We start from the raw sequence: 72,089 nt of genomic DNA, 5'->3' as shown, positions 1-72,089 counted from the left end.
AGTAATGAAAGGTGGAATCTGATTGGTTGTTATGGGCAACTAAGCCGGTTCTACTTTACAGCAGTTTGATAAATCTCCCCAGCACGGTCTTACATTTTTCTTCAAGATCTGACACAATTTCCCCCATCGCTGTGCAGCCACATCAGCTGTGGATTTCAGACCGCACGTATCCTTGCAGTGGGACCGTTTGGCCTCCTCAAGAATCAGGACTTTGAGCTATTGCAATCTTTGTAACCCCCATAGTTATGCTCTTACAAGGACAATGCAGCGAGTCAGGTGACGAGCCGCCCGTACACATTAGATTATTGCCAGGAAAACATGTAATCCATAAAAATAGTATATAAAAATCACATCAGAACTGTGCTGTTACCTGCTGCTGCCTGCGCTCCTCCAGCACATCTGTACTGGGACTGGTTTATGTAGTGTGGGCGGACTGGGAGGTTACCATCGACACCCACGTGTCACACCTTCCTACAAGCTGAGTCTCAGCCAGGTAGGTCTTGCGTCATAGCCCTGTGGTTTCCTACAGGATGTAGGAAATAAGAATATTAGCTGCCCCAGGGATAATTACATATTAGTCAGCATAAGTCCATACAGTGGCGTAGCTAGAAATGACTGGGCCCCACAGCATATTTTTGAATGGGGCCCCCCTCCCCCAGTAATTTTTTCGCAACCCCTTCCTTTCATGCCGCCCCCATTCCTGTGGCTAGTAAAGATCGCTCTCTCAGACCAGGCCTGGCAGCTGTTCAATCCATTTTCTACACTGTCTATACTGTCACTGTATATAATTTCATTGTGTAATACTGTTGAGGGATCCCTGACGAAATCTTTTATTCCTCCTCCTCCTGGATGGGCCCCTTTGGGGTCAGGGCCCCAAAGCAGCCGCTTCCTCTGCTTCCCCTATAGTTACGCCCCTGAGTCCATAGTATTTTTACGTACCATCCCTTTAAAAAGATTTTTATAATCTTAAAAAGGTTCTCTGAGCTTCCGATATTGATGAGCTATCCTCAAGATAGGCCTTTAATATCCAATCTGTGGGGGTCCAACACCTTGCAGAAAAATCAATCACAGCTGTTTAAACCTCATGCACGCCTCCGTTGCCCAGCCGTGCCCGTATTGCGGCACCGGGCCGTGTGCTCACCAAATCACGGATGTGGACCCATTCAAGTGACCCATTCAATCCGGAAGGTGCGGTGTGGAACGGAGGCACAGAACCCCACAGAAGCACTATGAAGTGCTTCCGGGGGGTTTCTCTCCGTGCCTCCGCACCGCTAAAAAATAGAACATGTTCTATCTTTTTGCGGTGTGATCGGATCACGGACCCATTCAAGTTGAATGGGTCTGGATCCTTCTGCGGAATCCGCACGGATGTTGCCCGTGCATTGGGGACCGCAAATTGCGGTCCCCAATGCACTGAACGGTCGAGCAACAGCCGTGTGCATGAGCCCTAAGTGAATGAGAGCAGAGCTGCAGTAACCTGGCACAACCACCTCACTTTGAATGGCGCTGTGCTTCTGGCTCATTTCAAAGTGGTTGTGGTGGCCGCTACAGAGTACGGCTGGTTGGTGGGGGTGTTAGAAACCCTATGATTGGATATTGATGACCTGTCATGAGTAAAGATGAGCGAATTTCATATTTTTTTATTCGTTCACACTTCGTTTGGTGGTAAAAGGTGAATTGAAGGTCATGATTAAGAACCACCTGGTTCGAAACGCGTAGACCGCATTGGGGCTTGTACCTTGAGGATTCTTTTACCGCTGTACACTTGGTTTGTGGAATAAACATAGTCAAGCACGAAAATCGAGGTGCTGGATATCTTTCTTTTTAATTAGAGACCCTGTCAGACATTGAAAACAGTGGTGACGTGTTACAAATCAGTCTGTGAGCGTTTTGCACAGCTGATATGTATGCTTTTATCATCAAAGCAATTTTATGGCAGGATGTTCTTGAGAAGTTGAATGAAAACCTGTGTTTGCACAACCTCCATCAGCTGCCTTAAAGGCACAAAGATATAGCCTGGGGTAGGTTTCTTGAGATAACAGGAAATCCCAGTCTTGTGTGCTGATGACATCACTAGGAATTTCCTGCAGGTTATTTGTTACACTGTATCATCAGCATGCTGACACTCATCTAATAAGCCTGGTATTGTAGTTAGTGTAAAGTGAAGCTCTGCAGATACTACAAGCCATAACCCTGACCCATGACTCTACAGGGAAATTTCCCAGTGGGCAATGACTAGGGGCCACCTGAGCCCTCCTCACAACTGTGGGCATTTTTTTTTTAATTATCATCAATTATGTATAAATAACTGACACACATGTATTATTATGAATTCTTTGGTTTTAGATTTTATGTACTTATAATAGCACTTGCTGATAATGGATATCTTTTTTTTTTTTTTTTGGAAATCATGTACTATACATGTATTTTTACTTTATTTGATAATTGTGCTAAATGACTGATTATCATGAATATGTATTTAAATATCTGCACTTGGCACCATTGTAACTTTGTCACTGCTCGGGAAAGGTCCCATTGAGAGGACTGAAACGTTGCTATCTGGTGATTAAAAGAACACTTTTTTAAAATTCTACTCTAAGGCCCCTTGCAAACGAGCGTGTGCGGATTAGGTCCGGATGTGTCGCGGATGCGTTCAGTGAAAGCTGCGCGATGTCGCAAACAAGTACATTCAGTTTTGTTTGCGATCGCGTTCAGTTCAGTTTTTTCCCCGCGAGTTCAATGCGTTTTGCATGTGCGTAATAAAAAACGGAATGTTTACTAACAACATCTCTTAGCAACCATCCGTAAAAATCGCATCCGCACAAGTGATGCGTGAAAACCAACGCTCATGTACACAGACCCATTGAAATGAATGGGTCCGGATTCCGTGCGTTCGCATCACGCATTGCACCCGTGTGGAATACTCGCTCCTGTGAAAGGGGCCTTACTGGAAGTGCCGTGGAATTTGTTTTCATCATCCTTAGTATGGTGATAGGGCAGTATTTTCTGCTGCACTGTGGTACTTGGTTCTGCTGGGGCGGTATTTTCTGCTGCACTGTGTTATTTGGTTCTGCTGGGGCGGTACTTTCTGCTGCACTGTGGTACTTGGTTCTGCTAGGGCGGTATTTTCTGCTGCACTGTGGTACTTGGTTCTGCTAGGGCAGTATTTTCTGCTGCACTGTGGTATTTTGTTCTGCTGGGGCAGTATTTTCTGCTGCACTGTGGTACTTGGTTCTGCTAGGGCGGTATTTTCTGCTGCACTGTGGTATCTGGTTCTGCTGGGGAGGTATTTTCTGCTGCTCTATGGTATTACTGGCCCCGCCCACTTCTGTTGTCCCTGCCTATTTGTGACTTGTGTTGGCCTTGCCTACTTGTGTTTCCCCACCTTCTTTGCGTTCAGTTTGGACTAGCCTACAACTTGGGACCACTTTTAGGTTTTTCCAGCGCCACTTTAAGTTCCCAATCCACCTCGGTCCATAACCTAGTGTTAGACTAAATTCATGTCTTTCCAAACTATAGCTATGTTTTCAACAGTCCGCCATTTGCAGGGACTATCCTTTATTTCCAAAAGCAGTAGTCCCCATTTACAATATTTGCACAAAAAATCTGACTAAAAAGTGGCACAAATTGGCGCATCTAGGGCTTCTACAGTTTTTTTTCTGACATGCTTAAAAAAGGGTGTAGGGCTTAGTGGAAGAGGTAGTTTCACGTCAAAACAGCATTGCCTAAGATGCACCAAAATTGTGCAACAATTCTGACTTAAAATTCTACCTCAGAGTAAGCCAACCAATAGTGGGTATAGAGTCAGAGAGAAGTGTCTGTCCCTGCACCAGACTCATCATCCAGCCTAAGCCCCTGAGATAAATCTGGTGCAGGTCTACACAGCCTGTCTATGTGTGCGGCATCTATAGGATTAGGAAATCTGGTACAATGTCAGTAAATTTGGGCCATCTGGGGCCAAAAAATGGGTGAAGCTTAGTGGCATGCAAAAGTTTGGGCACCCCTGTTCAAAATTACTGTTACTGTGAACAGTTAAGAAAGTTGAAGACTAAATGATCTCCAAAAGGTATAAAGTTAAAGATGGCACATTCCCTCCGTATATTTTAAGCTAAAACAATTTTTTTATTTTCATCTTTTACATTTTCAAAATAACAAAAAAAGGAGAAGGACACGAAGAAAAACTTTGGGCACCCTGCATGGTTAGTACCTAGTAGAACCCCCTTTGGAAGTATCACAGCTTGTAAATGCTTTTTGTAGCAGCCAAGAGTCTTTCAATTCTTGTTTGAGGGATTTTCATCCATTCTTCCTTGCAAAAGTCTTCCAGTTCTGTGAGATTCCTTGGCCGTCTTGCATTCACTGCTCTTTTGAGGTCTATCCACAGTGCTAGGACAGAACTACTGCGCATGCTGGACCGCTAGCACCGGACACATTGGGTGGACTAGAGATCAGCAACCTCCAGCTGTTATGAAACTACGACTCCCAGCATGCACATTTGTTTGGCTGTTTTCAAAACTCCCAAAGAAGTGAATGGAGCATCCTAGAAGTTGTAGTTTCACAACAACTAGTGTGCCAGAGGTTTCCGATGTGTCTCTTTTTTTTTGCTACTTTTTTGTATTTCTATTGTCAAATCCTTAATGTATGGTTTTTTTTTTTGCTGAGCGCACACCAGCTCAGAAGACATGGCAGGAAAGAGGCCTCAGTTGCTGCTTGCTGTCCCTCTGGTATCTGTTCAGGCCCTAAATACACAGAAGATAGCTATATATATATATATATATATATATATATATATATATATATACAGTACAGACCAAAAGTTTGGACACACCTTCTCATTCAAAGAGTTTTCTTTATTTTCATGACTATGAAGGCATCAAAACTATGAATTAACACATGTGGAATTATACACATAACAAACAAGTGTGAAACAACTGAAAATATGTCATATTCTAGGTTCTTCAAAGTAGCCACCTTTTGCTTTGATTACTGCTTTGCACACTCTTGGCATTCTCTTGATGAGCTTCAAGAGGTAGTCCCCTGAAATGTTCTTCCAACAGTCTTGAAGGAGTTCCCAGAGATACTTAGCACTTGTTGGCCCTTTTGCCTTCACTCTGCGGTCCAGCTCACCCCAAACCATCACGATTGGGTTCAGGTCCGGTGACTGTGGAGGCCAGGTCATCTGGCGCAACACCCCATCACTCTCCTTCATGGTCAAATAGCCCTTACTTTCAAAGTTTTCCCAATTTTTCGGCTGACTGACTGACCTTCATTTCTTAAAGTAATGATGGCCACTCGTTTTTCTTTACTTAGCTGCTTTTTTCTTGCCATAATACAAATTCTAACAGTCTATTCAGTAGGACTATCAGCTGTGTATCCACCTGACTTCTCCTCAACGCAACTGATGGTCCCAACCCCATTTATAAGGCAAGAAATCCCACTTATTAAACCTGACAGGGCACACCTGTGAAGTGAAAACCATTTCAGGGGACTACCTCTTGAAGCTCATCAAGAGAATGCCAAGAGTGTGCAAAGCAGTAATCAAAGCAAAAGGTGGCTACTTTGAAGAACCTAGAATATGACATATTTTCAGTTGTTTCACACTTGTTTGTTATGTATATAATTCCACATGTGTTAATTCATAGTTTTGATGCCTTCAGTGTGAATCTACAATTTACATAGTCATGAAACTAAAGAAAACTCTTTGAATGAGAAGGTGTGTCCAAACTTTTGGTCTGTACTGTATATATGATAAGGTAAGTAACCAGGCAGCACTCCGGACTTGAAAATGAAAAAAGTGGATTCTTTATTCACATCAAATGCAACGTTTCAGCTCATCTCATTGGAGCTTTTTTCAAGCAGTGATATCAGTGCTCCAAGTGAGTTCAAATAGGTGAACAACATTGTGTACATGATTATTGGATAATAGACTCAATCATACAGTGAACATGATCAAAAAATCGATAGTGCACAATCAATAACATGAAAAAAAAATTGTCCTGATATAAATTCATAAATATATAAAAATGAGTGCAAAGAATAATGAAAGTGACCATGATTAATGTGTAAAGTATAAAAAACTCCTGATTACATCCCCATCAACCAATTCTAAACATATGTGAAATATAATTGATCAAGGTAAAATAATTACAATCGTGGGGCGCTCACCCTTCAATCAAGTCTCCATGTGGCTCAAATTTGGCGTACCTTAACCACGAGTGCGCCTGTGTCAGCACAAATCTCGCGAGAGTAAAGCCCTATTGGCCGAGTGATGCGATTATCTCCGCATCGAGCGGTGTTTCCGCACAGAGAATAATAAAGTTTGCCATAGTCAAAGTCCACTGAGCATGTCTGAGGGGTAGTGGTAGTCATGGTGATGACTAATGGTAGTCATGGTGATGAGGTAAACAACACTGGATACATAGGATTAACTTAGTAACGCTGATCAGCATAACACATATATCATATTTATAACCTTCTTGCGGGACCAGGGTGTTCCGGGGGGGGGGGGGTATAAGCTCCCTATCCTCCCTATCCTCTCCCATCGTAGAGTTGTAGAATCGGGCACAGTCAGTGTCCCTATCCACACTCCATAACATCCCCGATCCCATCAGGAGAAATACTTATTCCCAGGGGGGACAGAACCTTCACATTTGGGCGGGGGAACTCTCCTCCCCAATACCAAGGTGAAGGATGGGCTACACATGTGGGTGTCACCCCCCTCCTCCCCGGTTAGGGAATTAAAGGATCTATATAGAAAAAAATCAACCGCATGTCAGTACAGTGCTGAGAATAATTGGCAAATATAATGTAAATAAAAATTAGTGCAGTATATATTTCATGCAAAAAAGCCACATGGAAAGCTTCATGTCGGGTGGCGTCGTCACGATGGCTTTAGTCAACATTTTCTTCATAATTTTCTGAAATCCCCCCCAAAAAAGACAGAACACAATTAGAAAATATAATACAGTCAGGTCCATAAATATTGGGACATCGACACAATTCTAACATTTTTGGCTCTATACACCACCACAATGGATTTGAAATGAAACGTACAAGATGTGCTTTAACTGCAGACTGTCAGCTTTAATTTGAGGGTATTTACATCACAATCAGGTGAACGGTGTAGGAATTACAACAGTTTGCATATGTGTCTCCCACTTAAGGAACCAAAAGTAATGGGACAATTGGCTTCTCAGCTCTTCCATGCCCAGGTGTGTGTTATTCCCTCATTATCCCAATTACAATGAGCAGATAAAAGGTCCAGAGTTCATTTCAAGTGTTCTATTCAGAGTTCTATTTGCATTTGGAATCTGTTGCTGTCAACTCTCAACTCTCAAGAGCTGTCACTATCAGTGAAGCAAGCCATCATTAGGCTGAAAAAACAAAACAAACCCATCAGAGAGCTAGAAAAAACATTTTAGTGTAGCCAAAACAACTGTTTGGAACATTCTTAAAAAGAAGGAACGCACCGGTGAGCTCAGCAACACCAGAAGACCCGGAAGACACCGGAAAACAACTGTGGTGGATGACCGAAGAATTCTTTCCCTGGTAAAGAAAACACCCTTCACAACAGTTGGCCAGATCAAGAACACTCTCCAAGAGGTAGGTGTATGTGTGTCAAAGTCAAGAATCAAGAGAAGACTTCACGAGAGTGAATACAGAGGGTTAACCACAAGATGTAAACCATTGGTGAGCCTCAAAAACAGGAAGGCCAGATTAGAGTTTGCCAAACGACATCTAAAAAAGCCTTCACAGTTCTGGAACAACATCCTATGGACAGATGAGACCAAGATCAACTTGTACCAGAGTGATGGGAAGAGAAGAATATGGAGAAGGAGAGGAACTGCTCATGATCCTAAGCATACCACCTCATCAGTGTAGAATGTTGGTGGTAGTGTCATGGCGTGGGCATGTATGGCTGCCAATGGAACTGGTTCTCTTGTATTTATTGATGATGTGACTGCTGACAAAAGCAGCAGGATTAATTCTGAAGAGTTTCGAGCAATATTATCTGCTCATATTCAGCCAAATGCTTCAGAACTCATTGGACAGCGCTTCACAGTGCAGATGGACAATGACCCAAAGCATATTGCAAAAGCAACCAAAGAGTTTTTTTAAGGGAAAGAATTGGAATGTTATGCAATGGCCAAGTCAATCACCTAACCTGAATCCGGTTGAGCATGCATTTCACTTGCTGAAGACAAAACTGAAGGGAAAATGCCCCAACAACAAGCAGAAACTGAAGACAGTTGCAGTAGAGGCCTGGCAGAGCATCACCAGGGATGAAACCCAGCGTCTGGTGATGTCTATGCGCTCCAGACTTCAGGCTGTAATTGACTGCAAATGATTTATGATTATTATTCTGTCCCATTACTTTTGGTTCCTTAACAAGTGGGAGGCACATATGCAAACTGTTGTAATTCCTACACCGTTCACCTGATTTGGATGTAAATACCCTCAAATTAAAGCTGACACTCTGCAGTTAAAGCACGTTTGTTTAATTTCAAATCCATTGTGGTGGTGTATAGAGCCAAAAATGTTAGAATTGTGTCGATGTCCCAATATCTATGGACCTGACTGTATATACGGTAATCTTTCTGAACCTGAAAGGCAGGCCATGAGGGAATATATTGCTGAGAGTTTAAAGAAAGGGCACATAAGACCTTCCAAGTTTCCAGTGGCTGCAGGGTTCTTTTTTGTAAAAAAAAAAAAGATGGAGGTCTTCAGCCATGTCTGGATTTTCGTGAACTCAATCAGATTACTATCCGTGAGCCTTACCCTCTTTCTTTGATTTACGATTTGTTTAACCAGATTATTGGTGCCAAGGTGTTCTCCAAGTTGAATTTAAGGGGGGAATATAATCTGGTTAGGATCAAGGAAGGGGGTGAATGGAAGACGGCTTTTAATACTCCTGAGGGGCACTTTGAGAACCTGGTCAGCCTTTTGGGTTGACCAATGCCCCGGCGGTCTTCCAACATTTTGTGAATGACATCTTTTTATCACCTGGTGGGGTGGTTTGTGATTGTGTATTTGGATGACATTCTTATTTGTTCTCCTGACATGGAAACACATCAGAATCATGTGAGACAGGTGTTACAGATTCTAAGGGATAATAAATTGTTTGCAAAATTAGATAAGTGTGTTTTTGCGGTATACAAGGTGCAGTTCTTGGGCTACTTGCTGTCATCTTCGGGTTTTTGAATGGATCCTGAGAAAGTCCGTGCTGTATCGGACTGGGATCGACCCGAAAATCTGAAGGCTCTTATGCGGTTTTTAGGATTCACCAACTATTACCGAAAATGTATTAAGAATTATTCGACAATAGTAAAACCCTTAACGGACATGACTACGAAAGAGACGGATGTCTCTGTATTGTCTGATTCGGCGTTGCAAGCCTTTTCTGCGATTAATGCTTTTCTTCCGCTCCCATATTGGTGCAGCCAGATGTGTCCCAACCGTTTATTGTGGAAGTGGACGCATCCGAGGTGGGGGTAGGAGCAGTTTTGTCACAGGGCCCATCACCTGGTAATTGGCGACCATGTGCATTTTTCTATCGTCCTGGGATTAAGAATGTCAAGGCGGATGCCTTGTTACGTAGTTTCCCTGGAGGTGGTGATTTTGAAAACCCGAGTCCCATACTGTCTAAAGGGGTGGTGATATCCCCCCTCTACCCTGACCTTGAGGTGAAGGTGTTAGAGCGTCAGGGAGACGTACCGGACTCGTGTCCGTCTGGGAAACTATTTGTGCCACCGGAATTGCGTAACAAGGTGTTGGAGGAACATCATTGTACGGTTCTTACAGGACATCCTGGGAGTCAGTCCACTGCCAGCCTCATATCTCGTAGATTCTGGTGGCCGGGGTGGCGTAAGTGTGTGAAGAACTATGTGTCAGCCTGTACTACCTGTGCACGTGCCAAGGTGATACATACTCGACCTTCTGGATCTTTATTTCCGTTACCCATTCCGTCCAGACCATGGACTCATGTATCCATGGACTTTATCACTTATCTACCTAATTCTTCAGGAAAGACAGTTATTCTGGTGGTAGTTGATCGCTTTAGTAAAATGGTACATTTTATTGCATTACCAGGCCTACCTAATGCTAAAACCCTTTCACAGGTATTTGTTGACAACATTGTGAAACTTCATGGCATTCCCTCTGACGTGGTCTCAGATCGTGGGACTCAGTTTGTTTCCAGATTCTGGAAGGCGTTCTGTACTCGTCTGGGAATTCAACTGTCCTTTTCTTCGGCTTTTCATCCACAGTCGAACAGACAGACGGAGTGCACTAACCAGTGGCGTCTCTAGCTTTCAAATTTTGGGGGGCACACTGGGGGCCAGGACAAAAGTAGGGGGGGGCAGCTATAACAACGATACATTTACACAAGTACGCTTAGAAATGCTGCGATACTTTACCCAATAGCTAAAACCGCAACAGGGACGAAAAGTCCTGCTGTTTGTGGTTTAAAAAAAAATAAAAAAATCACTCAGATTTCAACATGTCCTAGTTGCCTGTGGATGACACTTTTATAGGAAGGGGGATCTGTAGATGACACTGCTATGGGGGGGGGGGGGATCTGTGGATGACACATACAGTATATAGCATCTTATGCTATTTGTGTCATCCACAGATCCCCCTCCCTATAACAGTGTTATCCACAGATCCCCCTCCCCGCCTCTCACAGGAGTGTACATTTGACATTTCTAAACTGTAATCCATATCCTGCAGTAACTTTAACTTTAAATCAGGATTAAGCGGACTCTCATCTCTACTAGTACCTTAACCTTACACCACTCGGCTAGCTTCGGTAACAGGGCCAGGCTACAGCCTACAGGTACTGCCTGTTAGTTGTTACCGAGCGAGTGCTGATTTCTGCAGGTCAGAGCATACGGATTACAGTTTAGAAGAAATGTACACTCCTGTGAGCGGTCCAGTGGTGGATCCAGAGCCTGGTCTCGGGAGGGGCACTTCCAGATTATTTTCTGTCCGCCGCCACAAAACAAGGGTGCTTATAGAACAGACTACACAGTGTAGAGGTATACTGTACATTGGGTGGCACAGTGTAGAGGTATACTGTATATTGTGTGGCACAGTGTAGAGGTATACTGTATATTGTGTGGCACAGTGTAGCGGTATACTGTATATTGTGTGGCACAGTGTAGGCTATATGTGTATAACATAAACATATTTCACATGAAAACTTAGTTACTTGGCTTGACCCTTGGGGATCTCTGACACCACTTCAACACTTTGGCCGGGGGCTCAGTGGAGCTAATGTGTTTTATCCTAATGAGAAAGATTTCATAATTAGGATTTGGAGAAGGGGCAGAGGGATAGCAGAGCAGGGAGAGGCTGGTGCTGCTACTAGGGGGTCATACCATGGGGGAGTAATAAAGCCCACCATAATGCCCCCCCCCAGTAGAAATAATTCTCCTTATAATGTGACAATGCAAAAAATACCCCCTTGTAATGCCCCCAGTTGAGCTAATGTCCCCCAAAATGTGCCAGTATAAAATACCCCTATATAGTGCCCCCAGTAAATGCCCCCATAGTGCTCCCCCCCTTCCTCCTAGTGCCCCCCATAATGTACCAGTATAAAATGCCCCATATATCGTGCCCCAGTAGATGCCCTCAGTGTCCCCCATAATTTGCAAGTATAAAATACCCCTTCTTAGTGCCCACCGTAGATGACTCCATAGTACTCCTCTCCCCCCTTCCCCATAGTACCCACCATAATGTGTCCCAGTATAAAATGCTACTGTACAGAGCCCCCCATATAAAATACCCCTTCTTTGTGGCCTCAGTAGATGCCCCTATAGTGCCCACCAATAACGTGCCAGTAATAAGTGCCCTCAATAACGTGCCAGTAATAAGTGCCCCCCATCACATGCCAGTAACAAAAGCCCCCCCATCACGTGCCAGTAACAAGAGCCCCCCAATGTGCCAGTAATAAGAGCCCAGCCCCCCATCACGGGCCAGTAATAAGAGCCCCCCCAATGTTCCAGTAACAAGAGCCCCCCATCATGTGCCAGTAATAAGCCCCCCCATCATGTGCCAGTAATAAGCCCCCCCATCATGTGCCAGTAATAAGCCCCCCATCATGTGCCAGTAATAAGCCCCCCATCATGTGCCAGTAATAAGCCCCCCATCATATGCCAGTAATAAGCCCCCCCATCATGTGCCAGTAATGTGCCTGCAGCCTATCAGAGGAAGGGGAAGGGACACGCCTCTCCCTCCCCTGCACCGCCGCAGCACAGGCAGATGACTATGGAGATGAGTGCAATGGAAGCGCTCATCTCCCTGTGCCCGACTGCGGTGGCTCACTTGGGGGGGCATTTTAGTTGGGGGGGCACAGCGTGATGTAGGGGGGGGCCGTGGCCCCCTCTGCCTCCCCCCCCCAACCCCCCCCCCCCAACCCCCCCCCCCCCCCCCCCCCGGCAACGCCACTGGCACTAACTAGAGTCTGGAGACTTACTTGAGATGTTTTGTATCTGAGAACCAGGAGGAGTGGTCTTCCTTTTTGTCTTTGGCAGACTTTGCCATAAACAAGCGTAGTCAGGAGTCCCCTGGTGAGTCGCCGTTTTTTGGGGCCTATGGATTTCACCCGCAATTTGGCACATTTTCTGGTTTTAATACTTCTGGTATCCCTGAGGAAGAACGTTTTTCGTCATCATTGTCATCGATATGGCGAAAAATTCAAAATAACTTGAAAAATATGGGCAACAAATATAAATAGTGGCCCCCTTATAATGTGTGCCAGTACAACAATGCTCCTTTTTACAGCCGCAATGTCCCTATTGGTCTTTCTCCAGTTACAAAATAATGACCCCCTTCCCATTGTGACCAAACAAAAATAATAAACTCAGATACTTACCTCCATTCTGCTATCAGCGATGCAGTGCAAGTCACGGACCTCTTCTAGTCTGTGCCCTGAGCTCTATGCAGCCTGATAAGGATGACACCGGTCTCTAATAGGCTACAGGAACTAGGACTAAAGCCTATTAGAGGAAACGGTGGGCCAGGGAGACATCGCTCCCGTGCCCGTCGCAGCATTCAACTGTATTGCTGTCCTGAGTACAGTGATTCAGTTGAATATGTAGAGATGAGCGTTTCCACCATGGATACGCTCAATGCCCATGGCCCTTCCGCTGCCCCCCTCTTGCTCCTATCTGGTGCTGCCTGAGGCAATCGCCTCACCTCGCCTCATTGGCGTTGCACCCCTGACGATTACTCCTGTTGATAATATTCCTCCAAGTAAGTAACCAAGTTAATTGAGTCCCTCAGAAAACCTGAGGTGTTTTGGATCTACAAGCTGCAGACCAGCCTTACAGCCTTAATGAAATCAGAGATGGTCCTATAAAGGGAGAAAAATTATAATAATTTAAGTTAAAAAAAAAAGTTATAAAAATTTATATTAAAACTGTATTTTTAGGGATGAGTTAACGCACAATTTCTGTTTTTTTAATTCTTCGGGCTATGCTGCTCTCTACTGGCCATTTTTAGCAGTACAGGTCAGAGAATCCGTGAGTAATCCCATTGTTAAAGTAATGTAATGATTTATTATACTAACCATATGTTCTTCCATATTGAGATCAGAATTTGCGTTTTATTTGGATTTAGTGTGGACTTTTTATATGGACTCTATTTATTTAGCATTCTTTAACCAATTGTAATAATTGTAATTTGTGGTAACCATTGATTTCTTTTTGTGTGTCAGTTAACTGCCGGTACATAGGCCTGCATGTTACCAACCTCAACCTTAAGCTGTCAATTACATGTATATTCAACCTCTCTTTTCCCGACCCCTCTCCAATTCTACCACCAAAATACCTTTTTAAGTAATAGTAACCGTAAAGTAACCATGGTAAGTCTTAACGGAGAAAGGGATCAACAAGACCCCGAAACGCGTTGTTTTGCACCAAGAAAGTCATCTTCGGACCTCTCATTGGATCTTTTTCTACTCGGAAGGGTTGACAGCAGATTCAGTTTTTTCTCCTAATTTCCTAATTCAGCTATCTTCCATTTAACACTGTTGGTTGAGATTGTGTATGTTATTCTTCAGATTTTTTTTTTTCAAGCACATGAATGAAGCATGAAAATTGGTGACATCATCATGGAAGCAAACGCAGAAAACACTAAAGCAAAGCTTAAATGAAAACTTCTATTTTTCACTGACACAACTCGGACGAGTTTAAAGGGAATGTATCGTTACAAAATGACCTTTTGTTTAAATACATTTTTATGTTAGACATTTTTAGTGAATTTTTGGTGGTTATATTAAATTTTTATGTCACTGTCAATATTTTTTTTTTAAAGTCCTAAAATCCTGCAGTTTTTGAAGTCTAATACAAGGCCCCATTTCTTGGTCTGCTCACATCACTTTTCAGTAGGCTTCTCATTATCATTGCAGGCAGGATTACAATGACAGATATCACCTCTGTATAGATAACAGGATCCTTCATTGACAATAGGTGATATAACAGCTTATCTATTCCCTCCACAGATAAAAAAAACTAGAAGTCCCAAATGTGAAGTGGGTAAAATCACAATCGGTCCATATGTCTTTGTAGGACCGTGCTGCCTTGCTCAGTCAGAGAGTAATCCTCCTAATCCAAGACCACCAACATATACGGGTATAGGAAACCTCGATCACCACATGTATCCACGTGCTCTTGCTCGGACACCTCTGTGGAATATCAAAGAGTCGCACCAATCGTGAAGCACAGTCATCAAGGGTCAGATATAAAGTAATTTAATAAACTGACAAACAAGTTCAAATGACAAGCATTTCAAAAAGGACACTACTCGTGCTGCTGCCCGACCCGGGTTTCACTCTGCGCTTCGTCAGGGGCGATACGCCTCCCTCTTTAGGGATGTCTTTAAATACGCAGGAATGTCCAGATCTATTCCCTCCACCCCGGAGCCTTAAGTACTTGCAAATTATTTGTTGATTAGCGTTTATGACATTTAATGCTATATATATATATCCAGCATGGTTTTTGTATGGGTCCCAGGGGGTTAATCAACCCTGAGGCAAGGTGGTGGACTGGTTAGGTTCCACCCTAGGTCAATTTAGTTAGTCAGTGCAAGAGCTAGCAGAGTGAGAGACTAACCATCTCTGCATGAACCATCAAGAGAGAACCATCTGCATAAAACAGTACTCCAGGAAAAGAGGGAGTTGACAGAACTGGAAGTTCCAGGATCTGTAATGGTTGAGCAAACAGGTTCAGTAAGGTACTCTGCTAGCAAAAGCGATAGACTTTTGTGCTGTGAGTGGTAAATTGCTAATGCAGCGTCCAACATATGTGTGTAGAGGGGACACTTTAAACATCTGCCTATGTATTTGCATTGTATGGGTATTTCCTATTGTCAGGCTTGCAGTGTCATTTCACCAATTCGCCCCTAGGTGGTGCTGGCACCACATAGTATATATAGTGTGGGTGTGTGTTAGAACAGAATTGTTGAGTAGAGTTGAGTTGGGTTTATGTGAGGGAGTTAAAGGAGGAGGAAGCAAGTTCATGGAGAAGAGAAACAGGCTGCGTCCACCATGTAGTCTGCTATTTCTACCCCTTGGTCATGGCCAGGCTAAGGGAGTACTACTAACATTGATCTACAGCAGCCTAGCACCAGACAGTGAGTCTATGTCATGATATGCAGTGAGCCTAGTGAATATGAGAGCTGAATCCAGCTTATGGACTTTACTAGCACAAGTGCCTGAGAGCAACTCTAGAAGTGCCGGGACACGTATGGATAATTAGTGCGCAGAATTGTCCTTATCCACTACACAAGCCTCTGGGACATAGTGGAAAACCTAAACCTTTAGGAGAGCATCCTGCTTATAATGAAGCAGAGAGTTTGTCTGCCCGCGAGGGGAACGCCCTTATCGGATAGCTCAAAGTATAAAGTAAGCAAATAGCATATTCAGTACCAGAGTGCTAGAGATTGAACTTAGAACTATTACAACAAGTGTTGCCTGTGAAGTTTTAACCTTAAAGAGAGAACTCCTCAACTGACAATTGCCTAACCCTGATATAAGGATTACCTCTGTCTTAATTTCTGAATCACTATCTATACCATACAGATGCACTTTATTGATGAAGTTAACCAGCTGTACCGAGACAATTGATTTAGTAAAGTTCAACTTGTTTTATAACAACCGACTCCTCATCATACTACTACTACTACACTCATCATTTGCACCTTACGGTGCTGGCGTCACGAACCAGGGGCCCAGCCGCACAAGCACCTTAAACATCACCACCATCAAGGGCACCTCAACTTCCATCTGGCTGGTGTTCCCTGCAACCGAGAGTGCCCCGGAAGATTTAGTGCTGCGTCGCCATCACTGCGCGCCTCCCCAGGGAGGCTCTGCTAACCGTGAGTACAATTGAACTACTACCCCCATTGGCCCACCGTAGCCACACATGTTGCCCCTGCGGTCCGGTCCGCTGCACTAAGACACCATCCAGACTTAGACACAACTTGGCCAGTCGTATCCGAAACCTGTACGCCACAGTAGTGAACTACACCTATCATTCTAAAAGTGCTATTGCTAGCCTCAGATTCTTCAGAGAAGAGGAGTAGGAGTACATTAAACCTAAACCTGGTCTATACCCATACAAAACTACTATATCTTGGCAGGCGAGGTCTTAGAACACGTGTGGACAGAAAATAAGTCTCCCAGCCTGCAGGCATGCCACTGGTGAGAGACCGTCACTGCCTGGTGGGCCTTATGCAGCATCACAGACTGAAAAGGCTATTCCTTATCATTATTATTACTTTCATACTTTGCTTGTTTGCTCTGAATTGAAGACTTCAGTAAAGTTCAGTTAAAGCCAGTGGAGTTGTGTTTGTCACCAGCGCGTTATATTACACACCCACACCAAAAACCGCAACGCCAAGGGCACCCACTACCATCAGGCAGGAACCCCAAGGGAAGAAAGGGGGCTCCCTCCTTTCACTGCCCTGGCCCTAGGGAGCGACATTGTGAGGAGAGCCATAGTCAGACTTTTGCAGCTAGAGCCACTACCACTCTCATCCTCCTCTCCGGCTCCTCAGAGGCTTGCGGCACAAGGCTTTTGGTCACAGAGCATGCATAGAAAAAATCTCCCATTGAAGTCAATGAGGTCCTGTCTATGACCCATGGTGGCTGCTGTAAAGCATATCTCTAAATGTTAACAACAACATAGGCAAGATGGCCGCCCAATATTAATGTTCACAAAACAGAATTAAAATATATACAATCAGAAAATAAAAGCAATTTAGTTAAATAGATATGCGTCGTAATCTGTTTTTAACTGGCAGAAAAAAAAAAAAAAAAACATACCTAGAGGATACTGGGGGAGATATATCAAGACTGGCGGATCCATCCTTTTTGGTGAAAGTTATAGTAAATGCAGCGGCGGTGCGAAGCCATGCCCCCTTTTTCTCTGCATTTTTCTGAAGCGGTGCACCATAATGTGCAACTTTTTAATGCCACAATTGTGGCGTAAAGTGATTGATAAATGTCCCCCGTATTTAATGGCAGAAACACAAAATACGCATAAAATGGCCAACAACAAAAAAACGCTTTGGGGGAGATTTATCATCTCCATGCACCGGAAGTGGCGTAAAAAAGTCGTGTTTCATTCAAATCGCTGGGGATCCAACTTCAGTGCTGCTCTCATTAAAGTGAATACTGTAGCTACAAGCACCATCCACTCCACAATGGACAGAGCTTTGTAGTTCTAGTGCTGACTTCCAGCAACATGGCTACCCAGCTGATTGGCGAGGGTTCAAGGTGTCAGACCCCCGACAAACAGATATTGATAACATATACTGAAGATATGATCAACATTTTGAACAATCCTTTCACACGGGCGAGTTTTCCGTGTGGGTGCAATGCGTGAGGTGAACGCATTGCACCCGCACTGAATCCTGACCCATTCATTTCTATGGGGCTGTGCACACGAGCGGTGATTTTCACGCATCACTTGTGCGTTGCGTGAAAATCGCAGCATGCTCTATATTGTGCGTTTTTCACACAACGCAGGCCCCATAGAAGTGAATGGGGCTGCGTGAAAATCGCAAGCATCCGCGAGCAAGTGCAGATGCGGTGCGATTTTCACGCATGGTTGCTAGGTGACAATGGGGATGGGGACCCGATCTTTATTATTTTCCCTTAAAACATGGTTATAAGGGAAAATAATAGCATTCTTCATACAGAATGCATAGTACAATAGCGCTGGAGGGGTTAAAGAATAAATAAAAATAATTTAACTCACCTTAATCCACTTGTTCGCGCAGCCCGGCTTCTCTTCTTTCTTCTTCTTTGAGGAAAAGGACCTGTGGTGACGTCACTGCGCTCATCACATGGTCCATCACATGACCCATCACCATGGTGATGGTTTCATATGATGGACCAATGGAGTTCATGATGGATCCGTCTTGGCAATGTTAAAGATAATACAACCGGATCCGTTCATAACGGATGCAGTCGGTTGTATTATCAGTAACGGAAGCGTTTTTGCTGAACCCTGCGGGATCCAGTAAAAACGCTAATGTGAAAGTCGCCTACAGCTTGTGTTTGCACAACCTCTATCAGCTGCCATTGAAGCACAAAGATATAGCCTGGGGAAGGTTTCTTGAGCTGAAAGAAATACCAGTCTTGCCTCCTTATGACATCACTAGGAATTTCCTGCAGGCTATCATTTGGTCATGTAATACCGTATTAGTATAGTCATTGTAAAATGAAGCACTGCAGATGCGACAAGCCAGAACTCATACCCCAGTCTTAGGCCTCATGCACACAAATATATTTTCTTTCCGTGTCCGGTCCATTTTTTGGGCGGACCGTATACCGAACCATTCATTTCAATGGTTCTTTAAAAAAACTGAAGTTACTCCGTGTGCATTCCGTTTCCGTATGGCCGTTCCGCAAAACAATAGAACATGTCCTATTAGTGTCTGCATTACGGACAAGGATAGGACTGTTCTATTAGGGGCCGGCTGTTCCGTTCTGTAAAATACGGAATGCACATAGATGTCGTACGTATTTTTTTGCGGACAGAAAAATACATACGGTCGTGTGCATAAGGCCTTAGTCAATGTAGGCCATTGTTGGGTGGCACTGCTCACATCACCCTTTATCAGTGGCCAATTTAGGACCAGAGCATCGGTCTTAAACTGACTGAAATGATGCCAACTGTAGTATTGAGGTGGAGAGCAGCAGCACTGCCAAAAACGTTGCAATGGGAATAGTGGTGTTCACGCTGAATGGCATATTTACCAAGCCCAAAGTTTTCTTGTCATCAGAACAAAGGGGGTGCATTGCTTTAACCCTTTCTACCCCCGGCCAGTTTTCACCTTCCTGCTCAGGCCATTTTTTGCAAATCCGACCAGTGTCACTTTATGTGGTAATAACTTTAAAACGCTTTTACTTATACAGGCCATTCTGAGATAGTTTTTTCATCACATATTTTACTTTATGACAGTGGTAAAATTGAGTCTAAAAAATTCATTTTTATTTATAAAAAAAAATACTAAATTTACCAAAAATTGGGAAAAATTTCCAAATTTCCAAATTTCTATTTCTCTACTTTTATAATAGATAGTAATAACTTTGTTAGGCTTACATAATAGAAACAACTCAAAAATGACCCCACTTTAGAAACTACACCCCACAAGGTATTCAAAACTGATTTTACAAACTTTGTTAACCCTTTAGGTGTTCCACAAGAATTAAAGGAAAATGGAGATGAAATTTCAGAATTTGGCAGATTTTCCATTTTAATAAATTTTTTTCCACTAACAAAGCAAGGGTTAACAGCCAAACTAAACTCAATATTTACGAAGAACAGAGACACTTGCGCTGCCGTTAGGTATATCTCTGAGGCTGATGTATTTACCTTGTTTGCCGCTGCCTAGTATTAGGGGTGAGTGTCCAACCTGCTCTCACCGATAATAGATGGCTGATAGCTATAGATATGTATGTAATACCGGCGCTGGCACACAGAGAGGGTAGGGGAGGGTGAAAATTATTACATATATATACACAGGACGTTATTTATGAGATCTCTACCTGTATTTGATAGATACTCGTTCGGTGATGTGGTGTGATCCCGTTGTTCCAGGAAGCGTCACACGAAGACGCTCCTGAACTCATCCCTGCAGGCTCCTCCACGCGTGCGCTAGCTACAGGCCAGGGCAGCACGCTAGGTGTGAGTTAGAGCAAGAAGCGTCCCATCAAATCTATACAGCGCTTCCTGGAACAACGGGATCACATGAATATTGGTATATATATATGGAGCAAGTGACCATAAAAAAAACTGTACCCCGAAGGGGACAGATGATTTAAGTGCAAAAAAGGTGTAAAAAGTATACCTTAAAGTACAACCCCAGGGACTCAACATTGAATTTAATGTAAACAGTGTAGCTAGGTAGAATAGCTTCATATATTGTTGTCCGATTTAGTATATTATGTTTTTACATGGTACTTTAAGGTATACTTTTTTACACCTTTTTTGCACTTAAATCATCTGTCCCCTTCGGGGTACAGTTTTTTTTATGGTCACTTGCTCCATATATATATATATCGATACTCATTGTTCCATCCATTGCCTTTCCTTTTTCCTTTAAGCCGATGTCTAGTGACAATTTGATTATAATTTTTCCATCATAAGGTATGTAGGGATATGAAAGTAACCCCTATCTAACCTCCTATAATACGATTAGATGTGAGTGAGCCATAATTTTGGTCCCCATCTACATATCAGTGGCTGGAGATCATAGATATATATAAGGTTTATATGCTTTCTTTATGTTAAGGTGGATCTAGGACCTTTCGCTGGTCATGTGACGGTCACGTGTGCCGTTGACGCGCTACGCATGTGACTTGATATGCGAGCGTTAATTGGCTGTATGTGATGTAGCTACGGAATTAGATGCGGCTGCATCTTTGATGTCTTTGACGGCGGCACGCCCACATCAAAACGTGATGTCGTCACTGACATGCGCAACAGGTTTGTTGAGACGCCGACTTGGGATATTAACATGGCTGAGGCATTCGGATGGTATTCAATGGGATATCAGGTACATATTGCTTTTATCATTAACTATAGATGGCCTGATTGGAGCTCAGGCCATTTTAATTGTTACACATGTGTTGATTTGATTGAGCCCTCAGCTGATGGGCTGTACTATGTCACAGGAGCGGCCACTCTGGTGTATATATGATTGCCCACTTTTCTGTATCTGTATACTTGATAAAGGCTACTGCGTAGCCGAAACGTGGTATCTCTGTGTGCGCACTCTTGGTTCCTAATAAATAGTCACACCGGACATGCTGCTGGGAACCTTTTTGCTTTCTACTACCCGTGACAATATGGTCAGTGAAGGATCTGTGTTTGGTCTGTTTTTGCCATTTTCAGAGCATTTCCTACCAATGTTGGTTTTTATGGGGTTCGCTGTCATTTTTTCATTTTATTCTTCCACTTTTTTTTTTACATTTTCTTTTCTCATGCGTCCCTCCAAACCCTCAGATCGCCCATGTAATACACTGCAGTACTTCAATATTGTGTGTTATTATTATGTTACATTGGCCTCTGTACATTGCAGGCCTGGGGGCCATTGTAAGACCGCTGGCTTCCATGGTAACCCTTCGACAACCGCAGTATCATGGGGGGGGGTTGATGCTAACCACTTAAATGATATGATCATTGATCACAGCATCTAAGTGGTTAAACTTCTGGGATTGGAGTTGAAGGCCATTAACACCTTTGGAGGGGGGAGGAGGCAATATTTTCTTTTCATTGCATTTTACTCCTTTTGGTCTAAAAATATATTTTTAAACATGTCTTTCAACTGTTTTTCTACTACAGCTTTCTTTTTTTGAATCAAATCGTTTTTATTAAACAATAAATACATATTATAACATAATACAATATGTTGACTTTTTCTTTCTTTAAATTATCCACGATGCAGATTCAGTGAACAACAATACTCATAAGTATATCACCACTCAGTATTATCATGAATCCATACACTACATATACCTTTGCTAAAACATATTATGGGCATAAAAAAAAAAATTACCAGAAACTTGACCTTTCCAAACTCCCTCCCCCCCTTACCCTACCCTAACCCCCCAACCCTAACATTGGTCTTGACCATCACATGACTATATAACCACGTGGGTATGAGATAACCATTCAGTCCACATTTTTTCAAACTTCTGAGGGCACCCTCTCTTCACAAACACCCCTTTTTCGAGTACCAGCATGTCATGCACCTTCCGTTCAAACTCACTCAGTGTGGGCGGACTCCCCTGGATCCACCTCATAGCGATCAGTTTCCTGGCCACATATAGCAATCTCCCCGCAGCTACCCTAACCGGTTCATTTCCTCCAATTTCAGACACATACCCCAGAATACACACCTTAGGATCTTTTTGAATTCTTAATGTCAATTTACTATTAATCATCTCTACAACTTCCTCCCAATAATTAGCAACTACTGGACAAGACCACAACATATGTAATAAGTCTGCACCATCTTCCATACACTTTGGGCACTTGTCATCACCTCTTACTCCTATCTTTTTCAGGAACACCGGTGTTTTGTACACTCTGTGTATAATAAATAGTTGGGACAGTTTGCCCTGTTCACTTAGAGACACCTTGGGGACTGCTTCTAAAATATCTTCCCACATATCCTTAGACATATCCCCCACGTCAGCCTCCCACTTTTTCATTCTTGAAAGCGGATATCCCTCTAAGAATTTTTCCATTAGAAGAGCGTACACCTGTGATATTAACCCTCTTTTTCCCCCTCCCAACGGAAGAACAAGCTTATGGACCACCTCCATTTGAGCTATCACACATCCCTTCCGCATCGTGACCCCAAGGGCATGTCTTATTTGAAGATATTTATAAAACCACTCCTTGGGGATATTAAATTCCTGCTGCAGGCTTTGAAATGACTTACATGTCTTGTCCTTAATTAATTGTCCAATTCTCGTCACTCCATAAGTTTCCCAGTTCCTAAGTCCTGGTATGGCCAATAGTTCTGGCAACAAGTGGTTCTTTCCAATAGGTGAAAGTTCACTAATACCTCCCACTCCTCTTAGCAGCTTCACTTTTGCCCAAACTTTTTTCATGAGTTCAATCAGAGGAAGTTTTTCCCTCCCTGCATGCATTCCTAAACCTTCCAGAATGCCCATGAGGTCACGACTGCCCAGCCAATGCTGCAATATCTGCCCAGTCATATCCGGTGCTTGTAGATCAATCCATCCCTTAAAATGCTGACATTGGGAAGCCAAAAAATAAATCCATGCGTTAGGGACAGCTAAGCCCCCTTCCGACTTAGAATACTGCAATGTCTCCAGTTTGATCCTAGCCTGTCCATACTTCCAAGTAAGATCTCTAAATATAGAGTGAATTTTCTTAAATCTATCCAGAGGGATCCAAACTGGAGCATTATTCAGTATATATAACAATTGGGGCATCATAACCATTTTTAAAAGGTTAACTCTACCTACCACCGAAAGAAAGAGCCTACACCATGACCTCACTTTAAGCCTAAAAGTAGCTAGCAAAGGGGATAGATTTAGTTCTTCAAAATCCGCTAGTCTCGGTGTTATATGTAATCCCAGATATTTAAATTTATCCACCCAGGGCACCAAACTATCTACTTGTCTGCCTACCAGGGCCTGCCCGTCAATTGGCATCAATGAGGATTTCTGCCAGTTTATCCGTAGTCCGGAAAAGCTACCAAATCTGTCAATCAATGCCATGGCCGCATCCAGGGACGCACCAGTATCGCCCAAGAAAAGTAGGGTATCATCAGCGTACATAGCCACTTTATTATGCAGTTCACCATATCTAAACCCCTCTATACTTGTAGATAAGCGAATATGCGCCGCCAACGGCTCTATTGCAAGAGCAAACAATAAGGGCGACAGTGGGCATCCCTGTCTGGAACCCCTGGCGAGGGGAAAACAGTCTGATAATCCTCCATTAGCTCTAATTCTCGCCTTAGGGCTAGAATACAGAACCTGTACCCACTGAATGAACCGTTCACCAAAGCCCATAATTCTCAGGACCCCCCACAAATACCTCCATTCCACACTATCAAACGCCTTAGCGGCGTCAAGCGCAAGCAAGGCCCTGTCACCACCATTATCCGCCGGAATATTTAAGCTAGTGTACAGCCTACGAAGGTTAATAGCCGTTGATTTACCTGGCATAAATCCCGTCTGATCCGGATGTACTATGGTCAGAATTACCTTGGACAGCCTGTTCGCCAACACCTTCGCCAGTAGCTTAACATCAGCCGTGAGAAGTGAAATTGGCCTGTAGGAATCCGGTATTTTAGGATCCTTCCCAGGCTTAGGCAAAACCACAATTATAGCTTCCTGCATCGAATGTGGTAACGAACCTGCCTCCAATGAGTGCTCAAACACCTTAAGTAATTCAGGGAGTAATATCCCCTGTAGTTTTTTGTATATCTCTACTGGGAGACCATCAGCTCCAGGGGCCTTACCACTTGCCATGTCCCCAAGTGCAGCTTCCAGTTCCTCTAGTGTAATCGGCTCCTCTAGCCTCTCTCTATCTTCTTCTGACAGCACCGATAACTGCGCCTCCTCTAGGAAATCCTTCAGGGCCTCATCAGAACTAGATCCAGTGGAAGTATATAGAGATACATAGAAGCTTTTTAAAATTCCTAATATTCCTTTTGTGTCCTGACAACTGTTCCCCCTGTCATCTCTCAACTCCTGAATACAAGAGGAGCCTCTCTGAGCCTGCGAGACCACTGACAACAAATGACCCACCTTCTCTCCTTCCTCAAAAGATCTCTGACGGTAAAAGCTTCTCTTTCTATCTGCGGCCTGTACCAGATGACATCTCAGCTGCTCCTGAGCAACCTCCAGCGCCTCACTACTAACCATGGTGGGGGATCTACTAAACTCTCTCTCAGCCTCGGACACTAGTACATGCGCCTTGACATCCGCCTCTCTGGTCCTGGATTTATGTTTGTTGATTTCTTTCATCAGAACTCCCCTCAGAAATGCTTTCATGGCGTCCCATACACCTGGTATCGAAGCCGACCCTGTATTGATATCAAAAAATTCCTTAATTTCCATAGAAATCCCAGATAGGTCACCCAACACATTCAACCAATGAGGATTACACTTCCACAGCCTCGGTCCCTGTCTGAGCACCCCCAGGCACAAGTCAATCTGTACCAGAGAATGGTCAGACAACGACCGAGGATGATAAACAACATCCCTAACTAGTGGTAGCATTATGTCGTTAACAAGGGCCAGATCTATACGCGATAGTGAATGGTGCGTGGCGGATCTACATGAATATTCCCGCTTATCCGGGTTACGCCGTCTCCATACATCTTGCACTCCTACCTCACCCAAAATATTCCTGAGAGCCGCACTCCCCGGTGAACCACCTGCTCCCTCCACCCGGCATCTATCTAGGGAGTCATTCATCGTGCAATTAAAGTCCCCAACCAACAGCCACGGCAGCCCAGGGAAGTCCGCCACAAAGCCCATGATCTCTCTTATTAATGGGGAAGCAAACGGTGGAGGCACATACACAGACACCAGCACCAGCTGTATTCCATCTACCTTACACACCACACACACATACCTGCCCTCAGCGTCCACACACTCCTGCATATGTTCATACCTGATACTCCTATGCACAATCATACTTACACCTCTAGAATGAGAGGAATGAGTTGAATGTAACGCATGGATCACCCAATTTTTATTCATCCAGTGTAAATTTTCTCCTGTCAAATGCGTTTCCTGAAGACAACATATAGCCGGCTGAAACCGCCCCAGATACTGAAAAATACACTGTCTTTTCCGTGCTTCAGCCATCCCTCTCACATTCCAGCTTAAGATTCTAATCGCCTGTGACATGGTAAAATTTTAAACCATATTTGAATCTCACACCCCATTCAGATAACACTCGCTCATAGTTCAAGACCCTAACCTTCCCCCCCAACCTTTTCCCTACCCCCCCACCCCCCTCCCTCCCTCTCATACTCAGGTTACTGTAGCTGGGGAAACCTTTCCCTTTCTTATCCACTTCCCACATTAAAACAAGGCAATCCGAGAGCAACATGCCCTTCAACCTACAATAAGCATAACAATTTATAACACTTTTCCTCAGGTAGAGAATCCTCCCCACAACTGAGAAATACATTTTACTATCATTACCGCCTGCTCCCTCCTCAGGAACTACCATTTGGTAGCATTACATAATACACTCCCTAACTGGTGCAACATTTAAAGCAATCCTAGAGTGTAAATGCATATATAACTTGAACATAAGAAACGTATATCTGCCTCCTTCAAGTGTCCAGGGCCCCACTTCTCAATTGTCGCTCGTGGACGTCCAGCCACTGCGTCGCCTCCTCCGGATCTTCAAAAAATCTGGTGGATCCCAATGCCACCACACGCAGTTTAGCAGGAAACAGCATAGCGTACTGGACTTGTAGAGCTCTCAGCCTTTTCTTTATATCCATAAATCTGCTTCTCCTCCGCTGCACTTCGTTGGAATAATCCGGAAATATGGATACTTTCACCCCATTCAGGACCATCTCCTCATTGTCCCTAGATTGTCGCAGGATAGTGTCCCGGTCTTTAAAATGGAGTATCTTCGCCAGTATGGGACGGGGAGGTCTGCCAGGCGGAAGCGGCCGCATGGGGACTCTGTGCGCCCGCTCCACCGCATATAATGAGGATAGACCTTTTTCATGAAATAATTGGTGCAGCCATTTTTCCACAAATTCGGTGGCATTATCCCCCTCCGTCTTCTCTGGCACACCCACAATCCGCAGGTTATTCCTTCTGGACCTGTTCTCCAGGTCATCTGTTTTGGCGTATAACGCCGCTATATCTTTAGCAGATGATTTTGCCGCCATTTGCATAGGCTGGATAACGTCCTCAATAGTGGACACCCTCTTCTCCAATTCAGAGGTGCGTTCTGTGATTTTGTGTAGGTCATGCCTAATTAAAGACACATCCGACCTCAGGCTGCCAACCTGTACTGTAAGCACCTTCAGTGTGCTGTTACAACTGGCCACAGCGGCCATAATATCTTTTAGAGTAGGCTCTGCTCCATCCACAACTTTAGGGCCTACCGCGTCTTTTGCCGGCCGTGCAGGGGTTAATGGCGGCCAATTTACCGCGTCCAGGGTCTCCCCGTCGGTGGATTCATCCTCTTGTCCAGAGGAAACCTGAGCGTCCATCTCCTTCTCCTCAGCCCAGTCTCCCCCAGCACTCTCCGTGCGAGCAAACCTGCTCAGCTTTGCGGCAGCCGTCTGTCTCGTCTTGGGCTGTAAGGCCGGCCCCTCTTCTTCCTCGGCGCCATGCCGACTCTCCTCTGGCCTGTCACAGCGCGGCCCTTTACCGGACTTTCTAGGCATGTCGGGACTCAAAAGATCAGCACCACACTCTCCTGTCTCCTCTCAACCACCAGGTAGGCAAGGATCTGCGAAATAGGGGGTTGCTACCACTCTAAAATCAGGATGTCTGCAGGAGCTCAGTGCGGTGCGACCTACTCCATGCGCTCTCAGGCCTTCTACTACAGCTTTCAATTTCACTACATCTACAGATTATTGCTCTCCGCCTCACACTGAGGGAGCTGCTCTGATGGCTCGATCTGATGCCCTTATCTCTGAACTACTGACAGTTCATAAACATTGATTATAGCAAAAATTTTATCAAACTGATATGAATATGGTTGAAAAGAGCCTTGATGAGCTGTCAGGAAAGTACAGGGCTATAGAGCAAGTTGTCATAGCTACCTGATGGATTCTGTGAAGCAATTCTGGGAAGAAAGTACGATATAGTACCCCCCAAATCCGGACCTAGGCAATCACCAATCAGCCAACAGCTGTCTGCAGATGAGATGCTGGCTTAGTTATTATCCAAGTCATGTCTCAAGGCCTGTATAAGGGGTCGAACACTGACTTATAGGATAGCTGCCTTACATCTGGTGTCATCAGAGGCAGAGCTTGTTAACAGCATACCTTCTTCCCAGAATTTCAGAGGAGTATGCATGGCCTATTAGACTCCTCGGGATAATTAAGGCGCTCTCTATAAGGAGATACAGTACGCCCCCTGGTTCCAAATTATAGAAAATGTCCTACTCTTGTACGTTTTGCGGACAAGAGTAGGCAGCTCTATTAGGAAAATGCGTCATGCACACGGCAAAATACGTAGGGTGCATGAGGCCTTATGCAGAGGTGGTGAAATCAGTGCTGCCGGAGGTGGTGCATGCTTCAATGGTGTTCAGGAATCCAGTGCAACTTATCTACTCAACATTTTAGGCATTGACTTCAGTGGGGAGCACATAACATAACAGATGTTACAGAAGTCTCCCAAATTGTAGTCACCTGCTTTATGACCCCACATGGTTATAGAAAGTCTATGTGGTTCTTGCCATAGAAAAATGTATTCATGTGATATATTACTGCAAAAATCAACAAGATTTATACTCTTATTATACAATAATATTTCATATTACTTCCAGTGTCCACTAGGGGTCACTAAAGTCCAACAACCATGCAGTCTACTGTGAAGGTACTTTCACACTAGTTTTTCTTTTCCGGCACTGAGTTTCGTCACAGGAGCTCAATACTGGAAAAGAACTGATCAGTTTTATCCCCATGCATTCGGAATGGAGAGCAATCCGTACAGGATGCATCAGGATGTCTTCAGTTCAGTCGTTTTGACTTTTTGGAATGCCGGATCCTGCATTTTTTCCCATTGGCATGCATTAATGTCGGATCAGGCCGGTTCCGTTTTTCCGGGTGACACCGGAGAGACGGATCCGGCATTCCATTGCATTTGTCATACGGATCAGGATCCTGATCTGTCTGACAAATGCCATTAGTTTGCATGCGTTTTGACGGAACTGCCTGCCGGAATCCTCTGTTGCAAGGGTACCTTAAAGGGGTTGTCTCACTCCAGCAATTAGCATTTATCATGTAGAGGAAGTTAATACAAGCCACTTTCTAACGTATTGTGATTGTCCATATTGCCTCCTTTGCTGCCTGGATTCATTTTTCTATCACATTATACACTGCTGGTTTCCATGGTTACAGACCACCCTGCAATCTAGCAGTGGTGGCCGTACTTACACACTATAGGTAAAATCACTAGTTCCCATGGTCCCATCCACCATAGAGGCTGGTGATTTTTCCTGTAGTGTGCAAGCACGACCACCACTGATGGAGTGCAGGGTGGTCATAACCAGCAGTGTATAATGGGATGGAAAAATGAATCCAGCCAGCAAAGGAGGCAATATGGACAATCATAATACATTAGTACATGGCTTCTATTAACTTTCTCTACATGATAAATGCTATTTGCTGAAGTGAGAGAACCCCTTTAATGAACACCACCATGAAACAGGTGTAATAATACAGAACCACTGGGCCGCACTGCCCCCTCAGTCAGGGAGGTGAATAAATCGCTGCACAACCTTCTATGCGTCCCAGGGCACATTTGCGACAAAACCATCATATATACAAAAAAAAGAACACATGATGTAAGACTTTCTGTGCCATTTTAATTTATATAAGAATTTACACATTTATTACCAGTGAATAGGGATGTTCCTGTTGGGCATCATTTAGTCAGCTCTCATGAGCGGCGAGTACTTCCTTCTTTGTAACAATCCCATATGGTCACAATTTATTACTTGGCCGACGGAGTTAAATAACCTAATGCACTTATTGGATCCATATTAACAGAATTGTCACAAGGTATATCTCAAATGTGACATATCACCTTTTAGAAAATCCCTTGCACCATCAGAGAGACATAACTATAGAGGGTGCAAAGATTGAGGTCGCACCCGGGCATTGGAGTCTGGAGGTTGGTCCCTGCTCCATAGGAGTTGTATACATGACTAGATAGTTTAGGGGGCCCTTAGTACTGGGGCCCAAAAGCTTCAAGTTATACCTCCACCTACAATGTAAGCCAGGTGTGACCTGATGATAAGAGCTCATGCGGATTTATTTATTTTTTTGCGGACAGTATGTCCGTTAAAAAAAACGGATTGCATTCCACATTTTTGCCGACCCATAGACTTCAAAAGGGCCACGATCTGATTTTCACTGACAAGTATAGGACATGTTTTTTGTTTTGCGGGGCCGTGAAATGGAAGAAAAGATGCGGACAGCACACGGTATACTGTCCGCATCTTTTGGGGCCCCATAAAAGTGAATGGGCCCGCATCTAATCCGCAAAAAACGAGATTTTTTGTGAAACTCACCTGTAAAATCTCATTCTCGCTTAGTTCATTGGGGGACACAGGACCGTGGGTATAGCTGCTTGCTGCCACTAGGAGGCGACACTAGGCTGAAAAGTGATAACTCCTCCCCTGCCGGCTATACCCCCTCTAGCCTGGAGAGAGCACATCAGTTTGTGCCCAAGCAAAGATTCAAAGATGTGGCTGGGTAGGAAGGGTTAATGTCCAAGGACCGGGGCGGAGCCAGCTGGCTCCCGGGGAGAATTAACTCCAGGAACTAAAGTTTCACGTGGGACCCACCGCCAGCCGAACACAGCGGTACCTGGATCGGTGCAATGAATGAGGCCGCGGAAGCCCGCCCCGTGGGCCGGGAGAAAAAATAGCGCGGCCGGGAAGAAATCGGAAGGCCCGAATGAAGCCGCGGCCTAGATTTTGTGGTGCCCGGCCGACTGGGATCTGCGCTCCGCCGCTGGGAAACGGAGGTACCTCGAACGGCACTAGCAGGCGCCTAAGATTATACCTGCCTAAAAAGGCACGGTGCTTGGCCGACCGGGGAGCCTACCCGGTCAGTCTGAGAAAAGGAGGGCACGGAATGGAGCGCAGCGGCGCCAGTTTCTGAATGTCCCCTGCCCGATATGTTAGATCGGAGGGGGGTGGGGAGGAAGAATCTAAAATGCCGCCGCCGGGTTTGGGATTAACCCCTTCATTACCCGATTTATGAGGTGATATGCGGCGACTGGTGGAGGACTCGCAACCTCCATAAGAAAGGGCCATGGTGTGAGGTGGACAGGGAGGTACAGTAATACTCACCTGTCTTCATTTGTGGTCTTCACCCTTAGTCTTGTACCAGCAGGGCCACCCCACGACCGCTGGCACCAGGCATCAGGGGTCTGGGCAGAGAAGGGCTGGAGAGGAGGTGGCCCTCTTGCTGGCGGGAAGCAGGGGAGTGAGGCTGCCCTGGTCCGCTTTGTCTTCTTGGGGGAGGCAGGGCGGTAGAACAAGCAACACCGGCCAGCCTCCCAGGGAGACAGGGACGCAAGCATTCCTGTGCCCCATCCAGGAAATCTGTGAAAAATAACAAAATGAAGAAAATCAAAAGAGCCACCCTGCTGAGCAGGGAGGTCTGCCTCCTACGACACCAAGCTAAAAACTGATATGCTCTCTCCAGGCTATAGGGGGCATAGCCGGCAGGGGAGGAGTTATCACTTTTCAGCCTAGTGTCGCCTTCTAGTGGCAGCAAGCAGCTATACCCACGGTCCTGTGTCCCCCAGTGATACAAGCGAGAAATTGCATATTAGATGCGGAAAGCAACATACGGCCGTCTGAAGGAGTCCTAACCATCGTATCTTAGTAGAAAATGATGCATGTGATTTCGAAACGTGCCCCACGATCAGAACAAGTTAGGCCACATCCCCAGACTGAAGGTGGGCACCCATTTTATCCAAATTATATCATTTTCTATTCAAAAAGTCTCCAGCAGTCATAACTTGTAAGTAGGTCTCAAGTCTTGACCGTAGGTGTCTATAGTGCAAACCAAATCAAAATATTTCCATTGAGTTCTAGGGGGAGCAAAAAAAAAAAAATCATATTCAAAATGATTTATTTTTCCCTCTCCAAAACAGTAAGGCACCTCTGAATAAATTAAATGTCTATGGTGTAGTCAGTGATTATGACCAAGAGATACAGGGCACAGGCCCAAAATGCATGTGCGACATCAGCTCACCTAGTAAGTAGAACAATCATTTTGGAGCATCTTTTCCAAGAACGCTACATTGAGCTGTTCCTCCTTAATTCCTCCAAGAAATCTATAAATAAAATGACAACTGGGCATAACCCTTTCCCCGTGTCAGTAGGGTCTGCCCTGCTCTGTCTGATACTGGCAGCACTGACTAATCAGGGAGACTGTAAGGACACAAGTCATTGCCAGTAGTCCATTTATTTGTACATTTCTAAGAGGAAGAATTGAATACAGAGCTTGATGAAAAATGCCCCATAATTGTATGCAGACTGAAAGTATTGACATGAAGGAATTTAAATACCCTGGTACTTATACTGGAGTGTGACTGTCCCGCCTATGGTCCTGACAAGGTCTTTAGAGGATGACCCCCTCCCCAAAACTGAGCAGCCATGTAAATTATATTAGTCCTCCAGTGTATTTGTATAATTTATCACTAAGGATTGCCATTAACCTCTTTAATGCTAATGGCGGGAAGATTTTAGGAATTGCCAAGTCCGCTAGACATGACACAAAACTAACATTTGTAAGGATCTCTACAGAGCACCTCACCTGTCTATCTACATGCTGTAGCTAATGCCGTCCTTTAGATGATGTACGGATTTACAGTCCACAGAGAATCGGGGCAGCCCAGATGGTATATGGAATACAGTACAGATAATATTTGAGATGATCATAGAAAAGGCGCAAAATGTTCCCTAACCAGGCGTACAATGGACATGCCCAGGTTGTGCCTATTTTATTCTTAATTAGTCCAATTTGCTGTCCAAGGTCCCTTTTTGACTCTTCTCTTTCCAGCAGGTTTGTGGGGTGGAGGGTCCATCAGCTTAATCAGCCTTTTTAGCCTTGTTTTGCAGGATCTGTCGTCGCAGTTTCAGGAGATCTATATAGAGGTTACGTCCTAAGATTTCAGAGGCACATACAACGCTTGCATTCAGAGCCCCAGCGAATCCACACAAAAAGATATCCTGACCTAAGAAGGGTGAAAAAGAAAGATATTTGAATTAATTACTTGACTTGGCCCCCAGCATTATTGATTTTGCTCATCAGGATGCATCCAGAAAATAAGGGATCCATCACTAAATACATTGAAAGTCAATGGGTGACAGATCCGTGTTTTTAACTTTCCTATGCCGGATCCCGGTACCGAAAACAACACCACAAATTGGAATGTAGCCTAACTGGTATTACAAAAAGGAGGGATGGGGAGGGTCTTGAAGCTTCATTTTTCATATACAGAGCTTTAAATTCCCTGCTATCTAAACTTATAGAATGAGATTCTGATAACCTGTGGCCGCCACTAGGAGGAGCTAATTGCATACGGACTTAATACAGGCTGCATAATTCTGTAGTCAGGAGCTCCCCCAAGTGGTAGCTGCAGGAAGCTAAATCAGAGCTCCCCATTAAGGATATATTGTGCAGTTTCTAGGTAGGGAGATGACAAATCTGCAGGCATCTATTGGTGCTTTGCATTTTCATCCATGACAATCTAAGCAAATGATCAACTACTTGTTCATCACTCCTGTCCAAAACCACAAATGCATGCTCAGCCTAGAGGAGAGTATTCCCTAAATTCATTTCAGACCTCATTGATACATAGACAATTTGAACCTACAACTTATTCTCTTTCTTTTAAGTTTAGGTCAAAAGGAGACTTCTGCTGCAAATATCTGGTGGGAATACCACGAGTCCAACAAAGCACAACAGCACAGCATATTCTTTTCAGTCATTGATCCACCAGGGGGCAGCATTGAAACCCTAAAGCCAGGAAAGCTGAAGTTAATGTAATTGAATGCAGAACCATGTTCAATAAGGAGGTATCCATATGGGATTTTATACCTCCAATGTGGACTCTTCTAGGTTTTAGGTTTTTGCCTGCTGTGAGCAGGTGGTAGGTTTTAAGTACCCTGAGCAACAATATTTCATAGCTCATAGGCATCTTTGTGCCGCCATCTGGCAAAGACGTCTCTCCTGGAGATCTACTGTTATTGGATCTTGTACAGGAGCCAAGTTAGAAGGTTTCTCTCATCCCCCTAACCTATGTTCATTTTCCTGGACCGGTGACAGGTCATACCCATGGGACTACTGCTGCCAATGACTAGTTTCAGTGGCGATGCTAGTATGACCAGTGACTGGCTTTTGCCGTCACACCAGGTGTCACTGCTGCAGGAAAATAAATACTGGCTGGGCCACCAGGGCATCAGGGGATTTAAGAGAAACTTGTACATTTCTGTAAGACAAGTAAAGCAAACATAAGTGGTCTACCACATCTCACCTGTCAAGTAAAGGCCCTCGATGGGAGACTTGGGTCTGAGCGAGATGGTAGTGTCAGGACTCATCCTGGCTATATCATGCTCTGCTCCATAGAACTCTCCTCGTGGGGCACCAAGGTAATGGTTATTTGTGATAGGGGATCCACTGGTATAGCAGTCAATCTGCAGAAGGAAGAGGACATTAAGGAATTAGAATATTTCCTTCTCGTTTACCCTAAACTTGATTCCACCCGTTCTGTAGTTCTTTCCTCTGCCGTTGTTCCACTCACCTTGTCTTTTATTTGAGGGAAAATCTGAATGGTGGCTTCCAACATGGCCTCGGCAAATGCGCCCTTCAGACTCTCATATTCTTGTCCTCGTTTTTGCACTTTCTTATTCTCCCACTCCTCAAACCACTCATAGGGGGTAAAAGTCAGGGCGGTCAAAGTGGACTTTCCTGGAAGAGGATTTTCATAAGTCAAAGGTTTTGATGTTCTGGCTGCATGCATACCCCATTCACTGCTCTAATTGCTCTGCTAGATTTACTAGGGGGCGTGCACTTTCACAGGGGGCATATCCCTTCTACTGTACCTGGTGGCCGTTTAATGTTGGAACTGAGCGTGTGCGCCTATCTCAGTGAGGTGAGATATAGACAAAGAGCAAAAAGCAGGTGGCGCTATACAGATACATTTTATTGAATATCTCAGTGGCTATACTAAATGTTTGCAATTTTTACATGCAATTACAAAAGTCTTCAGATCCAGGTGCTGGACTGAAATTTTTTTAATATTTTTAATTGGACAACGCCTTTAATTCTTCATATACAGTACATGTCATTCTTTACGTGTCAATGGAACACACTAAACATTCAGAGATGGGCAGATATATAAAGCGGACAGTCATCTCTACATGCAGAATTGATCTTCTGTAGGAAGTTCTACCTGGGCTGACATCAGCCCTCTGCCTGGACCCTCACATGTAATTGAAGAGGGCAAACGTGAGGGATATGGAAGAAGTAAGCATTATGCTGGCAGATACTGTGGCTGGCATTGTATTGGGGTCATCATGACTGGCCAACATTAAAGGGAAAGACCACAAGACGCTACTGAACTGTTTTGTACTGACTGAGGAATTTTATTAAAATCAGTTTTATCACTGGGGCATGGCCAAGCATTACGTGCCAGACTCTGGGAGAAGTGTCACCTCTGGTTTCCCATCTCATTATGATTGACAGTGATCTCCCTATACACAAATATACAAATATTCTCCTCGAGCATGCAGATTATGGCATACACTTCTCACACAAGACTCTGTAGGAACCTACCTGGACAGCGTTCCTCGTGGGTTGGATCTTTGGCAGAAGGGGAGGAGATATACAACATTGGAATGTGCTGTGGAGCATCATCAGGAGAAGAATTGAAGAAGGTTTTTTCTCTGTACAGGAAATTAATATAATTCAAGAATCAAGAAATGTAGACATAAATAAGGTGATAATGCTCTTTAGTATAGTTGCTACTAACTAAAATAAATGTATACATACATGGAGAATCTGGCCTTTCAGAACCCCCATGTAGTCACTGAGTCCTCATGCACACCATATAGCAGTAATTTTGTCCTACGGATATTTTAAATACCTCCGCGTGATGCTTGTACAGAGAGGTTTTTGCACACTGTGTGCTGCTATATGAAAAAAAAAACAATAGCACCATACTCATAGGATGCCATAAAGATGGAGATTTTTCCCACAGAAGTCAATGGCGACTGAAAAAAATGCATGTGTGTATGCCGATCCACGTAAGATCTCTCCTCTAAATGAATGGTAGGGAGGACTGGAGTTGAAGCAGGAGACACTTTGGAGGTCATGCAATACCTTGATGGAACATTTTATGGCCCTCATACATGAAAAGACCGCAGCACGCTTCTTTGTTTCAATATCCAAAGATTTGGTTTATTAGCTGACATTGCGATGTTTCGACTTATGCAGAAGTCTTTTTGGGATCGAAATAATTAAATATAGAAACAAGAAGACTGCTGTAGTCCTTTGAAATATTTGATTGTGAGGGGCCCATAGGTCGGGGTTCAACACTGCGAGCACCTGGATTTATGCTACTGAAGCAGGATGTCACGGACGTTCCCGCGACTGGTGGCAGGAGATCGGTGAAACTGGAAACACGTGGTCTTATCTGACATGTCTGTGTTGTTTCTGGTGCTTGCCACACCTTCTATCCCCAGGTGTGGCTATTAGGGTCATTTAACCTTCTCTATTTATAGTTGCTGTGCGGTTTATAGCTTCTGTTTGGACCTTTGGATAGATTGTGGTTGGATCTCAGTTGAGTTCCTGGTGCTTCTATTGCTCCTTTTAAGTTAAGTCTTTCCTTTCCCTTTTGTATTTTGTTTGGGTTCTGTGTGTTGCATTTCCCTATTGTTTGTATTAGGCCTGAAGGAGACTTCTGTTCGTCCTTCTTTTTGGAGGAACAGGTAGTCTCGTCCCTGCCATTAGTACCAGGGTCCTATAGGGCTTTATAGTACTGCTTATGAACACACCTACCTCTGGGGTCTGTTCATACTGGTAGTCAGTCAGGATTTTGGTTAGGGTTTTCACTAGGAGGTGTCCATTTTCCTTCCCTAGTTCTCGGGCCCGATTCCCTGTACCCCCCTTCCCTCCTATGCTCGGTGTGGTGTTTCCGTCCCACACCGAAACGTGACACAGTATCCACAGTCGTGGACATTAGGTTGTGCTGCTGACTGACTGAAGAGCCTCATACACAGAAAAATTGACAGTGGTTGCCCAATATTTATATTTTTCGAATGCAGACTACCCCACAATAACTACTTCTCACCTATCCACAGTATAGATGGGGGTCCAATCATAAGAACAGGGGGCCCACGTCGCATGAGACTGCCAAAGATAGCTAAATATAGCACTCTTGGGGATGGAGGACATCCATTCTCTTGGGGGTCCTAGCTGTCAGGGACATTTATCACTAATCCTGTGGATAGCTGCTAAAGGTTTTGACCCAGAATGACAATTTAAGGGTGGTGGCCATACCGCTGAGACGTGGCCGCAGTGAGGTCAAGGTTCACATTGGTATGTTGTGTCAACACAAGGCAGCACGGTTTTCAAATTGATTGCTAATGGCCGCACGATTTTGTGGATAAGCAGTATATTGACATGTAAAAACACCCAAACATTTGTGGTAAAACTGCTAATCTATGCAGTGTTTAGCAGCACGGTGGCCATGTCTTGGTCGGACATGTGAATAATGCGCTTAAGTGATTTATAGAGGGCTTGTCACATGTCCTAACATGTCTGATTTAGTAACTACTTGCATTTCTCATATAATAACAATTTAGTTGAATCTGTTCTTTTGACTGTATTTGTGCCATTCCTCTATTATTCCTGCTAGAATTTCTGAATTAATTAATAGCAGTCTGCAATGAGGGTCCAGCTGGGTGTTACCAGTTGGGGGTGCATCCCTGCACAGTTTGAAAGTGGGAGCACTGACTGGATGTGTCAGATTGTGCAGGGACACCCCTAAACTGGTAATACCCTTTTGTCCTTTATAGCATACTGCTTGCAATTCAATCATAACTTCTATTAGAAATAATATAGGAATGGTAACACACAGAGTCATAAGAATAGATGCTCCTGAATTGTTATTACATGAGGAACACAAGTAGTTGCGAAAGAAGAAATCTCAGGAGAGGTGACAGCTCCTCTTTAAAGAAGGAGGGTTTTTTAATAACCCTCTTAAAGGGGTTGTTTAACTTTAGCAAATAGCATTTATCATGTAGAGGAAGTTATTACAAGGCACTTACTAATGTATTGTGATTGTCCATATTGCCTCCTTTGCTGGCTGGATTTATTTTTCTCATCACATTATACACTGCTCGTTTCCATAGTTACGACCACCCTGAAATCCGTCAGCGATGGCCGTGCTTGCATACTACAGAAAGAGTGCCAGTGCCTATGCACACTTAACGATCTCGGTCACCAGAGTGTTAGTGTGCAAGCATGGCCACCGCTAATAGATTTCAGGGTGGTCGCAACCCCTTTAAAGTAAAACAAGTGGTAGATTTACTAAGGATGGAGTAAGAGCACCAAATTTATTAAGAGGCACAGGCCTCATTTCATCTAGGAATGCCCCCAAATATCTTTGCCACAATTATCTCGAAGGCTTCTTGCACACGACTGTGTCTGTACTGCAGTCCGCAAACCACGTATCCACAAAATACAGATACTTTCCGTGTGCAGTCTCCATTTTCTCACTCCTTTCACCAGAAATTATTATTCTTGTCTGCAATATGGACAAGAATAGGACATGATCTATAATTTGTGGAACAGACATATGCATGCAGACAGCACACGGATGACATCCGTATTTTTTTTTTTTTTTTTGCATAGAAATGAATGGGTCCGTGTGCAATCCACAAAAAACGCAGATAGATGGAAGATACAGTCGTGTGCATGGGGCCTTATGCAAATTTTCATATACCACATGGGTTACAGAGGTAACAAAGGCTACCACTTACAATTTCTGCAGATCTGTGTCTGGAATGTAAATGTAGTTTGAGGCAGGAAGGTTAAGTTCTTCTTTTGTGCCTTTAAGCCCAATGAAAAGACTGAAGCCCCCTCCTCCATGTTTCACCTTGCCCAACTGAGACTGGATCTCTGAGGAGGAGAACGTAGGGTTAAGCAGATAAAATGTTAAGATGGCAGTGAGAAAGAAAGCGAGAGACATGGAAACTTTAGCTGACGGCATATGATCCATAGTCATATAATGGAACAGAAAATTGGTCTCTGCTGTATCCCATATTATAACAGAGCTACAATGAATGGTGTGCATTAAAGGTTGGACCTTAAAGGGATTCTCCAGGAATTAAGAAAATGAAAATACTTATAGGGGTTGTCCGGGCTTTTACTATTGATGACCTAACAGCGATATCTTCCCATGTAGTGAAGATAATGCTGTGATTTTGGTATTGTTTGAAAGCTTGGAATGCCATATCTCCGCCGCTGCTGCATCTCGCCCGCAATGCTAGGGAGGCTCGTCCCAGTCACAGCCTGCTATTAACTGCTCTTCAAGTCGCTGGATGTTTTGATCCGCCCGACGGAGAGATGTGTGGTGATCAGAAGTGACGCAGGTGCCCGAGAACAGAGCAAGTATAACCTATTTGAGGGGCCCGGGCATTGGGGGGGAGGAGGGTCAGTTAACCCCTTTAAGTCAACAGGGCTGAGCTGCAGACACAGCCCATGGACAAGAGGGGCGCTATTTCTGGAGAAATGTATTTAAAAATCTTCTTGGGGAGGGATGGAAGGAAGCAGCAGAAGACTAAGCTGCACCCGTTAAGTGAAGACCTGCTCTATTTCACCAGAAAAAAAAAAATATGGAAGAGGTTAAGAGGAGTGGTCAATGGGGTCTGTGTGACTTCTAGGGACAAATAATCAGATTCCACTTACCCGGCATTGACCTAAGCTCAGAAGGTAGAAGCTTCTCATAAGTGTTAAAAATCCCAGCGCTGCTAATTACAATAGGAGCAAAAATATTCACAGGGTCCATGCCCTTTCCTCTGACAACGACACCTACAGAAATTCACACAAAAAAATAAAATGAATGAACGACATTTCATCTAATATAAATAACCATGGTATTTAGAAGTCCATGAAAGGGGATGACCAAGATGGCTGACATAATATGGGCCTTGCCACCTAGCGTTCTTGGGAGTCTTTATTACCAATCTGCCAGAAGTCATACACCAAATGGTCCCAACATCATGCCATAACTAGACATATTTTCCCTGAGGAGGAGCAATGGTGGCCATATTTCTAAATAGTGGGCTCATAATTTCAATCTCTTCCCACAAACCAGAGGTTAACGAGGACATTTTGAGGACATTTTGAGACCACAAGAAACGCAAACATTTTGTGACCTGAGTTTTATAAGTTCTCTTTGTGATGTACAGGATATTCTTGGCTAGCTCTGGCCTGTACCTACCACAAGCTCTCTTGTTGCTGTTCACCAGGATTTGCTCTACCGTCGCTCTTGATAGAACAGCTCCTCCAGCCTTTGCAATTGTGGGCGCAAGGTGGTAAGTGATTTCACTGGCACCGCCAGTTGGATACCAGGCTCCACGCAGGTAATGCTCAATCAGAACAGCATGTAGAGAAAAACTCCCCTTGTCTGGGAACACACCTGAGGAAATACAAGAAGACACCATTGCTTATGAGCCACATTAAGGGTTAAAAAGATGCTGCAGCGTAAAACCTCCTCATGTACTGGTATTAAATCAGAATCTCATTGTGCTCTGAGATAATGGAATCTGACAGTTCCAGACCTACACCCAAGTTCATGTCAAATCAGATCAGAATGCTCCACTTGGCAATGACCACACCTTAAAAGGCTCTCCACCTCAGGGCTCATGCCATTTTTTTTCTTCTACAAAACACAGATCCACAAAACACGGATACCAGCTGGGAGCCTGCCTCCCCCTTTTTTTTTTTTTTACTCCACAAATGCCCGATCATTCCTTGTCCGCAAAACAGACAAGAATAGGACATGTTATATTTTTTGTGGGGTCGCGCAATGGACTTACGGATGCAGACAGCACATGGGTGTGCCGTCTGCTTCTTTTGTGGCCCCACTGAGATGAATGGGTCCACATGTGATCCTCAAAAAATGCGGATCAGATGCAGACCAAAACTACGGCCGTGTGCATGAGCCCTTAATATAAATGAAGCTTGCAGAGGATCTGTCTCAGTAGGTGTTCTACTTTAAGGGTCACTTCCATTAGAAAGGGGTATTTATTTAAAACTTAATGGGGGTCATTTACTAACAGAAATATTCACCTATTTTTGGTGTATTTCCGGCACAGATTGTGGCACAAAAGCTATTTGCGTGATGCAATCCGCGACTTTTCCCTGCTCATGCCAGGTCTTACAAAAGGGGGCGGGATGGAAGGCCTGTCTTATTTATCATTTTTTACGCCTGTTTTAGGTGTAGAAAATGGTCTGAATTTAAGCCAGCAAGGAAGAGACTTAGGCCAGCAGTGGATGCGCCGAAGTTATGTAGAGGCCGGCACCTCTTTATAACTTCGGCGGATCCACTGCCAGAGCACGGGGTTATTAAAACCGATGTCTAAAATGCCGGTCTTCATAAATGACTCCCAATATTCCTAGAAAACAGTTTCTTGTAGAATTCTTGGCTGTGTTTATATATATCTAATATATAAAGCGGAGTGTATGTGTGTATGTACAGTACAGACCAAAAGTTTGGACACACCTTCTCATTCAAAGAGTTTTCTTTATTTTCATGACTATGAAAATTGTAGATTCACACTGAAGGCATCAAAACTATGAATTAACACATGTGGATTTATATACATAACAAACAAGTGTGAAACAACTGAAAATATGTCATATTCTAGGTTCTTCAAAGTAGCCACCTTTTGCTTTGATTACTGCTTTGCACACTCTTGGCATTCTCTTGATGAGCTTCAAGAGGTAGTCCCCTGAAATGGTTTTTACTTCACAGGTGTGCCCTGTCAGGTTTAATAAGTGGGATTTCTTGACTTATAAATTGGGTTGGGACCATCAGTGGCGTTGAGGAGAAGTCAGGTGGATACACAGCTGATAGTCCTACTGAATAGACTGTTAGAATTGGTATTATGGCAAGAAAAAAGCAGCTAAGTAAAGAAAAATGAGTGGCCATCATTACTTTAAGAAATGAAGGTCAGTCAGTCAGCCGAAAAATTGGGAAAACTTTGAAAGTAAGGGCTATTTGACCATGAAGGAGAGTGATGGGGTGCTGTGCCAGAGGACCTGGCCTCCACAGTCACCGGACCTGAACCCAATCGAGATGGTTTGGGGTGAGCTGGACCGCAGAGTGAAGGCAAAAGGGCCAACAAGTGCTAAGCATCTCTGGGAACTCCTTCAAGACTGTTGGAAGACCATTTCAGGTGACTACCTCTTGAAGCTCATGAATAGAATGCCAAGAGTGTGCAAAGCAGTAATCAAAGCTAAAGGGGCTACTTTGAAGAACCTAGAATATGACATATTTTCAGTTGTTTCACACTTGTTTGTTATGTATATAATTCCACATGTGTTAATTCATAGTTTTGATGCCTTCATAGTCATGAAAATAAAGAAAACTCTTTGAATGAGAAGGTGTGTCCAAACTTTTGGTCTGTACTGTATGTCCGCTAAAGGAATCCGGACCGTCAAATTTGCAATCGCGAAATTTTGCACAGCCGCCTCCTGTGACTCGGGGAACGTCATAGACTAGGTTTTCAATGGAAATTATTTGCCAAAAAATACCCTTAGTAACCGAACCGCCAAACTACAGGAGCCATTGTCTGTTGGCTGTTGTGGCAGTTAGCCTGGATATTCATCAGGTGACATATAGCAACCAATCACAGCTCAGCTTCTATTTTACTACAGGTCATAAGACAGCTTATGCGCGAGTTATTATGATTTCGACTGCGACTCTTAGCCAACATTGTTGTAGAGGCAGATGTAACTCACATGACCTTAAGTGTATACTAATTCTGTGGGGTTTTATATACTGTCAATTAAAGACAATAATGCCGCTGTGGAGGTGTTTGTTAGGGGGGGTGGGTGATGTGTTGTGGAGGTCACTGTTAAAGGAGTGGGCTGCTGTGAAGGTCAAATTTAAGGGGGTGGACTGCTGTGGAGGTCACATTTTAAGGAGGTGGGGCACTGTGGGGGGAGTTAGTGTTAAGGGGTGGGGCCTGTGGAAGTCACTGTTAAGTGGGTAGGCCACTGTGGAGGTCACTGCAAAAAAGAGGGCGGGGTGATGGAGAGGTCACTGTAAGGGTCCATTCACACGTCCGTAATTTGGGTCCGCATTTGTTCCTCAATTTGCGGACCCATTCACTTTCAATGGGGCTGGAACGGATGCAAATCCGCATTTTCAGGATCCGCATCCACATTTTCGGGATTCGCATCCGTTTTTTCGGGATCCACAATTTAGTTCCTGAAAAAAATAGAACATGTCCTATACTTGTCCGCAATTGCAGACCAGAAAAGGCATTTTCCATTATAGTGTCTGTGATGTGCGGTCCGCAAATTGCGGATCGCACATTGCATTTGTCCGTGTTTTTTGTGAATCTGCAAGACACTTACGGACGTGTGAATGGACCCTTAAGAGGTAGATTGCTGTGGAGGGTCACTGTTAAGGGGGCGGGCTGCTGTGGAGGCCTTTGTTAGGGGGGCAGGTGGGGTGTTGTGGAGATCACTGTTAAAGGGGAGGGCTGCTGTGAAGGTCAAAGTTAAGGGGGTGGGCTACTGTGGAGGTCACATTTTAAGGAGGCAGGGCACTGTGTGGGGGTTAGTGTTAAGGGGTGGGGGGCTGTGGAGTTCATTGTTAAGGGGGTGGGGCAGTGTGAGGGGGTCAAAGTTAAGGGGGTGGACTGCTGTGGAGGTCATATTCTTAGGAAGCAGGGCACTGTGGGGGGTTAGTGTTAAGGGGTGGGGCACTGTAGATGTCACTGTTATGGGGGATACTGTTGATGTCTTTTAACGACACATACAAACATTAAATGAAATCGTGGAAATATATATATACTGTATATGTTGTTTGCACCGGGAGTGTGTCACCAAGGGGCCCGGCCTTGGTGGAGTAAAAACCCTACTCCAGGTGTCCACTAAAGTAGTTGGGGGACATCATATAGATAGTGTAGCTGGTTCAGCTATTTCAGGGCGGGCTTTTACTGGGAACAGGCAATGTGTTGGGTGAGTGCCTGTTCCCCATGCTCCAGTCCAGGACTTAGGGCATGCTTACGTCCAAGGATTCCATTTAGGGTCCATTCACACATCCGTGTGTTTTTTGCGGATCCACAAAACACGGACAGCGGCAATGTGCGTTCCGCATTTTGCGGACTGCACATTGCCGGCACTAATGGAATATGCTTATTCTTGTCCGCTATTGCGTACAAGAATAGGACATGTTCTATTTTTTTCGGGATCAGAATTGCGGACCCGGAAGTGCGGATGCGGTGCGATTTTCACGCACGGTTGCTAGGAGACGATCGGGATGGGGACCCAATCTTTATTATTTTCCCTTATAACATTGTTATAAGGGAAAATAATAGCATTCTGAATACAGAATGCATAGTACAATAGCGCTGGATGGGTTAAAAAAATAAATAAAATAATTTAACTCACCTTAATCCACTTGTTCGCGCAGCCGGCATCTCTTCTGTCTTGTTCTGTGAGGAATAGGACCTTTGATGACGTCACTACGGTCATCACATGGTCCGTCACATGATCCATTACCATGGTAAAAGGAGAGAACTCCAGCATGATGGAAACGGGACGGATCCGTTTTGCAGCCCATAGACTTCTATTATAACGGAATGAACAACAGAAGGCCTCTTAAGGCATTCCCTTATGCATTCCGTCATAGAATTGCGTTATGGTCCGTGGTAACGTAATCCATAACACAATTCACCTTTTACCAACAAATGAAGCGTGAACGAATTTCAAAATATGAAATTCGCTCATCTCTACTTAGGAGTCTAGTAATTGACAGCAAAGTCATCCAGGGAAGACTGCCTAAAAAGGTCAACCCATTGGACTCCTAAACTTGGAAAGAGCAGGTATATAAATGAATAAAATACAAGTTTTACTGAATCATTTCCCATAAATCTATATATCAATCAGCTCAGCTCTCCTGCTCTATAATATGACCAGACTGCATGTTCATGGTGACCGGTCCCTTTAGTGCTAAAACAGTACATTGAAGCGCTTGTATTTCTTTTTGGTGGAGCCACAATCTTCCTGCGCCCCATACCACAGCGCCGACTGTCCTCTTATCTACTTGTGCCGCCATAATCATACCCTTACTGATATCAGCAAACCCTAACAATGCCCCATTCATATCGCCTGTGAACTCCAAGGCCCACATTTATTAAGATTGGTATTTCATTAAAAAAAATAATAATAATTGCTCATGCCAAATATGATAAGATGTTCCAGCACATTGTGGACTGAGAGAAGGCATAGGTCTGTGCCAAAATTTGCACAATTTTTTTCACATAGCTTAACCTCTTTAGGACACAGGGCGTACAGGTACGTCGTGATGTCCTGGTACTTAAGGACACAGGGCGTACCTGTACGCCCTGTGTATTTCCGATCACCGCCACGCTAGTTAGTCTTTTTTTTTTTTCTGTTAGTTTTAGGGATAAGTACGCGAACACCCGTGCCCCCACACACACGCACACTGAATAATGATTTACACACACGCAGACACACACTCCCCTATGGCCCGCCGGATGTTCTCGGCCGAGGAGGCATAAGCCCAGCTTGCCTCTGAGTCCAAGAGTCCTAGTGAGGACGAGGATGACCCCACTTTCCTGTTGTCATCTGCGTCCTCCTCATCATCTAGCGATGATGATGAGCCCCCAAGGAGGCGGCGCAAGGGGACCGCCATGCTAGGGACCCTAGTACGAGCAGCTCTGGGGCTCGTACTAGTTTTCCGGCCCACCAGTTAAATCCACCGGAGCCCCCTGCCGGTGAACTTGTCTGGTGTACCCCAGAGCGATTTGACCCCGTGATTCCTGATTTTGTAGGCCAACCAGGAATCCAGATTTCCACAGTGGGCTTCACTAAATATGACTTTTTTAGTCTTTTATCCAGTGACCAACTCGTAAATCTAATGGTGGAGCAAACAAACCTGTACGCCCAACAGTTTGTTGCTCAACACCCGGGCTCCTTTTTGGCTAGGCCCGGTGGCTGGACCCCGGTCAGTGCAGCCGAGATGAGGACATTTTGGGGCCTCGTGCTGCACATGGGCCTTGTCAAGAAACCTAGTGTCAGGCATTACTGGAGTGGGGCAGTCCTCTACCAGACCCCACTTTACAGTACGGCCATGACACGCTCCCGATTTGAGGCCATCCGGAAATGCCTGCATTATTCAGATAATCCAGCATGTCCCCCCCAAGGTGATCCTGCCTATGACCGCCTGTACAAAATCAGGCCGGTCATCGATCACTTTGGGGCCAAATTTGTACAGGCCTATGTACCTGGAAGGGAGGTCGCGGTTGATGAGTCTCTCATTGCATTCAAAGCGGGCGAGGTATGGCGTGAAGCTGTACAAACTTTGTGAGAGAACCTCAGGGTACACTTACAAGTTTCGTGTGTACGAGGGGCGAGATTCCCGTATTCAACCCTCTGGGTGTTAGCGGGAAACTTGTGTGGGACCTTATGCACCCACTGCTAGATAAAGGTTATCACCTGTACGTGGATAACTTTTATACTAGTATCCCCTTGTTCCAGTCCCTCGCCGCCAGATCCACATCCGCTTGTGGGACCGTGCGGAAAAATCAACGCGGCCTCCCTGCCCACCCCCTTCAGGTACCTATCCCCAGGGGTAAGACCCGTGCCCTTACCAGAGAAAACCTGTTGCTGGTCAGATAGAAGGACAAGAGGGATGTCCTTGTACTGTCCACAATTCATGGTAACGGCATCACCCCTGTCCCTGTGCGAGGTACCGCAACGGTCCTCAAGCCCGATTGTATCGTCGACTACAATCGGTATATGGGAGGAGTTGATCTCTATGATCAAGTCCTCAAGCCATATAACGCCATGCGCAAAACCCGGGCATGGTACAAAAAAGTTGCGGTCTACTTGGTGCAGGTTACCTTGTACAACTCTCTGGCAACACAGGGACATTCCTTCAGTTCTATGAGGCAGTCCTCAAGGCCCTGATCTTTTCAGACCGGGATTGAGCAGGCTGGAGTACCTCGGGAACTGGAGGCGCCCGGATCATCCCTGGCCAACTCTTTCCAGGTGTGGTCCCCCATACTGGAAAGAAGGGACGGACCCCAAAAAAATGCAGAGTGTGTCGCAGGAGGGGGATACAGAAGGACACCACTACTCAGTGCGACACGTGCCCCGATAATCCAGGCCTCTGCATTGACGGTTGCTTCAGGGAGTACCACACTTCCATGGAGTACTAAATTTATATCCCAATTTAGCCATTGACAATCGGATAAAAAACTGGTTCTCAGACTTGAGACACTAAAACTAAAACAAAAAACTTTTCAAAAATATTGTTTAGTAAAACTAAAATAAATAAAAAAAGTAGACTTATTAGGTATCGCTGCGTCCGTAATAATCTGCTCTATAAAAATACCTACCCCCAACCCCTCAGATGATTTGTCACCTTACATCACAAAAATTGTAATAGCAAGCGATCAAAAAGTCATATGCCCCCCAAAATAGTGCCAATAAAACCGTCCTCTTATCCCGCAAAAAATGAGCCACTACATAAGCTAATCGGCTAAAAACCCCAAAAAAAATGACTCTTAGACTATGGAGATACTAAAATGTTTTTTTTTTTCTTTATAAAAACATAACATAGTGTAAAACATAAATAAATAAAAAGTAGACATATTAGGTATCGCCGCGTCCGTAAGAATCTGCTCAATAAAAATACCCCCCCAACCCCTCAGATGAACACAGTAAAAAAAAAAACATGGAAAATTTTAAATTTTCCATGTTAATCTGTTTTTTTCCAGTAACAAAGCAAGGGTTTACAGCCAAACAAAACTTTATTTATATAATATTTATTACCCTCATACCGCAGTTTAAAGAAACACCCCATATGTGGTCGTAAACTGCTGTATGACCAAACGACAGTGCGCAGAAGGAAACGAACTCCGTATGGTTTCTGGCAGATTTTGATGGCCTTTTTTTTTGGGCACCATGTCCCATTTGAAAGCCGCCCTGATGCACCCCTAGAGTAAAAACTCCATAAAAGCGACCCCATCTAAGAAACTACACCCCTCAAGGTATCCAAAACTGATTTTACAAACGTCGTTAACCCTTTAGGTGTTCCACAAGAGTTATTGGCAAATGGAGATGAAATTTCAGAAATTCTATTTCTGGTAACTTTGCCTCACAAAAATGTAATATAGATAAACCAAAAATAATATGTACCCTAAAAATAGTCCCAACAAAACTGCCACCTTATCCCCTAGTTTCCAAAATGGGGTCACTTTTATGGAGTTTCTACTCTAGGGGTGCATCAGGGGGGCTTCAAATGGGACATGGTGTAAATAAACCAGTCCAGCAAAATCGGCCTTCCAAAAACCATACGGCGAACCTTTCCCTCTACACCCTACTGTGTGCCCGTACAGTAGTTTACGGCCACATATGGGGCGTTTCTGCAAACTACAGAATTGGGGCAATAAATATAGCATTTTGTTTGGCTGTTAACCCTTGATTTGTTACTGGAAAAAATTGATTAAAATGGAAAATTTGCCAAAAAATAGAAATTCTCAAATTTCATCCCCATTTGCCAATAACTCTTGTGCAACACCTAAAGAGTTAACAATGTTTGTAAAATCAGTTTAGAATACCTTGAGGGGTGTAGTTTCTAGAATGTCGTCATTTTTAGGTGGTTTCTATTATGTAAGCGTCACAAAGTGACTTCAGACCTGAACTGGTCCCTAAAAATTGGGTTTTTGAAAATTTCTGAAAAATTTCAAGATTTGCTTCTAAACTTCTAAGCCTTGTAACATTTCCAAAATATAAAATATCATTCCCAAAATGATCCAAACATGAAGTAGACATATGAGGAATGTAAAGTAATAACTATTTTTAGAGGTATTACTATGTATTATAGAAGTAGAGAAATGAAAACTTGGAAATTTGCTATTTTTTACAAATTTTTGGTAAATTTGGTATTTTTTTCTAAATAATAAAAAAAAAATTTGACTTCAGTTTACCAGTGTCATGAAGTACAATATGTGATGAAAAAACAAATCAGAATGGCCTGGATAAGTCAAAGCGTTTTAAAGTTATCAGCACTTAAAGTGACACTGGTCAGATTTGCAAAAAATGGCCTGGTCCTTAAAGGGGTTGTCCGGGTTCGGTGATTATTAGTAAATAGGCTGCTTTTCACTAACAGCCTACATATATGTGGGTTCTACCTTTATTTCTTTATTCTGATGCCCCCATTCCTCAGACTGGATTCGCGGACCGGAAGTGTTATTTTTGTTCAGCTGGTGACGTACCGGACTCCTTACTGGTGTGCTAAGCCTCGTCTTCCGCTTAGCAGAGAGCCCGGTGATGTCACCGGCACAGAGAGGCGTTCTGGAGTGCTCAAGGAGGCTGTTTTGTAGGAGGGAACTGGCATCGCTAAAGAACGCCCCTTTGTTACGTCACCGGGCACAGAGGGGCGTTATTCGGGGCTGAAGGAGGTTGATTTGGAGGCAGGGAACGCTGCTGTTTAGCATAGTGCACGCCTCTCATCTGCATGTACACCGCATGAATTCGGTAAGCACGCCTCCCATGTCCTGTAGACACGCCTCCCATGGTTGGGATCGAGATGTCAATCTACAGAGTCGCACTGCCTTGCGGGACCCATAAGGCAGTGCGGCAGGAAATGACAGAGGGAGCGCTGCAATGTAAACATTACCGAGCGCAGCTTTGGGGACCCGGAGGAGTGAAAAAAAAAACTGGGAACCTTCAGGGGGACCTTACAGATACATTTAACGGTGAATACTAATGTTAGTTAATAAGACTGTGATCCCGGACAACCCCTTTAAGGTGAAATAAGGCTGTGTTCTTAACCCCTTAAGGACTCAGCCCTATTTCACCTTAAGGACTTGGCCATTTTTTGCAAATCTGACGAGTGTCACTTTAAGTGCTCATAACTTTAAAACGCTTTGGCTCAGGCCATTCTGAGATTGTTTTTTCTTCCCATATTGTACTTCATGACACTGGTAAAATGAAGTAAAAAAAAAATCATTTTTATTTATAAAAAAAATACCAAATTTACCCAAAATTTGTAAAAAAAATTGCAAATTTCCAAGTTTCAATTTCTCTACTTCTATAATACATTGTAATACCTCCAAAAATAGTTATTACTTTACATTCCCCATATGTCTACTTCATGTTTGGATCATTTTGGGAATGATATTTAATTTTTTGGGGATGTTAGAAGGCTTAGAAGTTTAGAAGCAAATCTTGAAATTTTTCCAAAATTTTCAAAAACCCAATTTTTAGGGACCAGTTCAGGTCTGAAGTCACATTGCGAGGCTTACGTAATAGAAACCACCCAAAAATAAACTACACCCCTCAAGGTATTCAAAACAGATTTTACAAACTTTGTTAACCCTTTAGGTGTTCCACAAGAATTAATGGAAAATAGAGATACAATTTCAAAAATTTCCCTTTTTTGGCAGGTTTTCCATTTTAATAATTTTTTTCCAGTTACAAAGCAAGGGTTAACAGCCAAACCAAACTCAATATTTATGGCCCTGATTCTGTAGTTTACAGAAACACCCCATGTGTGGTCGTAAACCGCTGTACGGGCACACGGCAGAGCGCAGAAGGAAAGGAATGCCATACGGTTTTTGGAAGGCAGGTTTTGCTGGACTGTTTTTTTTGACACCATGTCCCATTTGAAGCCCCCCTGATGCACCCCTAGAGTAGAAACTCCAAAAAAGTGGCCCCATTTTAGAAACTACGGGATAGGGTGGCAGTATTGTTGGTACTAGTTTAGGGTACATATGATTTTTGGTTGCTCTATATTACACTTTTTGTGAGGCAAGATAACAAGAAATAGCTGTTTTGGCACAGTTTTTATTTTTTGTTATTTACAACATTCATCTGACAGGTTAGATCATGTGATATTTTTATAGACCAGGTTGTCACGGATGCGGCGATACCTAATATGTATACTTTTTTTTTATTTATGTAAGTTTTACACAATGATTTCTTTTTTGAAGCAAAAAAAATCATGTTTTAGTGTTTCCATAGTCAGAGCCATAATTTTTTCAGTTTTTGGGCGATTAACTTGGGTAGGGTATGATTTTTGCGGGATGAGATGACGGTTTTATTGGCACTATTTTGGGGTGCATATGACTTTTTGATCGCTTGCTATTACACTTTTTGTGATGTAAGGTGACAAAAAAATTGTTTATTTAGCACAGTTTTTATTTTTTACGGTGTTTATCTGAGGGGTTAGGTCATGTGATATTTTTATAGAGCCGGTCGATACGAACGCGGCGATACCTAATATGTATACTTTTTTTTTTCCTCCTATTTATTTTTCACTTTATTTGGGGAAAATGACGTTTTTGTTTATTTTTACTTGAAACTAAATTTTTTGGGGGGAAAACTTTATTTTTTAAACTTTTTTTTCAACTTTATTTTTTGTCCCACTTTGGGACTTGAACATTTTGGGGTCTAATCCTTTACAATGCATTCCAATACTTCTGTATTGGAATGCATTGGCTGTATGAGTAATACTGTGTGTATTACTCATACAGCTTCCGGCCTGTCAGATCCAGGGGGCTGGATCTCACAGGCTCGTCACCGGAAGGCAGCGCGATGCCTCAGGAAGGCATCGCGCTGCCTTCCTTGCCATTGGGTCCCCCCTACAGCCCCATGGGGACTGAGAGCACCCCCCTACAGCCCCATGGGGACCCGCAGCACCAGGTAAAAGCCGCAAACCGCAGGTCTGAATTAAACTACGGTTTGCGGCGATCGCCGACACGGGGGGGGGGTTCCCCACGCATTTAGCCAAGCTGCCTGCTCAATGATTGGAGCAGGCACCGGGTTCGGATCACCGCCCACCGGGCGGCAGTGATCGGAAATACACATGACGTACCGGTACGTCATGTGTCCTTAAGGACTCGGGAACCATGCCGTACTGGTACGTCATGGGTCCTTAAGGGGTTAAGGAGTTAAAGGGGTTGTCTCACTTCAGTTAGTTGCATTTACCATGTAGAGAAAGTGAATACAAGGCACTTACTAATGTATTGTTATTATCCATATTGCTTCCTTTGCTGGCTGGATTCATTTTTCCATCACATTATACACTGCTCGTTTCCATGTTTACAGACCACCCTGCAATCCATCAGTGGTAGTCGTGCTTGCACGCTATAGGAAAACGCATCAGCCTCTCTGGTGGCCGGACCATGGGAGCACAGATAGGCTAGTCCTTTTTCCTATATTGTGCAAGCGTGACCACCTCTGATGGATTGCAGGGTGGTCTGGTCTTTAAGTATTAAAAAATCTGTCTCCTAATGCGCCACTACATTTTTTCTTAACACTGTGAAAAGTTTTTTTTTTTTGCTGGATGTAAATTGTGACTTTTAGGCTGGTTTCACACGGGCGAGATTTCCGCGCGGGTGCAATGCGTGAGGTGAACGCATTGCACCCGCACTGAATCTGGACCCATTCACTTCAATGGGGCTGTGCAGTTGAGCGGTGATTTTCACGCATCACTTGTGCATTGCGTGAAAATCGCAGCATGCTCTAGTCTATATTGTGCGTTTTCCACGCAACGCAGGCCCCATAGAAGTAAATAGGGCTGTGTGAAAATCGTGATTGTCACGCATGGTTGCTAGGAGACGATCGGGATGGAGACCCGATCATTATTATTTTCCCTTATAACATGGTTATAAGTGAAAATAATAGCATTCTTAATACAGAATGCATAGTACAATAGGGCTGGAGGGGTTAAAAAAAATAATTTAACTCACTTTAATCCACTTGTTCGCGCAGCCCGGCTTCTTTTCTGTTTTCATCTTTGCTGTGCACAGGAAAAGGACATGTGATGACGTCACTGCGCTCATCACGTGGTCTGTCACATGATCCATCACCATTGTAAAAGATCATGTGATGGACCATGTGATGAGCGCAGTGACGTCATCAAAGGTCCTTTTCCTCAAAGAAGAAGACAGAAGAGAAGCCGGGCTGCGCGAACAAGTGGATTAAGGTGAGCTTAAAAAAAAATTTTTTAACCCCTCCAGCCCTATTGTACTAAGCATTCTGTATTAAGAATGCTATTATTTTCCCTTATAACCATGTTATAAGGGAAAATAATACAATCTACACAACACCGAACCCAAACCTGAACTTCTGTGAAGAAGTTTGGGTTTGAGTACCAAACATGACGATTTTTCTCACGCGCGTGCAAAATGCATTACAATGTTTTGCACTCGCCCGGAAAAATCGTGCATGTTCCCGCAACGCACTCGCATCTTTTTCTGCAACGCCTGTGTGAAACCAGCCTTAAAGGTCATAAAGCTGTTGATAAATTGGCCCATTAGCCCAAAAATTCATATAGTGTGTGAGTTTAGACTTCATGCTCATTTTGTTTTTGCCAGAAACAACGCTATTATTGAACACAATCAGTTTCTGATACTGCAGCTCAGCATCAGTCACTTAAATGAAGCCGAACTGCAATACCAGACACAGCCTGTGGACAAGAGTGGCGCTGTTTTTAGACAGACTTTTTTGCTTATCTCATATAACCCCATTTAAAGGGAACCTGTCACCAACTTTATGCTCACCATAATGAGGGCAGCATAAAGTACAGGGAGTGCAGAATTATTAGGCAAGTTGTATTTTTGAGGATTAATTTTATTATTGAACAACAACCATGTTCTCAATGAACCCAAAAAACTCATTAATATCAAAGCTGAATATTTTTGGAAGTAGTTTTTAGTTTGTTTTTAGTTTTAGCTATTTTAGGGGGATATCTGTGTGTGCAGGTGACTATTACTGTGCATAATTATTAGGCAACTTAACAAAAAACAAATATATACCCATTTCAATTATTTATTTTTACCAGTGAAACCAATATAACATCTCAACATTCACAAATATACATTTCTGACATTCAAAAACACAACAAAAACAAATCAGTGACCAATATAGCCACCTTTCTTTGCAAGGACACTCAAAAGCCTGCCATCCATGGATTCTGTCAGTGTTTTGATCTGTTCACCATCAACATTGCGTGCAGCAGCAACCACAGCCTCCCAGACACTGTTCAGAGAGGTGTACTGTTTTCTCTCCTTGTAAATCTCACATTTGATGATGGACCACAGGTTCTCAATGGGGTTCAGATCAGGTGAACAAGGAGGCCATGTCATTAGATTTTCTTCTTTTATACCCTTTCTTGCCAGCCACGCTGTGGAGTACTTGGACGCGTGTGATGGAGCATTGTCCTGCATGAAAATCATGTTTTTCTTGAAGGATGCAGACTTCTTCCTGTACCACTGCTTGAAGAAGGTGTCTTCCAGAAACTGGCAGTAGGACTGGGAGTTGAGCTTGACTCCATCCTCAACCCGAAAAGGCCCCACAAGCTCATCTTTGATGATACCAGCACAAACCAGTACTCCACCTCCACCTTGCTGGCGTCTGAGTCGGACTGGAGCTCTCTGCCCTTTACCAATCCAGCCACGGGCCCATCCATCTGGCCCATCAAGACTCACTCTCATTTCATCAGTCCATAAAACCTTAGAAAAATCAGTCTTGAGATATTTCTTGGCCCAGTCTTGACGTTTCAGCTTGTGTGTCTTGTTCAGTGGTGGTCGTCTTTCAGCCTTTCTTACCTTGGCCATGTCTCTGAGTATTGCACACCTTGTGCTTTTGGGCACTCCAGTGATGTTGCAGCTCTGAAATATGGCCAAACTGGTGGCAAGTGGCATCTTGGCAGCTGCACGCTTGACTTTTCTCAGTTCATGGGCAGTTATTTTGCGCCTTGGTTTTTCCACACGCTTCTTGCGACCCTGTTGACTATTTTGAATGAAACGCTTGATTGTTCGATGATCACACTTCAGAAGCTTTGCAATTTTAAGAGTGCTGCATCCCTCTGCAAGATATCTCACTATTTTTGACTTTTCTGAGCCTGTCAAGTCCTTCTTTTGACCCATTTTGCCAAAGGAAAGGAAGTTGCGTAATAATTATGCACACCTGATATAGGGTGTTGATGTCATTAGACCACACCCCTTCTCATTACAGAGATGCACATCACCTAATATGCTTAATTGGTAGTAGGCTTTCGAGCCTATACAGCTTGGAGTAAGACAACATGCATAAAGAGGATGATGTGGTCAAAATACTCATTTGCCTAATAATTCTGTACAGGGTGTAGAGACAGAAATGCTGATTTCAGCGCTGTGCAACACATCAGTTAAAGGTAAGTGGTTGCTGAGAACCAGCATCATAATCATTGCAGCCCAGGCCTTGAAAAGAGTCAAATCCACCTGAGAAGAGTCCTGGGTATCCATAATCTCCTGCTCTCTCCCCCATCTGCTGATGGTAGGCAGTTCTCTCCTAGAGAGAAAGGGAGAAAACTAGGTATTAGACTGTCAGTCATCAGCAGGTGGGCAGGAGAGCAGGACTTCATGGATAACCAGGACTCTTCTCAGGTGGCCGTGACTCTTTTCCAGGCCCAGTCTGCAATGATTGTGATGTTGGTTCCCGGCAACCACTTACCACTGGCGGATCCGGGGGGGGAAGGGGGGGAACGGGGCAATTTCCCCCACCCCCAAGCTGCTCAGAAGTGGGGGCGGCGGCCGCAGGGCACAGGGAGATGAGCGCTTCCATTGTGGAAGCGCTCAGCTCCATAGTCATCTGTATCGCCGTCCTCAGGACAGCGATACAGATGACTGTGCTGGGAGAGTGAAAGGGCAGGGGAGGGAGAGTGAAAGGGCAGGGGAGGGAGAGGCGTGTCCCTTCCCCTTCCTCTGATAGGCTGCTGGCCTAGTGCCTGCAGCCTATCAGAGGCTGATGCAGGCGGCGTGATGACGTCATTGCGCCGCCAGAGCCGTACAGTGCGGGACACAGGGCGGAAGAGGTCTGCATTGCATCGCTTCCATGGAGGCAAGTACAGTCAGGTCCATAAATATTGGGACATCGACACAATTCTAACATTTTTAGCTCTGTACACCAACACAATGGATTTAAAATGAACCAAACAAGATGTGCTTTAACTGCAGACTGTCAGCTTTAGTTTGAGGGTATTTACATCCAAATCAGGTGAACAGTGTAGGAATTACAACAGTTTGGATATGTGCCTCCCACTTGTTAAGGGACCGAAAGTAATGGGACAGAATACTAATCATAAATCAAACTTTCACTTTTTAATACTTGGTTGCAAAACCTTTGCAGTCAATTACAGCCTGAAGTCTGGAACGCATAGACATCACCAGACGCTGGGTTTCATCCCTGGTGATGCTCTGCCAGGCCTCTACTGCAACTGTCTTCAGTTCCTGCTTGTTCTTGGGGCATTTTCTCTTCAGTTTTGTCTTCAGCAAGTGAAATGCATGCTCAACCGGATTCAGGTCAGGTGATTGACTTGGCCATTGCATAACATTCCACTTCTTTCCCTTAAAAAACTCTTTGGTTGCTTTTGCAGTACGCTTTGGGTCATTGTCCATCTGCACTGTGAAGCGCCGTCCAATGAGTTCTGAAGCATTTGGCCGAATATGAGCAGATAATATTGCCCGAAACACTTCAGAATTCATCCTGCTGATTTTGTCAGCAGTCACATCATCAATAAATACAAGAGAACCAGTTCCATTGGCAGCCATACATGCCCACGCCATGACACTACCACCACCATACTTCACTGATGAGGTGGTATGCTTAGGATCATGAGCAGTTCCTTTCCTTCTCCATACTCTTCTCTTCCCATCACTCTGGTACAAGTTGATCTTGGTCTCATCTGTCCATAGGATGTTGTTCCAGAACTGTGAAGGCTTTTTTAGATGTCGTTTGGCAAACTCTAATCTGGCCTTCCTGTTTTTGAGGCTCACCAATGTTTTACATCTTGTGGTGAACCCTCTGTATTCACTCTGGTGAAGTCTTCTCTTGATGGTTGACTTTCACACACATACACCTACCTCCTGCAGAGTGTTCTTGATCTGGCCAACTGTTGTGAAGGGTGTTTTCTTCACCAGGGAAAGAATTCTTCAGTCATCCACCACAGTTGTTTTCCGTCGTCTTCCAGGTCTTTTGGTGTTGCTGAGCTCACCGGTGCGTTCCTTCTTTTTAAGAATGTTCCAAACAGTTGTTTTGGCCACTCCTAATGTTTTTGCTATCTCTGATGGGTTTGCTTTGTTTTTTCAGCCTAATGATGGCTTGCTTCACTGATAGTGACAGCTCTTTGGATCTGATCTTGAGAGTTGACAGCAACAGATTCCAAATGCAAATAGCACACTGGAAATGAACTCTGGACCTTTTATCTGCTCATTGTAATTGGGATAATGAGGGAATAACACACACCTGGCCATGGAACAGCTGAGAAGCCAATTGTCCCATTACATTTGGTCCCTTAACAAGTGGGAGGCACATATGCAAACTGTTGTAATTCCTACACCGTTCACCTGATTTGGATGTAAATACCCTCAAATTAAAGCTGACAGTCTGCAGTTAAAGCACATCTTGTTCGTTTCATTTCAAATCCATTGTGGTGGTGTATAGAGCCCCCTCTTGTTACTGGCACATTAGGGGGGCCCCCTCTTGTTACTGGCACATTAGGGGGGCCCCCTCTTGTTACTGGCACATTAGGGGGGCCCCCTCTTGTTACTGGCACATTAGGGGGGCCCCCTCTTGTTCCTGGCACATTAGGGGGGCCCCCTCTTGTTACTGGCACATTAGGGGGGCCCCCTCTTGTTACTGGCACATTAGGGGGGCCCCCTCTTGTTACTGGCACATTAGGGGGGCCCCCTCTTGTTACTGGCACATTAGGGGGGCCCCCTCTTGTTACTGGCACATTAGGGGGGCCCCCTCTTGTTACTGGCACATTAGGGGGGCCCCCTCTTGTTACTGGCACATTAGGGGGGCCCCCTCTTGTTACTGGCACATTAGGGGGGCCCCCTCTTGTTACTGGCACATTAGGGGGGCCCCCTCTTGTTACTGGCACATTAGGGGGGCCCCCTCTTGTTACTGGCACATTAGGGGGGCCCCCTCTTGTTACTGGCACATTAGGGGGGCCAACTCTTGTTACTGGCACATTAGGGGTGCCCCCTCTTGTTACTGGCACATTAGGGGGGCCCCCTCTTGTTACTGGCACATTAGGGGGGCCCCCTCTTGTTACTGGCACATTAGGGGGGCCCCCTCTTGTTACTGGCACATTAGGGGGGCCCCCTCTTGTTACTGGCACATTAGGGGGGCCCCCTCTTGTTACTGGCACATTAGGGGGGCCCCCTCTTGTTACTGGCACATTAGGGGGGCCCCTCTTGTTACTGGCACATTGGGGGGGCCCCTCTTGTTACTGGCACATTGGGGGGGCCCCTCTTGTTACTGGCACATTAGGGGGGCCCCTCTTGTTACTGGCACATTAGGGGGGCCCCTCTTGTTACTGGCACATTGGGGGGGCCCCTCTTGTTACTGGCACATTGGGGGGGCCCCTCTTGTTACTGGCACATTGGGGGGGCCCCTCTTGTTACTGGCACATTAGGGGGGGCCCCTCTTGTTACTGGCACATTAGGGGGGGCCCCTCTTGTTACTGGCACATTAGGGGGGCCCCTCTTGTTACTGGCACATTAGGGGGGGCCCCTCTTGTTACTGGCACATTAGGGGGGGCCCTACTGTTACTGGCACATTAGGGGGGCCCCTATTGTTACTGGCTCATTAGGGCGGCCCCTATTGTTACTGGCACATGATTGGGGGCCCCTCTTGTTACTGGCACATGATTGGGGGCCCCTCTTGTTACTGGCACATGATTGAGAGGGTACTCTTGTTACTGGCACGTGATTGGTGGGCTCTATAGGGACATCTACTGAGGCCACAAAGAAGGGGTATTTTATATGGGGGCTCTGTACAGTAGCATTTTATACTGGGACACATTATGGTGGGTACAATGGGGAAGGGGGACAGGAGTATTATGGGGTCATCTACGGGGGGCACTAAGAAGAGGTATTTTATACTTGCAAATTATGAGGGACACTGAGGGCATCTACTAGGGCACTATATATTGGGCATTTTATACTGGTACATTATGGGGGGCACTAGGAGGAACGGGGAGAGGAGCACTATGGGGGCATATACTGGAGGCATTTACTGGGGGCACTATATAGGGGTATTTTATACTGGCACATTATGGGGGCACTATAGGGACATTAGCTCGACTGGGGCATTACAAGGGGGTATTTTTTGCACTGTCTATTAAAGGAGAATTATTACTACTGGGGGAGCATTATGGTGGGCTTTATTACTCCCCCATTGTATGACCCCCTAGTAGCAGCACCAGCCTCTCCCTGCTCTGCTATCCCTCTTCCCCCTTCTCCAAATCCTTATTATGAAATCTTTCTCATTAGGATAAAACACAACATCAGCTCCACCGAGCCCCCGGCCAAAGTGTTGAAGTGGTGTCCGAGATTCCCAAGGGCCAAGCCAAGTAATTGTAAGTTTTTTATGTGAAATATGTTTGTTATACACATATAGAATACACTGTGCCCCACAATATACAGTATACCGCTACACTGTGCCACACAATATACAGTATACCGCTACACTGTGCCCCACAATATACAGTATACCGCCACTGTGCCACACAATATACAGTATACCTCTACACTGTGCCATAGAATATACCGCTACACTGTGCCACACAATATACAGTATACCTCTACACTGTGCCATACAATATACAGTATACCGCTACACTGTGCCACACAATATACAGTATACCTCTACACTGTGCTACACAATATACAGTATAACGCTACACTGTGCCACACAATATACAGTATACCTCTACACTGTGCCATACAATATACAGTATACCGCTACACTGTGCCACACAATATACAGTATACCTCTACACTGTGCTACACAATATACAGTATAACGCTACACTGTGCCACACAATATACAGTATACCTCTACCTTGTGCCACACAATATACAGTATACCGCTACACTGTGTAGTCTTGCGGCGGCGGACAGAAAATAATCTGGAAGTGCCCCTCCCGAGACCAGGCTCTGGATCCGACACTGCCACTTACTTTTAACTTATAAATGACAGAGCGCTGAAATCATCTCACCTGTCTCTACTTTATGCTGCCGTTAGTATGGACAGCATAAAGGTGATGACAGGTTCCCTTTACATCCAATCTATGTTCATTAAATACCCCAGTTCATGTCATAGTGATTCTGATTTGCAGCACAAAGATCTTGGATTTGTATCTGAGCTGTGAACAGGACAATATCTGGGTACGTTTGTGTTTGTTTTTTCCTATGACATTCCAATATAATTGCACAAGATAATCAGTATATTAATTATGTGAACATTGGTGTCTCTTATAGACAAGTATAAGTACTATATAGATTGCTGGACACTTACCGTATGTCCCAAATATGTAGGCTAGCACAGTCTGTAATTCTTTGTTCTTGGTGAATTCACTGATAACCTCGGCCACGCTCCGTGAAGAATAGCGGAAAAATGGGGAGAATAAATTCAACAGGCCACTGCGATGCAAGAAGCGGGCGACTGGTGCAGGGATCATCTTCAGGAGAATCACATCTTGTACCCGGCCTGCTACTTTCTGCAATGTGAATACGCCAATAGTTTTAGCTGATGCTAAAATCCACCCAATACCCCAGAAGCCCTACCAAGCACAGCGCCATACATTATATAGAGGCTGTGCTTGGTATTGCAGCTGAAGCCCGTTCACTTTAATAGGACTGAGCTACGCCTAAGCCACGTTACGTTTTTAAAAAATATATATTTTTAAGGCCAGTAAATAGCAGCCGTCAAATAATAGGACATGTCCTATTTTTGGCCCTTTTCATGGCCAGTTGGCCTCCACTAAAATCAATTAGACCAGAGTGCATCCATCTAATGGCTATTAAAGCTGGGGGCCCACTTGGGGGACATTATTAATGCTGGGGGCCCACTTGGGGGACATTATTACTGCAGGGGTTAGGTATACTGAAGGGGTTGGGGTTTAAATAAAATGAAATTCATCTGCTTTTAATGGCCGTTTTTAACAGCCCTTAAAAACGGATGCAAAAAGGCCATGAAAAGCTGACGGCGTGTAAATGCCCCTCCCTCTGCTCTGAGTGACGGCTGTAGGGGTCTCCTGGTTGGACACTACAGCTGTCACTCAGAGGGGAGGGTGGGAAGCAGGTCAGGGCAGAGTGCACTTCACCGTGAAGATCCTCCTCCAGTGCACTTGCAGGAGCAGAACCAAAAGAATAAAACTTCATTTTCCCACAACTCCTGATGAGAAAAGCACCACAAAATGTATGATTCTACTGCTCTCGCCAGCGCCTACTGAGTGCTGTCAGCAGTTTAGCATGGTCAAAACTGACATACTTTCTGACTGCATCCATCCACCACTGGGGGCGGGGGAAGGGGTTGAAAACGTAATAAATGCTGTTATCCATTGAACTCAATCAAACCACAGAATGCAATAAGGATTTTTTTAAAAAGGGGCAGGTTAGGAAGGTCCCTGCTTTGGTCGCCCTCCATTAAGAACGTCTTTCTCTCCTGAGAACCTATGGAGTCCCTGTGATCAGCCCATAGATGGGTGAACTGTGACGGGATTGTCTGGTTTGTGCTATGTATTACATATAGTCAGCTCAGTAACTCTGCACACCAAACAGTAAGGTACGGTATTAGTTGAAGTGGTGAGATAGCGTACCTATAGCAATCTGATATATACCGTAAGATACTCAATAATTACTCTACTAACCATAACTAGCTTCATAAAATTTTCGATAGCCTTCTCCTCTCCTGGAAATGACTTTTTCAGTTCATCAGTATAAGCTTTTTGCCCAGTTTTCATGTTATACCGACGGCCATTTTTGATATCCCCCAGCACCACCACATCAAACGGATTGTCCATTGAAGACCACTGAAGCTGTCCATCTGTTAACTGGTCCACCAAAATCCGAAGCGGAGACTGTTCATTCATCTGACCAATGTAATGAATTCCTGCAAGTGAAATATATAACGGTTATGCTTACTGTTAAAGGGCTCTTCAGGGATTTTAATATGGATGACCTACAGTATCCTCAGGATAGGTCATCAATATCTGATAGATAGCCGGTTTGAGTCCCAGCCTCCTGATTAGCTGCTTGAAGAGGCTGCAGCACTTGGGTGAACGCCGCGGCCTCTGACTAGTCCTTTGACGTCAAGTCCATCGGTCACTTGGCCTTTGGCAGCTCATTCGCATTCAAGTGAATGGGATTGAGTTGCAATACCAAGTACAGCCACTATATCATGTATGGCGCTGTGCTTGATATTGTAGGAAGAGGTTGCAGTTCTTATCAAACACTGTGGCCTATTCAAACAGCTGATCGGTAGGGGTGCTGGGAGTAGGAAGCCCACTGATCAGATATTGATGACCTGTCCTGAGGAAAGGGGGTCATTTATTAAGACCTGCGTTTTAGACGTCGGTCTTAATAACCCCTGCGCTGGTGGTGGATACGCCAACTTATGCAGAGGTGTTGGCCATTACATAACTTCAGCGTATCCAGCGCCGGTCTAAATGTAAGACCGCTTACTTGCTGGCTTACATTTAGACCATTTTCTACACCTAAGGCCTCATGCACACGACCATTGTTTAGGTCCGCATCCGAGCCGCCGTCTTGGCGGCTCGGATGCGGACCCATTCACTTTAATGGGGCCGCAAAAGATGCGGACAGCACTCCGTGCGCTGTCCGCATCAGTGGCTCCGTTCCGCGGCCCCGCAAAAAAATATAACATGTCCTATTCTTGTCTGCGCTTTGCGGACAAGAATAGGCATTTATATTTCCGGCGCCCATTTAGTTCCGCAAATTGCGGAAGGCAACACGGGCGGCTTCCGTATTTTGCGGATCCGCGGTTTGCGGACCGCAAAAAACGGCACGGCCGTGTGCATGAGGCCTAAGGCACCATTCACACGTCCGCAAAATGGGTCCGCATCCGTTCCGCAATTTTGCGGAACGGGTGCAGACCCATTCATTTTCAATGGGGCCGGAATGTGCTGTCCGCATCCGTGCTTCCGTTTCCGCAAAAAAATAGAACATGTCCTATTCTTGTCCGCAATTGCGTACAAGATTAGGCATTTTCTATTATAGTTCCAGCGATGTGTGGTCCGCAAATTGCAGAATGCACATTGCCAGTGTCCATATTTTGCGGATCCGCAGAACACTTACGGACGTGTGAATGGACCCTTAAACTGTCATAGAAATTATGAATGAGATGGGCCTGCTGGCCCCTCCCCTTTCCTGCCATGTCTAGTTCTTTAGACCTGATGTGAGCGAGGAAAAGTCTCAGATTACGGTGCAAATAACCTCAATCTGCGCCACAAATATGCGTATTTCTGATCGTAAATCACCCCCTTAATCCCCAGAAAACCCCTTTAAGTATGTATATATCAATGGCTATTTTGCTTCATGTACATGCAGGTATACCATCTGTATACTCACCCACATCAAACTCATAGCCCTTCTCATTGAAAGTGTGGCAGCAACCACCTAATTTTCCCAGTTGCTCCAGGACCAGTACCCGTTTCCCAGCTCTGGCGAGGAGTGCAGCTACTCCCTGTCCTCCGATTCCACTTCCAATAACTATGGCGTCCAGATTCTCCGGAACTTTCTCAGGAGAGAAAACTGTAAAGAAGAAAGACATGAACATGGGAATAAGAATGCTACGCACATTCATAAAGATAGATTACCCTCTGGGAGAAGATTTCCTGGCGACTGTCATATTCTATCTGGGTTCGGTGTTAAAGGGGTTCTCCACAATCCCGGTTTACTGATCAGCTTATTAAGGTACTATTCTAACCCCCAGCTGCGATATGTGAGGAAGCCTTTCAGTAAGGTCTCATGCACGCCACCGTACGTATTTTGTGGACCGCAAAAAATACGGATGACGTCCGTGTGCATTCCATATTTTGCAGAACAGAACAGTTGGCCCCTAATAGAACAGTACTATCCTTGTCTGTAATGAGGACAATAATAGGACATGTTCTATTTTTTTGCGGAACCAGCATACGAGCCGCAAAAAACCCGGAACGGACACGGAAACAAAATACGTTCGAGCGCATGAGCGCTAAGTGTTCCATTTCCCTGCAACGCCAGGGGAAAAGAAAGCATTACACTGTGCCCATCCAAATCAATGGGTTGTCTGTGTATAATACAAGTCAGGACAGGTCCTCCAGAGTGACAGATGCTCTTTGCCAACGTTCTCGCCGAGATGAGGATCCTAAACATGTGACCCTCCTCCTCCATTCATTCAGAATTCTGTAATAGGACATATGGAAAGGTTTGTAGGCTGCATTTGCAAGACGGAGATTTATGAAAACCGGTGTAAAGTAAAGCGACCAATCAGATTCCACCTTTCATTTTCCAAAAGGAGCTCTGAAAAAAGAAAGGTGGAATCTGATTGGTTGCTATGGGCAACTAAGCCAGTTCTACTTTACACCAGTTTGGATGACTCTCCCATCCATATTAATGTGTCCAAAAAACACACAAGTGGTGAAAAAAACAACAACTGGTCATTGTGACTTTTAGTTTAGTAAATCTGCCCCACAATCTTCTAACAGGGAACTATGAATAAAATTATTTTTTACTGATGACCTGTCCTCTAGATAGGTAATCAGTATCTGATCGGTAGGGGTCTGACACGCGGGACGCCCGCCAATATGCTGTTTAAGAAGACACTGGAGAGTTCACCTTTTATTTTTCACAGCTCCTTTGAAAAATGAAAGGAGGAATCTGATTGGTTGCTATGGGCAACTAAGCCAGTTCTACTTTACACCAGTTTGATAAATGACCCCCTAAGTTTTTTAACAATTCACCCAGATCTGTGACACCTCATACTATGCATCCGAGAGGATCAGCCTCGAATTTCTGCTGAGGATTCCTGTGGTAAATACATGTCGGATTTGCAAATTGTATTGACGTAGTATCTTCACACAGCCATCTAGTGATGGATCCATGGCTGTATTATTAGTGAGATCTGTTGCCCCCTAATGTTAGACACAGGAACTGCAAGCATATCCCATAATGCACTGGCCCAAGAGCAAGCCGCCCACATTCAGTGTGTTACATATCTGTAGAAATCTGCTGGATGAGTATTCCCGTACTTCTTTACCTCAGACTTAGAGGCAGTACATGCAATCGCAGCAGCTGAGTTTGCACATGTAGCAGTGCTGAGTTTGTCCTGTCACATATAGCAGTGCTGAGTTTGTAGGACTACTGGTAAAAAGTTTTTTGTTCTCTTAGTAGGAACATAAACAATGCAGCCCAACAACGATTCGGCTCTGCTACATCTGCCTAGTGGATTGATGCATTGCAACTGTTACACAACAAAGCGACACAATGAATGGGGCCGATGTATTGCAATCGTTACACAACAAGTGACACAGGCTGCCTACCATTCTTAATCACTTTCCTCTTCGCCGCCTTATCAAACACGATGGGTCCCGGGGGTCTCCTGGTGTCCACAGCCAATGGATTCGGACCTCGGCTCCCCAGCCATGACTTCGCGATGATGAAGATGAGGATGGCCGCTGCTATCAGATAGAGCCACATGTCTGCCACTGTCTTGGTGCAGCTGAAGCTATGAGAGGCTGCCTGTCAGTGTGCTCCTCTTGTGCACGGAGCATGGGGCTGGCCCTGGAGCTCCACCTATTCCAAAGTCCTCACCGTGAATCATCCAGTGCAAATACCGGTCTACCAGGGCAAGGATACCAAGGGATTGGGTGCCAGCTGCGGTCCACACAACCTTATGTAAAGCATTACAAAAGAGAAAGTTTTATAACCACGTGGAATCCCGAAATATAGAAGACAGGATTGATACAAACACAATACGTCCCTGGGGATAACTAAACAAAAAAAAAAAAATCACTGAAATGTAATAATTTCCCCTTAAAACTTTACTTTTATTTGATCTAATAAAAATCCCACATATAAATAATAATGAATGTCAAATTACAAACAGATAATTCCACCTTGGGACCTGTTAAACATAGAAATACAAGTCTTGGTGCATTGCCACCATGTGGCTACTCACCGTGCAGCTGACCACGGAACAGTTGATAATTGATCATGAGAAGTGGCACCAAAACGATATCAGGATCTCTCCTTGGTGGTGAGGCCATGAAGGACTCTGTTGCCTTATATCCAGGAGAAAGATCCAATAATTCCACTTTTAGGCAGTTTGGGAGCTGTCCCTATCCGTCTATGCTCACCCTGCGGGGTAACGGGCGCAGGCGCATTGGTGTTTGGTATTTTGGAGGTAAGGAGGGATATTTAAACCCAGTCTTGACAGATATAATATTGCTGTGGCCATTCATCTCCTGGAACCACATTATTTGAACGCCATCGTGCATACCGCCGTGGAAACGCACCGGGACGAAGTGTTTATTATCTCGTATCACCTGGGACTTTTTTCTTTCATTAGGCCTCCTGCACACGACCGTTGTGTGCACCCGTGGCCGTTGTGCCGTTTTCCGTTTTTTTTCGCGGACCCATTGACTTTCAATGGGTCCGTGGAAAAAACGGAAAATGCACCGTTTTGCAGCCGCATCCATGATCCGTGTTTCCTGGCCGTGAAAAAAATAGGACAGGTCATATTTTTTTCACGGCCAGCGGTTCACGGACCCATTCAAGTCAATGGGTCCGTGAAAGAACACGGATGCACACAAGATTGGCATCCGTGTCCGTGATCCGTGGCCGTAGGTTAGTTTTTATACAGACGGATCCGAAGATCCGTCTGCATAAAAGCTTTTTCAAAGCTGAGTTTTCACTTCGTGAAAACTCAGAACCGACAGTATATTCTAACACAGAAGCGTTCCCATGGTGATGGGGACGCTTCTAGTTAGAATACACTACAAACTGTGTACAAGACTGCCCCCTGCTGCCTGGCAGCCCTGATCTCTTACAGGGGGCCGTGATCAGCACAATTAACCCCTTTAGGTGCGGCACCTGAAGGGGTTAATTGTGCTGATCACGGCAGCCTGTAAGAGATCAGGGCTGCCAGGCAGCAGGGGGCAGACCCTCCCCCCCCTCCCCAGTTTGAATATCATTGGTGGCCAGTGCGGCTTCCCCCCCCCCTCCCTCTATTGTAAAAATTTGTTGGTGGCACAGTGTGCGCCCCCCCCCCCCTCCCTCTATTGTAATAATTCGTTGGTGGCACAGTGTGCGCCCCCCCCCTCCCTCCCTCTATTGTAATAATTCGTTGGTGGCACAGTGTGCGCCCCCCATCGGCCCCCCCTCCCTCTATAGCATTAACAACATTGGTGGCCAGTGTGCGGCCTCCCATCTCCCCCCCCCCCATCATTGGTGGCAGCGGAGTTCCGATCGGAGTCCCAGTTTAATCGCTGGGGCTCCGATCGGTAACCATGGCAACCAGGACGCTACTACAGTCCTGGTTGCCATGGTTACTTAGCAATAGTACAATAGTAGAAGATTCATACTTACCGGCTGCTGCGATGTTCGTGTCCGGCCGGGAGCTCCACCTACTGGTAAGTGACAGGTCTATGCGGCGCATTGCTAAATGAACTGTCACTTCCCAGTAGGAGGAGCTCCCGGCCGGACACGAACATCGCAGCTCCCAGGTAAGTATGAATCTTTTACTATTGTACTATTGCTAGTAACCCGCTGCCACCAATGATCGGGGGGGGGGGGATGGGAGGCCGCACACTGGCCACCAATGTTGTTAATGCTATAGAGGGAGGGGGGGCCAATGGGGGGCGCACACTGTGCCACCAACGATTTATTACAATAGAGGGAGGAAGGGGGGGGCGCACACTGTGCCACCAACGAATTATTACAATAGAGGGAGGAAGGGGGGGGGGGGGCGCACACTGTGCCACCAACGATTTATTACAATAGAGGGAGGAAGGGGGGGGGGGCCGCACTGGCCACCAATGATATTCAAACTGGGGAGGGGGGGGGTCTGCCCCTGCTGCCTGGCAGCCCTGATCTCTTACAGGGGGATATGATAGTACGATTAACCCCTTAATTGTGCTGATCACGGCCCCCTGTAAGAGATCGGATGCTGCTAGGCAGCAGGGGGCAGTCATGTACACAGTTTGTAGTATATTCTAACTAGAAGCGTCCCCATCACCATGGGAACGCCTCTGTGTTAGAATATACTGTCGGAAATGAGGTTTCACGATCTAACTCATATCCGACAGTATATTCTAACATAGAGGCGTTCCCATGGTGATGGGGACGCTTCAAGTTAAAATATACCATCGGATTGGAGAAAACTCCGATCCGATGGTATAAAAGGGACTCCAGACTTTACATTGAAAGTCAATGGGGACGGATCCGTTTGAAATGGCACCATATTGTGTCAACGTCAAACGGATCCGTCCCCATTGACTTGCATTGTAATTCAGGACGGATCCGTTTGGCTCCGCACGTCCAGGCGGACACCAAAACGACTTTTTTTTCATGTCCGTGGATCCTCCAAAAATCAAGGAAGACCCACGGACGAAAAAACGGTCACGGATCACGGGAAAACGGGACCCGTTTTTGCGGACCGCAAAAAAATACGTTCGTGTGCAGGAGGCCTTACTCACATTTTTGGAGAAGTACTTATTTTCCATATGATCAGATTTTTTGCCTTCCTACTCGAACTGTCCAATTATACATCTAGGACATTTAGGCTACATGCACACGACTGTGCCATTTTTTGCGGTCCGCAAACCGCGGATCCGCAAAAAAAAAAACGGACGCCGCCCCTGTGCCTTTCGCAATTTGCGGAACAGGCAGCCCATTGTAGACATGCCTATTCTTGTCCGCAAAATGGACAAGAATAGGACATGCTATATTTTTTTTGCGGGGCCTCGGAACGGAGCAACGGATGCGGACAGCACATGGAGTGCTGTCCGCATCTTTTGCGGCCCCATTGAAGTGAATGGGTCCGCATCCGAGCCGCAAAAACTGCGGCTCGGATGCGGACCCGGAAAACGGTCGTGTGCATGAGGCCTTAGGCAGTTGTTTTCTGTTTGGGAATCGATTAGGAAGGGAATTACAGATTAGGGTACAGCCACCGATAAGTGGGGCCGCTCCCCTTTCGGGGCGATTACTCCGCTTTTAGGCAGGGTGAGTGTAGATGGATAGGGACAGCTCCCCAACTGCCTAAAAGTGGAATTATTGGGTCTTTCTCCTAGAAAGTAGCCACATGGTGGCAATGCATCAAGGTTCAAGACTTGTATTTCTATGTTTAACAAGTCCCAAGGTGGAATTATCTTTTTGTAATTTGACAGCATTATTATTATTTATATGTGGGATTTTTAATAGATCAAATAAAATTAAAGTTTTAAGGGGAAATTATTACATTTAAGTGATTTTTATTTTTGCATTCATCACAGTACAATGCCACTCGCCGCCATCAGTAGGGAATGATCCCCAATATCATAATCTTATTGTCGCCGCCCCTGACGGTTTGCTTATTGTAAAAATAACGTGATGTCCTTGACCTATTGGAACTCATAAATTTGATTTTATTGTGGAAATTGCAAAATTCTGGTTATTATTAATTTACGGTATCATTTGCGCCAATGATGACTCACTTGGTAGAACAGTACCACCTCTTACCTTCCGAGGTTGCCCTCTGAAGGTAAGAATTACCCACTCTTAGTGGCTTTTTTTACACTCTTTTTATTTATTTGTTTACGTCGTTCACCTGGCGGGGTGGATCATGTGATATTTTTATAGAGCTGGTCGATACTTTTTTTCCCTATTTTTTTATAAAAATTTAAACTTATTTTTTTACATTTTTTAAAACTTTTTTTTTTACTTTTTTATTCACTGGGACTTCAACTTTGGGGGTCTGATTCCCCTTTTCAATGCATCACAATACTTCTGTATTGTAATGCATTGGCTGTAAGTGTATTACACTGGGGGCTGGATCTCACAGGCTATCACGGAAGGCTGCCACGATGCCTGGACCCGGCAGGATCCTGCACATGCCGCGGTTAGCGCTGACCGCGGCATTGCAAGGGGTAATGCGCCGGCATCAGTGTTTTCACCGATGCCGGCGCATACAGCAGGGGTCCGGCTATCTGTGACTGCCGGACCCCTGCAGCTGATTGGGCGGGTGCATGAGCTGCGCCCCCCCAATCAGAGCGCCGTAGCTGTACGGCGCTTGGATTTGTGACCCTGATACCAGCGCCGTACATGTACGGCGCTAGTATCCTAAGGGTTAAAGGGGCAGGTAAACTGGGCAAGTATTTGAAAGGGTCAGGAAGACAGGAATTACTCACTTTATCTACAGTGCCTGGTTTATCAGATTTGACTGAGGGTCACATGACCTGTGATGTCAGCTTCTCTCCGTGCTCTGATAAAGTTTGTTTACAAGCCTGTAAACGAGTCATCACTGTGCTGGCCACGCCCCCCTTCACTCACGGCTCTCTCCTAGGATTCTTAACCCCTTCAGCTGCATGGACTGGCTAGCTGCAGCAGTGAGGAGACAATGCTGGGCACAGACTAGAGAGAGCATTGCACAAGAAGGTAGGGGGAAGATCCTGTGTGTATTAGCAGTGTCATTATACAACTGGGACCTGTAGTTCTACACTTACAAGATGCTGCTGATTCTTCCAGCACTCAGGGCAGCCTTTGTATCCACTCCCTTAGCAGTGTCATTATACAGCTGGGACTTGTAGTCCTACACATACAACAAGCTGCAGAGTCTCCCAGCAGGCAGACATGTCACTCAGGGCAGCTCTTGTATCCACTCCCTTAGCAGTGTCATTATACAGCTGGGACTTGTAGTGCTACACATACAACATGCTGCAGAGTCTCCCAGCAGGCAGACATGTCACTCAGGGCAGCTCTTGTATCCACTCCCTTAGCAGTGCAGGGGGAGGGGCAGAGATTGTTTATATTGCATGTAAACAAAGGGCCAGAAGAGAACCAGGGAAATGAGGAAATAGATTTTTTTTGCCTGAAACTTGCTTAGCTTAGTTATATATTCCTGCCCATCAGATTTTCAGTGCTATATTTTTTTTTTCATAACTCGGACAACCCCTTTAAGCTTACCTTACATTATATAATGAATCTTAAAGGCATATTATCTTTTCTGCTTCTGTGAACACAATATATATATATAACAGTTATATGACATCCAAACATGAAGTCACTGTAAAAAACTCTGCTTTTGTCTTTAACACACAAACATAGGAACTGTATTAAGGTTATTGGCAGGTTTAGCTGTATAAACATATAAGCTATGTTAGCAACCTAGGACAGGTCTTAGCTGGCCAGCTACAATGCTCACATGCCCAGCTTGCACAATGGTGGACCCTCAAAATCATTTATTTTGGTGGGCCCAAGGAACTTCAGTCTGACTCTGCTAAGTAGTACGACAGCGACTGCACCACCAACATCATGGATGGGAGTTCAGTTGGCAGTGGATTACTGGGATCGTATTGTTGATTCCATTATGGATAACTGACAATGGAAATAAGGAGGAGAAGCAGAAGCTGATGATGTTGACAGTGATGATGTTAAGAACGACCATGTAGTACTTGTGGATGTGGCCTGGCTACTAGAATATGGACACAGAGGAATCAGATGGTCTTGCTCATATACCTTGGCGGTTTCATTTTTACACATGAGCATGTGATGCTGCCTCATGTTCTGAAGGAAATCCGTAGTTTCTACATTTGTGTCTGAATGGCATGTCTTTTTCTCAGAAGACTCAGAAGTAATTTCCTCCTGCCGTGAATGAAGTAAAAAGTAAGAGATTCAGCTCATATTGTCATCTGCTTCATCCTTAAAGGGGATGTCCGGGTTCTGAGCTGAACCCAGACATATCCTCTTCTTCACCCAGGCAGCCCTTTTGAGATGAGTATCGGAGCATTTCCTGGTCCGATACTCTCCCTTGCCCTGTGCTGTATTGCACAGAACAAGGGCGTTTTTGTTTACAAACTTACACTGCTAGGAGGAGGCTTTCACCTAGCAGTGTTCCTGGGGACGTCATCGGCACTAATGGGCGGGCTGTAGCGCTGCCCTAACCGTTTTACAAGCGGAAAACCTACCGCTTAGCAGAGAACCGGTACTTCACCGGATCTAATGAAAAAGCCCTTGTTGTGCGCATTTCAGCACAGTGCAAGG

At 44.7% G+C, this 72,089-nt stretch overlaps 2 protein-coding genes across 2 annotated transcripts in view; both read right to left on the bottom strand.

Moving 5' to 3' along the window:
- Window positions 1–393, bottom strand: part of LOC120987211 (caspase-7-like) — a 6,427-nt gene extending 6,034 nt beyond the window's left edge. Inside the window, exon 1 of the mRNA XM_040415803.1 lies at window positions 371–393. The gene's annotated coding sequence lies outside the window, so the exon portion shown is untranslated. The remainder of the gene's footprint in view (window positions 1–370) is intronic.
- A 31,821-nt stretch (window positions 394–32,214) lies between these two features.
- On the bottom strand, window positions 32,215–65,620 carry RETSAT (retinol saturase). Its single transcript, XM_040414554.1, has 11 exons — window positions 65,393–65,620; window positions 63,441–63,623; window positions 61,721–61,962; window positions 60,367–60,568; window positions 40,244–40,441; window positions 39,709–39,831; window positions 38,781–38,919; window positions 35,572–35,681; window positions 34,538–34,704; window positions 34,271–34,430; window positions 32,215–32,968 (listed from the first exon to the last, which is right to left on the bottom strand). The coding sequence occupies exons 1-11, from the start codon at window positions 65,547–65,549 to the stop codon at window positions 32,823–32,825; spliced, it is 1,827 nt and encodes a 608-aa protein (XP_040270488.1). The 5' UTR covers window positions 65,550–65,620; the 3' UTR covers window positions 32,215–32,822.
- Window positions 65,621–72,089: the final 6,469 nt, after the last annotated feature.

This window comes from Bufo bufo, chromosome 1 (assembly GCF_905171765.1).
Source record: "Bufo bufo chromosome 1, aBufBuf1.1, whole genome shotgun sequence".
NCBI lineage: Eukaryota > Metazoa > Chordata > Amphibia > Anura > Bufonidae > Bufo > Bufo bufo.
The sequence above is the reverse complement of the archived record's forward strand: the minus strand, read 5'-3'. Positions and strand labels throughout refer to the sequence as shown.

Excerpts from the sequence above, each read along its gene's own strand:
- RETSAT (XM_040414554.1), bottom strand. The coding sequence starts at position 65,549 with ATGTGGCTCTATCTGATAGCAGCGGCCATCCTCATCTTCATCATCGCG. Across the intron at positions 40,442-60,366 it reads CTACATATTTGGGACATACG|GTGTGTTCCCAGACAAGGGG; the intron begins GTAAGTGTCCAG and ends GTATTTCCTCAG. Across the intron at positions 39,832-40,243 it reads CAGCAACAAGAGAGCTTGTG|GTGTCGTTGTCAGAGGAAAG; the intron begins GTAGGTACAGGC and ends GAATTTCTGTAG.